Source organism: Moschus berezovskii, chromosome 22 (genome assembly GCF_049115385.1).
Source record: "Moschus berezovskii isolate FMDL1 chromosome 22, NW_MosBer_1.0, whole genome shotgun sequence".
Taxonomy (NCBI): domain Eukaryota; kingdom Metazoa; phylum Chordata; class Mammalia; order Artiodactyla; family Moschidae; genus Moschus; species Moschus berezovskii.
Genome location: NC_142481.1, coordinates 50155552 through 50225511, shown reverse-complemented (window position 1 = coordinate 50225511; position 69960 = coordinate 50155552). Strand labels below are relative to the sequence as shown.

Below are 69960 nucleotides of genomic sequence, written 5' to 3'. Positions count from 1 at the left end.
AGCAGGGTGACAATATACAGACTTGATGTACTCCTTTTCCTATTTAGAATCAGTCTGTTGTTCCATGTCCAGTTCTAACTGTTGCTTCCTGACCTGCACATAGACTTCTCAAGAGGCAGGTCAGGTGGTCTGGTATTCCCATCTCTTTCAGAATTTTCCACATTTTATTGTGATCCACACAGTCAAAGCTTTGGCATAGTCAATAAAGCAGAAATAGATGTTTTTCTGGAACTCTCTTGCTTTTTCTATGATCCAACAGATGTTGGCAATTTAATCTCTGGTTCCTCTGCCTTTTCTAAAACTAGCTTGAACATCTGGAAATTAATGGTTGTTGAAGCCTGGCTTGGAGAATTTTGAGCATTACTTTACTAGTATGTGAGATGAGTGCAATTGTGCGGTAGTTTGAGCATTCTTTGGCATTGCCTCTCTTCGGGATTGGAATGAAAACTGAACTTTTCCAGTCCTGTGGCCACTGCTGAGTTTTCCAAATTTGTTGACATATTGACTGCAGCACTTTCACAGCATCATCTTTTAGGATTTGAAAGAGCTCAACTGGAATTCCATCACCTCCACTAGCTTTGTTTGTAGTGATGCTTCCTAAGGCCCACTTGACTTCACATTCCAGGATGTCTGGCTCTAGGTGAGTGATCACACCATCGTGATTATCTGGGTCATGAAGATCTTTTTTGTACAGTTCTTCTGTGTATTCTTGCCACCTCTTCTTAATATCTTCTGCTTCTGTTAGGTCCCTACCATTTCTGTCCTTTATTGAGCCCATCTTTGCATGAAATGTTCCCTTGGTATCTCTAATTTTCTTGAAGAGATCTCTAGTCTTTCCCATTCTATTGGTTTCCTCTATTTCTTTGCACTGATCACTGAGGAAGGCTTTCTCATCTCTCCTTGCTATTCTTTGGAACTCTGCATTCAAATGGGTATAGCTCTCCTTTTCTCCTTTGCTTTTTGCTTCTCTTCATTTCACAGCTATTTATAAGGCCTTCTCAGACAGCCATTTTGCTTTTTTGCATTTCTTTTTCTTGGGGATGGTCTTAATCCCTGTTTCCTGTACAATGTCACGAACCTCCATCCATAGTTCATCAGGCACTCTGTCTATCAGATCTAGTCCCTTAAATCTATTTCTTATCTTTGGTTGCTGTCAGGACTTTTTTTACCCTTGGTTTTTAGAAGTTTGATTTTGACATACCTAAATGTAACTTTCAAGGCAATGGCAAGCCACTCCAGTACTCTTGCCTAGAAAATCCCATGGATGGAGGAGCCTGGTAGGCTGCAGTCCATGGGGTCGCTAAGAGTCGGACACGCCTGAGCGACTTCACTTTCACTTTTCACTTTCACACATTGGAGAAGGAAATGGCAACCCACTCTAGTGTTCTTGCCTGGAGAATCCCAGGGATGGGGGAGCCTGGTGGGCTTCCATCTATGGGGTCACACACAGTCGGACACGACTGAAGTGACTTAGCAGCAGCAGCAGCAGCAAATGTAACTTTCATTGTACTTCTTTTGCTTGGGATCTAGTGAGTTTCTTAATCTATAAAGCTATGTCTTCCACCAAACTGGGGAAATTTTCAGCTGTTGTCCAAATAACTTTTTACCCCATTTCTATCCTCCTCCCTCTGCAACTCCAATTATATGTATGTTGGAATTTTTGATATTATTCTAAAGGTCCCTGAGTTTCTGTGAATTTTAATTTCAGTCTTTATGCTTTCAAAGTAAATAATTTCCATTGATCTGTGTTCAAGTTCATTGATATTTTTCTCTGTCATTTGCATTCTGCTGTATAGCCAATCTAGTGATATTTTTATTTCACACATTGTATTTTTTAGCTGTAGAACTTCCATTTGCTTCCTTTTTATAGTTTCTGTTCTTCTCTTGAGGTTTCCTATATTTTCACTTATTACAAACACAATTTCCTTTATATCCTTGAGTCTAATGAAACAGACACTTTAAAATCCTTGTCTACTGAATCTAACATTTGGGTCACACTGGAGTTGGCCTGTGTTGGTTGTCTTGATAAAGAGTCATTTTCTTGTTTCTTTATATGTCTGACAATTTTGGATTGCTCCCCAGTTGTTGTGAGTGACATGTTTTAGAAACTCTGGATTCCATTATATTTGTCCCTTTACATTTCCACATAAATTTTAGGACTGACTTGTTGATTTCGAAAAAGCCACTGGAATTTTGATTGGAACTGTATTGAGTCCATAGGTCAGTTTGGGATGACTGATGTTTTTAAACCATTGAGTTTCCTGACTCGCGCATCTGGTACAAACCCCTATATTTATTTAGTTCTTACTGAACTTCCCTCAGTGATGTGATGCAGTTTTCTGCATGAAAGGTTTACACATCTTTCATGAGTCTATTCCTAGATAGTTTCTGTTTGGGGATGTTTCAAACAGCGTTGTTTTCTAAATTTCATTTTCTGGTTGTTCGTGGAGATGCTGAAATAGCACTGTTGGGATCTCTGAACCAGATCCCAGCCCTGCTGAGTGTTCACCGCATGATGTCAGGCAGATCCAGACTCCCGTTCTCTCATCTTCAGAGCGGAGGCCACACTGAGGTACTGGATGCTTGTCGAGGTTTTGACCCTCAACATCATCTCCCTTCTTCTTTGGTTTATGTCGTTCTCCCTACCTGCTGGGGATCCGGCCAGTATCGTCTCCACCAATAGCTGCAGGGATCAGAGCATACATCCCACAGCTTCTGTGACCATCCAGAGGCTGTGACGTGTACTCTGGGCTGTCAGAAGGGACCACTTGCTGCTGGACCAGGAGGCCCTGAGGCTACACTGTGGGAGAAACCAGCCAGCAGGGGCCGGGCCACCTCTGACCACTTGCTGCTGGACCAGGAGGCCCTGAGGCTACACTGTGGGAGAAACCAGCCAGCAGGGGCCGGGCCACCTCTGGCCTTTACCGTCACGTGAGCCAAACACACCTCTTCCAGCTTTGGTCCATTTGGGCCAGGTTTTCTGTCACTTGCCACTAGAATGTCCTCGCCACAAGGCGTCAATTCCATGGGACTGGAGTGGCTTTGGGGCCAAGCTTGGTCATAAATGTCCTCCACCATCGTTGCAAATACGAGCTGTGATGAGGGCAGGTGATGGGACTGAAAGTGAAAGTGGTGAAAGTCGCTCAGGCCTGTCCAACTCCTTGTGACTCCATGGAATTCTCCAGGCCAGAATACTGGAGTAGGTAGCCATTCCCTTCTCCAGGGGATCTTCCCAACCCAGGGATTGTACCCAGGTCTCCCACATTGCAGGCGGATTCTTTACTGTCTGAGTCACAAGGGAAGCCGAAGAATACTGGAGTGGGTTGTCTTTTCCTTCTCCATGGGATCTTCCCAACCCAGGAATCAAACCAAGGTCTCCTGCATTGCAGGTGGATTCTTTACCAGCTGAGCCACTAGGGAAGCCCTGATGGGACCAAGGGCCCCTTTTAATTCATCCTAACAGAGGGGCACTACCTCACAAGCCATCTGCCTGAAGGAGAGCAGTCAGGTTCCCAGGCCCAAGTCCATTTCCTCCATATCCTGCCTCCATCTGATCACCACAGGCACTGACCTCCCACCGCTGCACCGGAGCTGCCGTGTTTATGAGGGGGTGTGATTCTGACTCTCCAAGAACTCTTGTGGGGATTCAGGTGCTGCCATCTGTGAAGCACAACAGTTGGGCACGTGGTTTATTCTCAAGACGACCTAATCCCTTATCATCACTTACCCTGTGCACGCGTTCCCCGTGGTCCCCGTAACAAACAGCTGCACACTTAGAGGCTTCAAGCCACACACATCGGTCTTCTTACTGTCCTGGAGGTCAGAAGTCTCACTGAGCTGAAGTCAAGGGGTTGACAGAACCACACGCCTCCCAGGAGTGAATCCATTCCCTTGCCTGTTCCAGCTTCTGGTACACCTGAATTTCTTGGCTCGTGTCCTCTTGTTCCATCTTCAAAGCCAGCCTGTGACATCTTCAGACCTCTCAGGGACCCTGAGCACTCTGCCTCCCTCGCACCAGGACTGTCCTAGTGAGAGTGCCCCACTAGGATAATCCAGGGTCCTCTCCCATCTCGGGAATACTAACTTGTCCACCTCTGCACAGGGCCTCTGCTGTGCAGGGCAGCATTCACAGCATCTGGGGTTAGGACACAGACAACTTTGGGGGTCATTATTCTGTTCTCCACAGGACCTTTCCCCAGGGACCCAAAGTGGGAAGGGTTGGGGCTAAGGCTGGGTGGGGACTCATCCAATCTACAAGTTTATCAGAGCTGCTCCAGCAATGGAACCACAGAGAGATGGTGAGGTCGGGTTTCCACCTCCTGGCCCCCATCCCCCTGAGTCTACACTCCCTTGAGGACCCAGGCCCCCCGAGTCTACACTCCCTTAAGGCCCCAGGCCCCCGTGCCTACAATCCCAGAGGCCCCAATTCCCCTCTGTCTACACTGCCTTGAGGCCCCAGTTCCCCTCTGTCTACACTGCCTTGAGGCCCCAGTCCCCTGTGTCTGCACTCCCTTGAGGCCCAGTACCCTGTGTCTGCACTCCCTTGAGGCCCCAGTCCCCCTGTGTCTGCACTCCCTTGAGGCCCCAGTCCCCCTGTGTCTGCACTCCCTTGAGGCCCCAGTCCCCCTGTGTCTGCACTCCCTTGAGGCCCCAGTACCCTGTGTCTGCACTCCCTTGAGGCCCAGTCCCCCTGTGTCTGCACTCCCTTGAGGCCCCAGTCCGTCCCCTTCCCCAGGATGGTAGAGTCACCTCCGCTCTGCCTTAGGAAAGCGGGGAGGAGCCCCCTGGGAGACTCCAACCAGAGGTTGTAAGGTGTTTGACCCTTTCTCATTCACTTATTTATTTTGAAATCATTTATCATTGGAAGGACTGATGCTAAAGCTGAAACTCCAATACTTTGGCCACCTCATGCGATGAGCTGACTCCCTGGAAAAGAGTCTGATGCTGGGAGGGATTGGGGGTGGGAGGAGACGGGGATGACAGAGAATGAGATGGATGGATGGCATCACCGACTCGATGGACATGAGTTTGAGTGAACTCCGGGAGTTGGTGATAGACAGGGAGGCCTGGCGTGCTGTGATTCATGGGGTCACAAAGAGTCGGACACGACTGAGCGACTGAACTGATGGAACCATTTTAATTGCAAAAACAGCACAGAGTTCGAATACACCTCCCTCTTCTCCCCCAGTTTGTGCCCAGTGCAGAGCATAGTGGGGACGGTTCATGTTGACACTGGACAGTCCGTGACCCTCCAGCCTCAGCGGAGCTCGCTGGCTGATCCGTCAGGCCCTTCCTCTGGTTGGGGTCCAGCCTCAGCGGAGCTCGCTGGCTGATCCCTCAGGCCCTTCCTCTGGTTGGGGTCCAGCTGGGTCCCACACAGCGTCAGCTGGTTGTAGCACCTTAGTCTTTTCTTATCAGGGACCTCAGTCTCCTATGACCTTGACGGTTCTGAGAGGCAGCACTGGCCGGCACTTCTCAAAATATCCTATAATTGTGTTTTCTGATATTTTTCACAACGAGACACTGGTTGTGCATTTTGGCGGGAATCCACAGAAGTGATGGCATGTCCCTCTGGCATGTGAACCTGGGGGCACCCATGCCTCTGGGTTGACTCCCATCACTTGGCTTATGCTGCATTGCTGGACTGTAAGCACCTCCTTTTCTCTTTGTAATTAGGAAGCATCTTGTGCGACCATGTGAGTGTTCTCTCTCCTGGAGCTCAGGCGAGCTAATTTCAGCATCCGTGGAAGGTTCTTGCTGGAACAGCTCTTTCTGGCGAGCTCGAGGCAGAGAGCACCCCTGCACTGAACCCCAGGCCACGCAGTGAGAGTCTGCCCTCCCCACGCGGGGACTGAGCAGCGCTCACGAACGTCGTTTTATTCTCTTGGTCGTGGTTGTTCAGTTACTAAGTTATGTCCAGCTCTTTGCAACCTCGTGGACTGCAGCACGCCAGGCTCCCCTGTCCTTGATGATCTCCCGGAGCTCAAACTCATGTCCATCGAGTCAGTGATGCCATCCAACCATCTCATCCTGTTTCCCCTTCTCCTCCTGTCTTCAGTCTTTCCCAGAATCAGGGTCTTTACCATCATTATTGATTGTGTTGCTGAAACTGGAACAATCGCTGGAACTTTGTGCTTAGAGTGAAAGCAAACACTCCTTCGCTCAGGGCTCTTGGCCCCTGTAGACCACACAGGAGTCCTTGCCTCAGTCCTTAGACCCCAGGGGCACTGTGACAATTCAGAAGGACATGCAGAATGGCCCTGGTGACAATATTCAACTCTCAAGGGAGGTTCCGGGGGTGGAGGCACCTCTTGGGGGTCCCCCAAACTGCAGGAGCTGCTGTCACTCTTCCAAAATGAAAATGTGTCTTACCTGTGACCTCACATCACCAAAACTGACCCTCACGTGTCCGCATTTCTTCTGGGAGTTTCAGGAAGTAGATTTTCATGTTCTGGGGGGGCAACCTCGGGGCTGGGAAGACCTTCTCCAGGCACCCTCACCGAGGCTTCCAGGGTCCCCAGAGACACTGCCACAGTTCTGGCTTCTTGTTTCCTTCCAGACCAGCTGAAGGAAGCTTTGTAACAGGGGTCTCGGGCGCCAGCCAGGGCCTGGCAGGGGGGCCTGCTCAGAAGGCTTAAGTTGGGGGTTCTCAGAGGCAGTGGAACCATCCCCTGGAAGCTGTGGTTGTCCCAAATCCTGGAGGGCACTGCTGGCCCTGCGGACAGGCTCTTCCACATCTGGCTGTCCACAGGCCACCCTGCACAGGAAATGTCGCATGACCCCCGCCTCCGGAGTGCCCCGAGGGCCTCCTCGGCAGCTCCTGTTTTCCCTCCGTCACAGTGTTCATGACCTTAACACACACCGCCTTTCTCAGGAGCCAGCTGCTGACTGGGGCTGGGGAGGTGTTAATTCTGCTTTTCGGAGGTCAACCAGGCGTCTGTGTTCCCTCGGGACAGCCTGTGGGCAGGACACTGGACACGAAGCCCCCTTCGTCCTGGAGGTCAGCTGCCCCTCACTGGGATTCTACAAACAGGGGCAAAGAGCTGGGTCTCCATCCTGGGTCCTGCTCCTGCCTCTGGACATGTGCCTGCCTCTGAAACAGCCCAACGGGAGAGCTAAAGCCCAGGGGCCCAGGACATGTGGTGGGGCTGAGAGACGAAATGGTCTGAGAGCTGGAGCCCACGCTTCTCCTCCACCAGGAAGCCCACAAAGAGGGCGCCCACCTCTGCCCTCATGCCCAGGGCATGGGAACACTCACCACGACATGAACACAAGGTCTCTGAGGCCTTCAGGAGGCAGGTGTGTCACAGACATGAGATAAACTAAAGCAGGCTCTTGGGAAGCAAAGCAGAGCAACCGTGACTGCAAAGAGGAGGCTGTTACATGGGCACTCTTTGTGCTGATTCCTCCCAAATGTGCGCTGGCCACCCAGCCCCTGCCAGGCACCGCCGTCTCCCCAGGGCGCCCCCGGGAGCCAGACCCACTATCGCCAGACAGTCACTGGCTCCAGTCCCTGGGGTCCAGAGCCCCGTCTGAAATGCTGAACAATCTGTGAAGAAACCAGCTTTCCAAGGGACGTGTTTATGAAAAAAACAGGAGCGGCCCCCATGCTGGGGACTCGGGGGAGGCAGTGCGGATGTCCCTGGTGCCCGCACATGAAAGCGGCCATCGAGCTCCATCCTGGACGCGTGTCCTCCCCCCCAGCGCAGAGAGAGGAAATGCAATATTATTTTAGGACCAGCCTCCGCATAATAGCCAACGAGGGCAGAGAGAACAATCCGGCGCTTATATCAGACACAAGCAGGCCTGTCCCGCTCCCCCGCCTCTGCCCTGGGAAGGGGTTTGGCATCGAGGGCCTGGACCTTCTGGACAGATGGCTGAGTCTCTGGGTCAGGCTCCAGAGCCAGTCACAGCCTCGACGGACCAAGGCGAGGGGAGGAAGGAGGGACGAGGGCCCCACAGGCTTGTGCATCTGCGGAGGGTTCTCCCGGGGGTGGTTACAGCCCCCGCCCCAGCAGCAGACGGGAAGCTGATCTCCCTGCCCAGCTCAGAGGCCCAGGGCTCTGTCATCCCCAGGGAGGCTTTCTGACGCCATCAGGCTCTGCTTCTCTGGAGACAAAACTCGGCCATAGGCAGGGAGTAGCCTGGGAGCATGCAGGGGCCCCTGCAGTGTCTGTGTCCCTTGTCCAGCCTGAGAGCCTGTCCCCACTGTTCTCCTCCGGGGATGGTGGGGAGCAGCCAGCTTCAGGGAGCTCTGTGGCCAGGGATTCCCCTCCCTGACCTGAGGATAACCCTCCCTGAGGGCAGGCTGTAGGTCCAGCCCAGTGGTCTCTCCTGGAGCAAGGGCCCCTTCCTGCAGGGCACCCTCAACAAGTCACCCACCCCCTGGCCTCAGTGGCATTTCCTCGAGAGTCCAGCTGGAGCAAACACTGACACAGTGACAGAGTCCCACTCAGGCCCTGGGCACACCTCAGCTTACCTCAGGAGTCCCTCCCTGGCCACGTCACACAGGAGTCCACCTCCCAGGTCCTGCCCTGCACCCACCGTCAGGGGACCATGTCCAGTCTGGCATGCAAGTGACATGCAAATCCACCCCTTGGGACCAGGCCTGCTTGCTTCCCCCCTGGGCCCCTCTGCACCCTCCATGTGTGCGCAGGACGGAGGCAGTCCTTTTAGTGCTCCCATTCTGCCTGAGGTCTGTGCAGGGGGTCCCGGGGACCACCCAGCCAAACCTGGACCTGTGAGGCCTCCCACCTCTCCCACTTCTCCATGTGGCAAGAACACAGGAACTGAGGTCAGACACAGTAGGGTTTAATGTCGAGCCATGGCCCACCACTGTGTGACCTGGGGTGAGTCACTTGCCCTCTCTGAGTCCCACCCCTGCTCTGGTAGGGATATCCCCTGAGCACACGGGCATTCTCTGACAGTTCTGTGAGGGGACGTTCCCGCCACCCCATCTCTCGGAGGACACGCAGGCTCTCAGGCACCGGGGAGACAAGGGGCGTGCAGTCACAGAAGCTGCCTCCTGACCCTCAGCCCCAGCCTCAAGGTCATCAGCACAGTCGTGCCATCAGAACCACAGCCGTCTGCCCGGCAGGGCCCGTCCCGGGACCCACCCCCACCTGAGCAGCAGGCAGCCACACAGCGGTGGCTTTGAGCTCTTGGGCTGAAGCCACTGCTTTTAATTGCATTGTTTTCCTGTTTCAAAAATAATACCTGTTCTGTATACAAAGTTTGGAAACTACAGCAAAACTCAAACAGGACAATTTCAAAATTACCCTTGATTCTCCAGCCCCGGGAGCCCACTGCTGACTCCACAGGCCCCTGTCCCTGAGCGCACAGGTCTCATTGCGTTTTCATGAAATCAGCACCAGCGTCTCCTGTAATCGGCTTCATACTGACACAAAAGGAGCAGTTTCCCGGGCAGCGGACGTGGGATTCCGGTGCTTTCTGGGTACAGGCTCTATTGCTAGTGTTTAGGGAGATAGCGGCCGCCTTTGACCTCATGAGTTGGGTGGGGAACACTGCTTCGCCTGGTCTGATTGCTCTCGGGTTGAACTCGCAGAAGGAAAGACAGCTCCAGGAAACAGTCCGATGAGTTATCCTTGTCACAGGCCCTGGCAGCCTCGCAGAGCCTGTGTGTTTTAAATGACCCGGCATCACATCACTCTGATGCCTGCATTCTTCCTGGAATTGGTGTGTTCCTGCTCGAGTCGCCTGTCTGGGCGGCCACCAGCTTCTCAGTGCCCAGGTGCCTTAGCTTTCCAGGACAGCCAGGACATATTACCCCAGACTGGGTGGGTTAGAGCAACAACATGTGTCTTCTCACCATTCTGGGGCCAGAAGCCCAGATCCAGGCTTGGGTGGGGCCGTACTCCTTCAGAGCCTTGGGGGAAGGGACCCCTTCCTCCTCCAGCCTCTCGGGGCTCTGAACCACACAGCCTTTGCCCTAAGTCTGTGTTCAAATCCTGTCTTTCCATGAGGTCCTCAGCCATGGGAATCAGCCCCCGCTCCAGGCCAGCCAGGGTCTCATCTTAAGTTGGTGACATCTGCAGGGACCCTGTTTCCCAAACAAGGCCGTCCTCAGGTGACAGCAGTGAGGATCTGAGCACACCTTGTAGGGACACGAGTCACCACTACACTTTACTTTTCTCTTCGTGAATTAAAGGGATGTCTCCCCACAGAGATCTCTCATGAGCCACTCTGAGCTGGGCTCTGTCAAGTCTGAGAAGGACTCGGAGGGGACCCAAGACCCCAGCTCCCAGGTGACCCCACCTCCCGGGTCTCTACCTCCTCCAGGAGAGAAGAGTAGGGTCACTGGGGAGGTCGTCCCCAAGGACAGGGGTGACCTCTGCCCCCTTGACTGTGTCCCGGGCAGAGGGCAGGTGTCCCCAGGTGTCTGTGGAGCCCTGCCTTCCCCCTCTGTAGCCCGTATGTCCAGCTCTCCTCCAGAGATTTGGATGATCGTCCTGAGATGGAAACTAGGTCCAGGGGGTTCGGAATGTGCCTGGGTCACCCAAGCTAGAGCAGTCAGTTCCTCGGGGCAGGGTTACCACCACCTGAAGCCCTCCTGTACTGCTCAGTCTCCTGTCCGTGGAGATGGGGCGGCTCGTAAGGGGGCACAGGAAGACACCTCAGAGCCAGGACTGGATCACAGTGTCTGCATATGTTCAAACGTTTAGTCCTCTGCAAAAAAGAAAAAAATGCCATTACCTGGGTGGAGCCAACCCAGTGCAATGTCCCCTGTGTCCTGTGCTGGGCGGCCCTGGGATGGAGAATCACTCTGTGCATTCAGACCTCAAACCCTCCGCTCAGCCCTCACCCACACACCCCTTCAGCGGGGAGCTCATGGGGGGCCCTGGCCTCAGGAAGACGGGCTGGGACAGACAAGCTTCCCTAGGAGACAGCCACGCTGAAACCCAGCCTCTCACCCCTAACACACAGATAACAGTATTGGTGGGGGCCTCAGAGCCCCCCACCTGGAGGCTGTTTTAGAAGCATCTGCTTGGGAGCGAGCTAAGAGCTGGCGGAGTCCAACTAAAGACATCACTGCTGTTATTTTAAGTAAAGCATGTTCTTTGCTCTGTGCAGAATGACAGTTGATGATGATGATGAAGAAAGGAGAGAGGAAGAGGGACTGCAAGGAGGAGGAAGTTAGTTTGTGGGGATCTTGACGTGAGCCAGGTGCTTACATCACCAACTCCTGCATCCCCAGCACAGCCCTGGGAGGGGCCCCAGGACCACAGGTGCTCACATGTCCTAAGTGAGCCACCTGCAACCACCTGCCTATGCAGTCAGCCCCACAGTCACAGGGGACCTCACAGCACACAGGGGCTTGGCATACCTCCAGCAGTTGATCCTCATGATAATCTCTAGGGAGGTGAGCAGGATGGATCGTCCCCACAGGGCACAGGAGACCCAAGCTCCAAGCTGGGTGGTGACTTGCTTGAGGTCTCCAGATACACATCTAGGAGCTCCAGTCCACCCTCTAGGTCTGTGCCAGAAGGTCTTGTCTTGGACTGTTCAGGGGCACAGTTCAAGGGAGTGGCGCTCCTGTCCCTACCCTTCCTAGGAGGTGTAACTATGGATAAACCAGCTCCCCTGACCCCCGCCCAGAGCCACACTGATCCTTGATTGTTTGTATTCGGTGAGGTCAGTGCATTAGCTGTGCTGAATTTGTGGCCTTGGAGTCTTTGGTGTCCATTCTGGAATGTCAGGGATCTGCCTGATACACGCGCGCGCACACACACACACAAGGAACCCTGTTTGTATGTGGCTCTGCACGTGTCAAATGCCAGTCCCTTGCTGGATGTCAGGGTGAAGGCACCACCAAGACAGGTTTTGTGGAAACGGTAGCAGAAAATACAAATATCTGAAGGAGGAAGAAGGATCCTTGCAAAACCACTTGCTGCAAAACAAAAAATGTTTCAGAAAACCTTCAACCCAGAAGGACCCTTTAGGAATCACCCAGTTCAACCTCACTGTTTCACAGATGGAGAAACCAGAGCCCAGGAGGGAAGGAGATGTAGCCGACATTGCTCACGATGCAAGTCTGTTCCTGCCATTGAGAGCGCTCCTCCCACACGCGCTCCTGTACCTGCCGCCCATCCAGAGATCAGCATGATGTTCTATATCAAGGCATGGAAGGCAGAAAACAGGAGTATTCTAAGGAGGGAATTTGGAGGTGGTAAAAACATCATCATCACCATCACTATTATCTTTACCATATCTTCACCATCAACATCCTCCCACCACCACCACCATCACCACCATCACCTTCACCCCCTAGCACCATCACCATCATAACATCACAATGATGATGGCAGTCTACTTGCTCTGTGTCAGGCTCTCTTCAGCACTTTACTAAGCATATATCGGCTTCCCTGATGGCTCAGATGGTAAAGAATCCACCTGCGAAGCAGGAGACCCAGGTTCGATCCCTGAGTCAGGAAGATCCCTTGGAGAAGGGAATGGCTACCCACTCCAGTGTTCTTGACTGGAGAATCCCATGAACAGAGGAGTCTGGCGGGCGAGTCCATGGATCACAGAGAGTTGGACACAACTGAGCGACTTAAGCATGCACACACACACCCAGTGGCATTACTTTGCCAACAAACGTCCATCTAGTCAAAGCTATGGTTTTTCCATTAGTTATGTATGGATGTGAGAGTTGGACCATAAAGAAGGCTGAGTGTCGAAGAATTGATGCTTTTGAACCGTGGTGTTGGAGAAGACTCTTGAGAGTCCCTTGGACTGCAAGGAGGTCAAGCCAGTCAATCCTAAAGGAAATCAGTCCTGAATATTCATCGGAAGGACTGATACTGAAGCTGAAGCTTCAATACTTTGGCCACCTGATGGGAAGAGCCGACTCATTAGAAAAGACCCTGATGCTGGGAAAGATTGAAAGAGAAGGGGATGACAGAGGATGAGATGGCTGGGTGGCATCACCGACTCCATGGACATGAGTTTGAGCAAGCTTTGGGAGACGGTGAAGGACAGGGAGGCCTGGTGTGCTGCCGTCCATGGGGTCACAAAGAATCAAACACAACTGAGCAACTGAACAACAGCAACTATACATCATTTCCTTGAATCAGCATGACAACCAATATATATTCTCCACATTTTCAAAGGAGAAACCTGACAGCAAGTACCGCATGTCTGAAGTCACACAGCTGGTGAGTGGCAGAGCTGCTCCCTCCACTGCCCTCAGTCACACTTTTCCTGGTGCTCAGATGGCAGGGGCGTCTCACTGTGACAATGGGCAGGTGTTTTGTTGGAGGTTTTGTTGTTGTGTTGTTGTTGTTCAGTCGCTCAGTCGTGTCTGACTCTTTGCGACACCGTTCTGTCGGAAGCCTGGCGTGCTGCAGTCCATGGGGTCGCAAAGAGTCGGACACGACTGAGCGACTGAACTGAACTGAAGCAACTGAACAACAACAAAACTTCCTTATACCTGCCCATCATCACAGGAGGTTTAGGGGCAGTAAAATGAAGTAAAGACTCCAGGAGAGTGAGCAGAGCAGGACAGGGGGCGATGGAGAGGGCTCCCCTGAGACCCTGGCCTCAGTGCAGAGCACAGAGCTCTGAGGAGAGCTGGTCCCTCCCCAGCTCTCTCTCCCTCTCTGGGCTTCTGTTTCTTCATCTGTAAGATGAAGAGGCTGGACCAGACCATCCCCAAGAGTCTTCCTGGTGCTGCTTATCCTCAGATGTTCTGTACAGTTGTCCATGTCATATGGTCATGGAGGGCTCCTGGGAGGGGCAGGAGTACATCTTAAACAGGTTTAAAAGAGTGAAGGGTCTTCAAGTGACAGAGAAAAGAGCATCCCAGGCTGAGGGATGGCCATGTGGTGAGGAGTGAAAGGACAGATTTAGACCATCATGGACATATGGAGCTGAGGTATCAGGGGTATGAATGTGAATAAGGCCTGGAGGGGAGACTGATGCACAGGCAGATGCAGCACACCAGTGTCGTGTATGTGTGCCACAGTCTACATGTCGACAAGAAGGCTTCACAGAGGAGGCAACTTCTTGAGTGGGTTTTGGAGGATGAATAGGAGTTTGCTGGGCTGGTAAAGGTGGCAGGAAGTGAAGGAATGCAGAGTGAGGTGTGGGAAATGGAGGGGTATTTATGGTGATGCACAGCAGCTCAGTGTGGTCCAAGCTGGCATGGGAGAGGCAGTGAAGAGTCAGAGGAGGGGAGGCATTGAGACCCGGATTCACTTAGGCATGGCCAGGAAAGGCCTTGAGTCTACAACTGAGAGTCCATGCTGTCCTGCAGACACCGGGGAGCCACAAGCAGCCTGTGAGCAGGGATATGTCACAACAGAGTCCATGTTTTCAAAAGAACTACCACCCAACCCTGGCCTAGGCGTCCTGGACATTTTTGCAGTGGGCTGTTCCATCACTGACACTAACCCACCTTCGCAACCCCAGAGTTGCACTCTCGGAGCAGTCACCATGCAGGGTCCCTGCTGGGCCTGGGGCACGATTGAGTCGGAGCAGCTACACTTGAGCCCTGGGAACACTGGCTATGCATGAGGGTCCAGCTGGACACCGTGCCCCGTGTGTCCCAGAGCCTGAATGACACGTGGGCGTCATGTTTATCTGAGCCCACACAGGCAGCGAGAGCCCCAGGAGCATGGGAGCTGCTGCACCCCCCCAGCTCGCCTGCACAGGGGCGCTAGGGCCGCACGGGCAGCCAGGGCTCTACCGCCCATGTAAGATCCTCCAGGGCCTTGGCTGGGTGACAGCTGCAGCCCACTGTGAGCAGGTGGGTCCAGAGCTCCCTGGGAGGTTGAGAAGGGCTAGGGGAGGGGCACCCAGTTGTTGGTGACTCAGGGCAAGTCTCGGAAAGGACACTGCAGGGAGCAGGGTGTCCACTGTTGGGCTGTGCTGATCACGAACTATGGGAATCAGTGAGGCGGGGTGGGGGGATGTCAGTCAGGAAAGTCACTGCCAAGGACACACAAGGTACCGTCCAATCCACCAGTGCTTGCGGCCACAGGGTTGGGACGGGGAAATTGAGGACGGAGTGGAAGGAGGAAGCGGGGTTGGGTTGCGACTGGACCCATGTTACTGCTGCTCAGCACCAGTGTGGGCACAGTCCCAGGGAGATCAGTGATCGACCACAGGGGGTCCTCGCGGGTCAGCCACCGAGGAGCCACCGAGGACACACCCATAGGCTCCTCCTCGGCTGGACACACTTCTCCGCAGAGCCAAGCATCGCTGGTCCCACTGCAGACACCCAGGGTGTGAATGTGGCACACACACCTGTTTTCTGGGTCACTGATCCTGATGAATAGGTGTGAGCACACTCACACACATACACACACAGGCACACACATGCACACACTCATGTGTGTATGCCCACAGACACCCTCACATGTACACACACTCACACATACACTCACATAAACATGTACACACAAACACATGAGCAGGCACACACACACTGACACAGGGATTCATGCATACACACATTCATACACACATTCATACACATTCATGTACACACATGTGCTATCACACACATGCTCCTCACATGCAGGTAAACACACACCTACTCTCACACACATCCCCTAACACATGCGTGTACACACATACACACAGTCACATGCGCCCGTGTACACACACCACCCTGAGGTCAGGTCACCCACCCACCTACCCATCATGTCCCCAGCTATCCTGGCATCAGGGTTCTCCCAAGGAGGCGTCTGTGATGGGCACGGCCCCGGGAGGAGAGGCAGCACCCTCATGGTGCCTGGAGGGACGGGGTGGGGGGCCTGTGTCCAGGCGCAGCCTGCTCGAACATCCGCTGGCGTCCACAGAGGGTCCCGGCTCCCCAGGCTGGGCCCAGCCTGAGACCCCTGCAGGCTGGATCTGCCTGGACCACGGCAACGCGGAGCCCACAGTCAGCCTGGCACCTCTCTTCAGGGCCCTGGGGGGATGTCCTGTCACTGGCCTTTGCCCCCAGGCAGTCAGAAGCAACAAGGGCTGGGGCCGTCACAGCAGGTGGCAGAAACGGAAGCATGGCTTTTCTCTCACGTCACTACATGGAAGAAGAGCTGGCTTGTGCCGGGCCGGACGGGGATGGATAAGCCATTTGGATAGAACACGATCCCAGGGAAGCTTGCCACATTTTTTTCTAGAAGAATGTTGGAAGTTCTGGTGGCCAGGTATGGAAAAAGAAAACCTCCGTACACTGAAGTCATTCACGGCCAGTGGTATGGAGGCGTTTACACAGGCCAGGTGGTGAGGGCGCCGCTGCCCCCCTAGCCGCCCCGGCTAAAAGGGCCAGTTGTGTCCGCGCGCCGTGGCCGGTCACCCTGAGCAACAGGAAAACACACATGAATGCGCCTTTTACAGCGGGAGCCTTCCTCACAGGCTCCGGATAAACGACCGAGCTGAGCAACATGTAAATTTGTAGTTAGCCCTCGGAGACATAATTATAGGAGAAAAACAAGGACAGTGGCATTTGGACCAGGAACGGCTGGTTCCTTTCCTGCAGCCAGGCTTGGTGTCAGGGGCCGTGGGGGAAGTGGGAGGAGGTTGGGCCTGGAGGCCCTGAGGCCCGAGGCTGGGGCTGTGGGCCCTGTCCCTCTCCTCCTTGCCCCGGGCCTGCCCCGGGCACTGCTGTTCCTTGGGCCGAGCCGGAGATCTCCACCCCAAGCCCTTGCTCTGCGGCCGCCCCATGAAAGGGCCCATTCATGCCCCAGAACGCTGGCTTAGGTTACCATGGCCAGCCCCGTCTCCGCCACGTCTGTTTTCTTTTCATTAGAAGGATTCCCATCTTGAAGGCCCACGAGAGGCTGAAACCAGGGCGCTCAGGCTGAGAATGTCAGGCCATGAAGAGTCACCCACAGGCCCCAGCACCTTTATGAAAGAGTCTGATTTGCCATGGTAGTTGGGGAAACTGAGGCTCGGGCCACCTGGTTGGCAGATGGCAGGGTGGGGGTTTGGACTAGGGCCACTGGCTGCCTGCTGGCGTTGCTGGGAGGAGCCTGGGCAAGATGGGAGTCCTGAGCCAGTGTGTAGGGAAGGCTTCCTGGAGGCGGAGGGGCTGGTGCTGGGAGGAGGGGATAGGAGGGCTGTCAGTCCTGGGAAGAGTCCACCTCGGAAAGTCCTGCAGAGCCGAGCCTCTGCAGAGTCACGGGTCCCTCGGCCTGAGGTGAACTCCTGACGGGCCCAAGGGCACGCAGCCCCCACGTGTGAGAGCGTGGGGTGGGGAGTGGGCATGGCATGTGGAGGGAGGGGATGACTGTGTCTGTGCGTAAGACCCTCCTCGGGAAAGCACCCTCTCCTCTCCCTGTTTTTGCTCATAAACGGGGCCACGGAAGACAGGAAGACAGGCAGAAACAATCGTGCTCCGGGCGGGTGTCTGAGTCACGCCACCGTCAGTCTGGAATGTCTCCTTGGAAAGAGGCTGCTTCTGAGCCAGCCCCACCCGCACGGCCCCCGCTCAGGCCTCCTCTCCCTGCCTCGCCGCCTCCCCTGGCCTCCTCTCCATGCCTTCTCCCCTCCTGACCCACCTTCACTGGGGGGCCCCACCTCCATCACAGCAGACCCCACAGAGGCCCCAGACAGCTCATCGAAGCAGCTTTAATGCACGCCTGCTGGGGACCTGAGCTGCACTTAGGCAGTAAAACTCACGCCACACTTTATAGATAAAGATTTATTCATTTCCAGTTTGTACTTTCCTGATGTCTTGTAGAACCTGAACTTTTTTTCTTGCCTGATGTCAGAAAGGAAATTTGTAGGTAGGTCCTGGCCTGGGTGCCTGAAGGACAGGGACATGTTAGCCAGAGCCGGTCATCAAGGGCCCTAGAGTCCTGGGACCACATGCTTCTCCTCCCTTGGACACTGCTACTATGTCCAATAGCTTGGAGGCCCCCAGAGATCCCCAGCCACTGTCCAGAGGAGCTGGGTCTGCCCTCCCAGCCTCTCAAATCCTCCCTGAGTGGTGGGCATTGATGTTGCCACCTCCCAGATGAGGAGGCAGAAACTCAGAGAGGCTGCTGATTCGCCCAAGGACACACAGCTGGCAGAGTGCAAGCAAGGGACGGAGGCCAGGCCTGCCTATGCCAGCCTCCCTGAATTCACGGACTATTTGGCAAATTCCATCAATATTATGTCCCTCACGTGGCTTCTCTGGAGCCCACAGGGACGGTGCACAGGGCACACCTCCCTGGAAAGTCTTGGGTTCCACACACGTCTATGTTTGCTGCGTCCTTGCCAAGGAACAAGGAGAATCTTCATGGACAGGGCCCAAAAGCCACTAGATCCATACCCCCACCCACCCACCAGGACCCCTGGGAGAAGTAGGGACCCCCAGAGCTCAGGTCCTCAGCCTGGACTCGACCAGGAGCCTGCCGCAGGCAGAGGCAGGCAGCACAGAGATGGGCTCTACCACAAACTCCTGCATCCTTATGCAGGCTCCCTGACTCCTCCAGCCTCAGTTTCCCCATCTGACAAAGGGGGCTAAGGAGCCTGAGATGGCAGGTGACACTCACTGAGAAAATTCTAGGAGGGCTGAAACACCCGGTCCGGGATGTCACACCACAGGCCTGGTCTGTGGCCAGGGGTCTGGTCTCCTGGGAAAGAAGGTCTCATCCCCAGGGGCCCCACAGGAGAGGATCCACCCTTGGGGCGGGGTGGACGTCACCTTTGATGCTCAAGGCTACCTGGACCGATGGGTGTGCACATGCCAGGCACTGTCAGTGTTGAACTGGACCAGCCATGTGACATTATGCCCCTGGAATTTGCTGGAGGTTTCTCACTCCTCCCACCCCTGCTCTGGCTTCGGGTCCGCGGTTTCGTTTTGACATCAGGCAGAAGTTAGGGGATGACTCAGGGGCTGACTGGCTCTCCCAGCACGCGCAGGGGCCCAGGGAGCCCGTGCCCCTGGGGGGCAGCCAGCAACAGGCAGTGTGGGGGCTGGTGGGCAGCGGGAGAGCCGGACTCTGTCTCTGTGACTTCAGGCAAGTCAAGTCAGACCCCTGCCAGGTCGTGTCCTCTCAGAGAGGGGGGCTCAGCCCAGCCCGTCCAGCTCTTTACTCTTCCAAGCAAATGAAGAGCTGGGCCTCCCACGGGGCAGACCCATGGGGCGTCCTATCGGCCAGCTCCTCCCAAGAAGGCAGCTTCACATCCAGTGGGGAGGAAGAGAAGGCTCCAAGAGCCAGAGGCCTAGATCGCTGACCACCCAGAGGCTGGAGGCTGCTGCCCCCAGGATTCCCACCCTCAGCACAACTACCTATCTGGGACCAGATAGTCCTCTGTCCCGAGGCCAACCTGCACTCTGCAGGAGGTTTGGCAACTCCCCTGGTCTCCACCCGCCACAGCAGAATCCTGGTGGAGAAGTGCTGGGCCTCACCCCCTGGCAGGTGTGCCTGGAGGACTGGAGTGGGGCCTCGGGGTCAGTCCCCCCAGGGGCACCGACCTGAAGGGCTGGGCTCAGCCTGGACTCAACTGGATGGCCAGGAGAGGCTTATCGCGTGTCCGTGGGCATATTCTAAGCCTTCTGGGAGATGAGGAGGGTAGCCCACCTCTCTCCATCAACTCTTAGGACTGTGGTTGTGGGGCAGCATGGAGCGGGGGCTGCTGCCGCTTCCTCCTGTTCATGAGATAGCTCACTTCTCACACCATGGGGTGCACGGGTGTGTCACAGCTGGACACACACACACACATATGAGCCCTGAAACTGCGGCCTTTCTTAGAAACAAGAATAGACCCATTAGGAAGGGTTAGGAAGGAAATACCTTCCGGGAACTTTGTCTGAGCCAGGGGACCCCCAGCACTAGAAACTTTAGGAAACCAACTGATTGAAATACTGATTAACTGGAGGAGACTCTTAGTCCCTAGCCATGCCGCGTTCCACGGAGAGGGCGATCCCAGGACCCTGAGGCCCAGAATGATGCCACGGAAATGTGAGCTGAGGCCCGGAGCCCCCAAGCATCAACGGGGCCAGGCGGCCGGGCCTCCAAGCCCCTAGCCCCCAGGGTTCAGGTTTTCAAGACTGCTGGCAGGGATTTCTGGGACCTCCTCTGACACTGTAATGAGCAGCCAGAGGAAAACTGAATTCGATTCACAGCGTGTTTTAGCCGATTGTGAATTGTCCATGCAGAGCTCAGTGTTCGGCCACTGATGGAAACCCACAGGTATGGCGGGGGCAGCAGCCCATTCACTCATTTCCAAAGGCCCTCGTTACCTATACCTTGCTTTACATAAGAAAGGTGTTCCTAAGAGGGTGTGAAACTTGAACTTCAGTAGTCCAGCTCCCTGCAGCACTCTCAGGGGAAGCATGGTTCAAAGGACTATTTAGGAAAGGACGCCCTTTCTGGAAGTGAAGAATTCCCCCCAACTTCATGTCTTAGAAGCCGTAAGCCTATGCCTTGGTTCATCTAAAGTGAGGAGGGGCTGCAGCTGTTGCAGGACACCTCCCAGGAGGACTGGCCCCTGACCTCAAAGGACCCACATGTCCACACCAGGAACTGGCCTCTCGCTCCTGCCTGTCCCAGGATAGGCCATGTCGCACGCTCTGGGCTGTGTGGCTTTGGGCAGGTCCCTTGCCTTCTCTGGGTCTGATGTCCTCATCTGTGAATGAACCTGTGAGCAGCTGACTTGTAAGGGCCCCTTCCGCTCTAGGGGTCTGCATGGTTCCATCTCCCCACCATCTGTGTTTCAGGCTGGGGCTTGGGGTCAGAGCAAAGGCACTCTGATTCTAGGGATCCTGGACTCCCACCTTTGAGGCATGAGGGTGGGAGTCCCCCAAGTAGGTGCCAAACGACAGGGGTGCCCTCATCCTCCTGGCCGCAAGCACAGGGGTACCTGGTGGGGGCAGGAGATGAGGCAGGCGGGGATGGAGATAGGCAAGCCCTTGGAAACCACAGGGCACACTCCAGCAGCCTGGAAAGTCCTGCTAAATCCAGTACTTGCCTCTGAGCAGCAGCAAGCCCCGCCAGTCTTGGGTGGGCTGGCAGGGATCTGGGCTTACATACCTTTCCCATGGGGATCCCCACGTCTAGGGTGGGTCCCCTGAAACAAACACCTAGGAAGAGCAGTGCTTACAGTGGCGGGGGCGGGGGCGGGGGCGGCTGGGGGGAGTGAAGTTTTGTAACTGTAGCCACCGGTTCGCGGGGGCAGACCCCGCAGGCCGCCCAGGGTTGGGCGGAGGGCGCTCGGAGCACCCGGCCGGCCGCCGGAGCTTGTTTGGAGAGGACTTGGCCCGCGCGGCCCGACCTGGGAAGCGGGTGGAGGTTGCTTTCCTCCTCTCCCCACCCCGCCCCGGAGGGGCAGAGCGCTGCGCGGCCGGGCGGGCCTGCGGTCGGGGATGAGGACTGCGCCTCCGCGCCGCAGAGCGCCGTGCGCGGGCCGGGCGCCGGCGGCCGCCGCTGCCGTTCTGGGAGCTCGTTTGCATCAGCCAGCGCGGCGAGCGGCGCGGGGCTCTCGGAGCGGAAGGTGAGTGTGGACGCGCCGCGCCGCGCGCCGCCCGAGGCTGCCGGTCAGCGCTACAGGCTCGGGCGGCTCCGGAGGGACTCGAGGCTTGCGTCCCTGGGTCACCTGGCCGCCCCCGCCCCTCCACATCCCCGCGCCCTCGGTGGCGCTTCCCGGCGGGGCCGGACGGACCCTCCCAGCCCTCGTTGCGCCGCGGCCCGGCTGCCCCGACCTCGCTCATGGCCCGGGACGGCCGTGCAGCGACTCAGACGCCAGGGCGCGCCGAGGGCTCGGTGGGGGCCGCGGCCGTGCCGCCCGGCCTCAGCCCTGTCCAGCGCCCTTGACAAGAGCTTGTGCCAGCTCCGCCGGACACTTTGCGAAGTGCAACCCAAGTGCCGGGAACTGCGAGCCCGCCGGGGCGGCTGGGCGGTGGGTTGGGGGAGCTAGGAGCCGCCCGGCCGGACTGCTGGGAGCGGGGAGCCGGGACGTATGGCCAGGGATTCCGGAGGGAGCTAAAGGGCCGGGCGGGGACGAGAGCGGCCGTGGACCGACCATTCATTGCAGACCGCAGCAGCTGGTTCCCAAACCGGGCCATTGCCTCCTCTGGGTCGCCCCGGGGCGTGCTGGCCCTGTGGCCCTCGGTCAGGCGGCGGAGGCAACTGGAGGAGCGGGGTGGGGTCTTTCCGGTCTTGGGGGCCTCCGCGCCGCTGTGCTGCTGCAGGGGAGGCCACGCGGCTCCCCCACTCGGCCCGCGCCCCTGGCTGGCTCAGGGCACCAGGGGAACCCGGCCAGAGGGACCCGTGGGGACGCGGCGCCGCGCGGCGGCAGCCGGAAGGGAAGGCCAGCCAGGCGCGCGGAGACTTCCCGCGGCCGCCAGACCCTGCCCCTGCCCCTGCCCCTGCCCCCACTATTTGAGGGGTAACGGAGTCGGAGGGACAAGCCTCTGGGTGCGGTGGAGGTGGGGGCGGGGGGTTCCGCAGTGGCAGCCGCTGAGGCCGTTAACCCTTTCTGGGCTGGCGTTTGAGCAGGCGGCTCCTTACAGTGTCGGGACTGTGCCACGTGTTACTGTGCTTGCTCCTTCTATCTGTATTCTGGATGAAGGAACCGAGGGTCAGAGAGGTTAGGTAACTGGGCCAGCACAGCACAGCTGGCGAGCAGCCGTGCTGACAGCCCTCTCCATTTCATCAGAGAGACTCCACATCTTCGTGTGTCCTGAGCCCTCGCTGTGCCCCCACACTGTCCCAGGCGCCCCCTGACCCAGCAAAGACCCCTGCCTTCCCGATAATGAGCAGGGTAACAGGCAGTGTCAGACAGGGAGCTGGCTGCGGGGGAGTGGGGCGGAGTTACGTCTTAGGAAGGGCAGCCAGGCTGCCTCTGAGAAGGTGGCTTGGGAGGGTGTGCCCTCGTGTGCCTTGTGCCCAGTCTGGCAGGTCCAGAACCACACGGCAGAGCCTGCCTGGAGCCTCCTTGTAGGAGGAAGAGGGGGAGTCCTTTTGGAGGCAAATAGGAAGGCTGGGCCATCTGGAGGGGCACCGTGGCCCCTCCAGCGTATCAGAGTGGGAAACAGGTAAAGATGGTCCCCACCTGTATCCCCGGCTGGCCACCCCGGCAGGCACTATGGAAGCAGCAAGTCCCAGGATTTCAGGGTCAGAGGGAACTTAGAGGTCATGAACTTCGACCCCCTCATCCAGCCTTCAGTCTCCACTAGATCCAGCCTCCAGGTTACCAACTCTGCTTGAATACCCCCAGCGATAGGAAACTCACTCCTGTTGCAGCAGTGAGGTCCCACCCTTGAAACCCACTGGAGAGCCCCAAGCCAGCCCTGCCTCAGGTAGAGCAGAAACCTCCCACCTGTGGCTCCTATCGACCCCCAGTCCTGCCCTCCGGGAGCCAGGCATCTGGGCTAACTCACACGCAGCTGCCTCTGGAGAATGTTAACAGAGAGGTTACATCCCCTTTCAGTCTAATCTCAGGGCCTGCGCCTTTTCAGACTGACTTCCAGGCCAGGTACCCTCCCGCCTCTCTCTCTCTGTCTCTCTCGGAGAAGGTTGGCAGGTCTCCGCCGGCTTCACATTCGTGAGCACCAGGGTGGCCTGGAAGCAGAGACCTGCCCTCACCTCCTTTTTTCTGGAACCCTGCCACCACTGATGGTGCCAAAAACGCATGTGCCCCTGGATGCCACTCACACAGCGGCTTCTTCTGGAGCCTGAGACTGCCCAGCCCAGCACACCCCATCCCTGTTGGCTTTGATTCTAAGAGTTCAGTTACCCTCCTCTTTCTTGTTCAACAGGGGCGGCTGAGAGCGAGGGGCAGGCCATGCAGATCAAGAGTGCAGGCTCTAGAGACAGCTGTCCAGGGGCTGTGTGGGCAAATCACCAGCACAGTGGGGGACCTTACAGGGCCTCACGGGACCTGCAGAGGTGCAGAGCGCGGGGGCACAGGTGGGCATGCCCAGCCCTGTAGTCACTGTCCTGGGACTCTCGGAGACTCCACGGGGTCTGTGGGAGGGGTCTGGAAGATGCAGAAGACTTAGGGGTACGAAGTGCCAGCTGCCAGTCCAGGACAGAGGGAGGTCATAGGGAACCGTTGTACAGCCTGGGTCCTCCTGGTGGGCCTGCTTCCCAGACCATCCCCACTGGCCCGCCCACCTTGGCTTTGTTCATCCTAGTTGCGCGGTAGGGAAGAGAATAGGGTAAGCTCAGGAGCAGCCTGCTCTTCTGCCCATGCAGACAAAGCAGAGCTGGAGCCCAGCATTTGTGGATGGCCACAGTCCAGCCCGCTCTCCCCTGGAAGGCGCTCCAGGTCCATCAGCATACAGGACACCAGCTCCCCCTCCCCACTCCTGGCCCGGATACTGGTCGTCCGGTCTCTCATCTCCACCGGCCCACCTTCCTCGTCAGGGTGCCCCCTCCTCTGCTCTGCTGCCCCCATTCCTCCTGGCACCCCCCATCACCTGTGGGCCTGCCTGTCTCCCACTCAACTGTCCCCCGTGAACAGGAAGATGATGCTGGTGCTCAGACCTCTGTCCTCCAAGTTGTACAGCGCACTCAGCACTCCCGGCTTCTATTGCCAGCCTCACTCTCTGATAGAATTGGGGGCTGAACTGAGCATGGTGGAAGGAGGAGGGTGGGGGGTGGGGGGTCGTGAGCACTGGGAGAGGTTCTCGCAGGTGCCTGGGGTCCCTCCCTGGCTCGTTTATCCTCACCTTTCACCTAGTAACCATGGCCAGGGTGGCAGACGCTGTCCTCGGGGACTGATTGCAATCTTGTACTTCATTCAGTTCCATAATTTCCCTGGTTGGAAGGAAAGGTGGGCCTGTACGGTTGGGTAGGTTGTTCAGTGCACAAGGGCACCCAGTTATATACTATTCTCTGCTCACCAGGCTGCCGCTTGCCCAGGCTGTGTCCACCCTGGGGGTGCCTGTTCTACACACCCAGAGGTCCTGGAAGCACGAGTGGCGGCCATGCGTTAGATGTGTGAGCAGTGCACGCAGAGCTGTCCTTGTTTCCAAGGAGGCCACATGCAGTGCAGTCATATGCGCAGCCTGGAAGCTGCCCTCCCACAGGACCAAGGCCTCTGTGCCTTCTGACTTGGGATTCCCTCCTCCCTCCTCAAACGCTGTCAAGTGTCTAGACCCCTCAGCCTCCTTTGGTGTCCACATTACTGGCCCCCCCTTCGCCTGGCTGTGTCCCACCAACTTGGGGAGAGGGTAGAAGGCAGGGTGGGGCCGTTCAGGGACCCTCCCCCCACCGATGTGCTGGGGGCCGGGGCCTGGCTGTAGTCAGCACGGCGAGTTCCTGCATCCAGATGGTCCTTGGAGCCTGCGGCCCCACCCCTCGCACCACGGTCTGTGGTTGCCAGTCCTGAGTCCTGGAGACCAGAGTGAGATCAGTGACTGAACTGGCAGGACTCAGGGCTGTGACCCCAGCATCAAAACGTAGGCTTCCTGCGATTACTCATCCCAGCTCTCGTCGAGATTGAAGTGGTCTCTGAGAATTACATCCTTGTCTAAATAAAGCCAACTTCTCAGAGCACAGTTCCAAATATAAGCTCCCTTTATGACCATGGGGAGAGCCTGAGGAGGGGGTTGAGCAGGCAGGGCTCGTCTGGGGACCCCTGGGGGTCACCTACAACATCCTGACACCATCAGCCTAGGCCCCAGCCTTCCCATCACCCAGCACTTGAAGCAAGGGGGGCCACCACCCACCACCCAGGAGCTGGCAGCCCAGCTGTTGGGTGCCCACACCCACAGCTCCCCCCTCCCAGGTGGGGGCAGGAGACCCTCCAGTGAAAAAATGGATTTAGAGGGAACTCAGAACCTACAGTCAAGTCCCACTCAGCCTCCCTGAAGCCAGAACGAGGCAGTGGCCCCTTGGAAGCCCAGAGAGGGCCAGGGGAAGTGGTCTTCAGAGTGTGGAATGCAGCTGTTTGTCCTGGGCTCAGCCACTCCACCTGGCCTCAGGGTCTGGAGCCAGTGGAGGAGGGAAGGGCCGTGCCGGTGACAGCAGGAGGCGAACATGCTGCAGGTGGACGGAACCGGGCCCCGCGCCCAGGCAGCCTCCTCTGCCATCCCCAGGCCCTCCTGGCCGGCAGGAACAGCAGCAGGCCATCTGTTACGGCCTCCATCCCGATTCTGGGCTGCTCGCAGGCTTGCATCTCAGCCAGCGGCCAAACAGACTCCACATTCATGAGCGGCCTCGAGTCTTCCCAAAGGCCCAGCCTTACAGAATGTGACCATTGCATTTTCCGAATTCCTTCGGGACGACCGAGCCAAGGTGGCCATGTGTAAGCAGGGCCTGCTTCTCTGGGCCTTGCATGTGTCCAGCAGGGACGCTGCAGAATGCGGCCTCTCTGGGTTCCCGGCCAGGGGTGCTGGGGGAGCAGTCAGTGTGGGATGGCCATGGCCACGGCCAGATGGGGCAAGGGAGCCAGGACCAGGCCCTGGTACTGGAGGAGGCAACCCTATTGGTGGAGGCTGTGGACTGGTGGGTGTCCTGTGTCCATCAGCCCTGCAGGAACCTTGTTTTCTTTAAAAAACAAAAACAAAACCATAATTCGTGCACCATAAAATTCACCCTTTAAAAGTAAACGTCAGTGGGTTTTAGTATATTCACAAGGTTGTGCAACCATCACCACCATCTTGTTCTAGAACATTCTCGTCACCCTAAAACAAAACCCGGACCCACTGGCAGTGACTCCAGCCCCTCCCCGAGTCTTGGCAACCACTTAGCTGCTTTCTGTCTTTGCCCATCCTGGATGTTTCACAAGAATTCACTGGGTGCTTGCCTGGCGCATCCACATTGTAGGTGGGATTGGCACTTTGTTCCTTTTCTTGGCTGAATAATATTCCAGACTGTGGATGATCACACTGTGTGGATGACACCGATATGAACACATATGCACAGGCGTTTGTGTGAATGTGTGTTCTCGTCTCTCTTGGGTAGACATCCGTAGGCTCAGGTGGTCGCTCTAGCCCGTCACTCTGAGGAGTTGCCCAAGCGTTCCCCATGACAGCCATGCCGTTTCCTGTTCCCACCTGTGGGTAAGGCCATGGGGACCCCTACCCTCTTCCTGTGACGAGGAAGCCAGGACCGGAAGGCAGAGGCACTGACTCGGGTCACATGCCAGGAAGAGGGGCCCAGATTCAACCTCTGCCTGGGTGCGGAGGCGAGATCGAGGCCAAGGGTGGCCACCACGGCCCTGAGGCCATGTCTTTAAGGAACAATCCTGTCCTGCGGGAGGCTCTGTCCTCTGGCTCCCCTAAATGAAGGGGAGACCAGGGCCCCTCCAGGGGTCCCCACTGCTCTGCCAGAAATGTGCGCTTGCTCACTGTTCCTGCCGCCTTGCCCAAGGGGCTTTTCCTCAGGATGGGGGAGGGTGGTGCCCTTGGAGAGAGACCAAGCACATCACTCAGGGACCACTAGCTCTGAACTGATCCCAGGAAACCCTGACGTCACTTACTGAGGTCAGGCGAACCTATAGAGCATTAGCTCAGGTCCGTCCCAAAGTGTACCCCGTAACCTGTCCTGCAGTTCTTTCCATGGTTCCAGAACACACAGTAGGAAAGATGAATCCGACAACTAGTGGAGTCCAGGACACCCGGGGAGCGGGAGCAGGCGGTATCCTCCCTGGTGGTCCAGCAAACCTGCTGGGCACTGGGCTCCCTCTGCGCTCCATGCCTTCGTCCAACAAGCATTTGTGCAGGGCCGCCCGGGCCAGGTTGGGCCCCAGGCACCGCCCCGCCTCACCCCCACAGGAGCTCAGCGTACCTGGGGCAAAGTTTCGAAGGGGGGCTTCTGGGCAGGGTTGGGGAGGCCAGGAGAAGAAGGTGTTCTGGGGCTGATCCTAGAAAGAGAAGAGCAGGACCCAGTGACAGGTTAGGCAGCCTGTGCACCCGGCCCACCTCCTGGCCTGTAGAGTCCACGAGAGGCCGGAGCTCTGCTGCCCGCGCCCCCGCCACGCGTGCTGTGTTCTGCTCAAGGGAGCTGGAGACCATGGCCTGCCCATGAGGCCCCGTGCAGCCATCAGAGCAGGGGTGTGCGGGTGTTCGTGTATGCACATGTGTGCCTGTGTGCGCATATGTGAGTGTCACGTGCGTGCATGACATTGTGTCATGGGTACTGTATGTACAGGAATCATACAGTATTACCAGAGTAACGTTACCAAAGTAATTACTTACAGTGTAAGTTTAACTGTTCTGAGAGCCACGTTTAAAAACAAAAAGTGAAAGGAGCGAAATTGATCTTATTTAATACAATATGTCCAAAAAGGCATCACTCCAGCACCGGGTGGATACAAGATCAGTGAGGCAGTTTAGGTTCTTGAGGTCTGGTGTGTACTGGCGGCCACCCTGCCCTTCTGGCCTCCAGGCGCCCTGCAGTTGTGGCGCCGCTGACACCACCCCCAGCACAGGGCCTCCCTCTTCAAGCCTACCTCACTTTCTCACCTGCTTCCGCCAGGAAGCCTCTCCAAACTGCATTTCCTTCTCTGGGCTTTGTGACCCCGGATCAGACCCTGTCTCATCCAGGCCTGCTGAATCAAAAATCAGTAGAGACCTGGGGCCTGCGTGTTCATAAGCTCCCCTGGCGACTTGAAGGCTTTACCCGCATTGAAGTTGGAGACCCTCCTAGGCCTTTATGTCTTTGTTCCTGGGTGTCGGCTTTAGGCACGCCGGACAGCGGCTGTCCACACACAGCACTTCCTTGCCCACTGCCATATCGTGGCACATGCTGTTTCTCTCTCTTTGGGACATTTGGAAAGCTCCTATTCATCCTTCTAAACCCATCTCCAACATTGCCCTGCCTTTCCTCTGAGGTTTACCTCCCGGGGAAGCATGAGTCCTCTCCCCTCCGTTCCTCCTCCTTAATTCCACCCTGTGCATGATGGTTCTACGTCTGAAGTCCCTGGTGTGCTGGGACCTGGTCCCAGCTCTCCTCCATGCTCACAGAGCCCGGCTGGGCCCCCAGTGTGAAGCGACCTCCAAGCATGGACGTGGAATGAATCCGGGCATGCGTGGGTGGGTCGGTCTCTGCAATCTCAGTAAACATCTGGCCACAGGGCCTGGCAGGAAGTTGACCTCGAGGGTACCACTCGGCTGGCAGCCGTCTATAAATACATTCTAAACTCGGACCAGCCCACGTGCATTCCTGCTCCCCACCCAAGAGTGCCCTTCCCAGCGGAAGAAAGGCAGCCGGCGGCCCTGAAGGCCTGGCCAGGGTGGTCGCTCCCGGCGAGCGGGAGCGTGTCGGCTCCGGGGTCAGCTCAGGGCCCAGCGCATCCGATTGTTATCTGAGCACGCTGGCAGGCAGGCCAGTGCCCAGGCTGCATTTAGCTCTGAGAGAGGCTCCCCGTGCCGGCAGTGTGCTTTTCTTGGACATCTAGGCTGTGTTTATGCCGGGCTGGTGCCTGGGGAGTAATTAAAGCTTCAGAGGCTCCCAGAGGGACCTGCCTGCCCTGGGTAGGTGCTGTGCGCACAGGCCCAAGGCCCCTGTTCCGTGCGGTCTGTTGAGAAGAGACTGAAGCTGGGCTGTACTCTGGTGGCTCTGAGCTGAGCCCATTCAGGGGACTCCGGTGCATTGGGCAGGCCGAGGGGTCTGGGGGAGGGTCAGCCAGCCTGGGCTTCTTTGTGCGTCACCTCCTGGATGCTCAGCCCTCCCGCCCACAGTCCCCACTCATGGTTTTGCCACCCAGCACTTGTATGGCCCGCACTGGGTCTGAAAGGGCTCTGGCCAGCCAGGCCTGGTGTCCAGCAGCCGGCGTTGTGCTCCCCAAAAGTGGAGTGGACGCCGGCAGCCCGGCCTCTTGGACACGCACCTTCGGCAGGGACTGCAGGCCCCAGAATGTAGAGCAGCGATGGGACCTGGGAACACGGCACTGTGGCCAGAATGCGGTGCAAGCCCTGGGGACCGCTCCACGTCCCGGTGGCTGTGCAAGGAGAGGGACAGGCGGCGCCAGCCTCCACGGTGTGACTGACCCACGTCTTACCTGTCGTCTGTAAAATCGACCCCAGAGGCACTTCTCGTTTTTCTGGGTTTAGTGGGGGAGGGGACAGCACCGTGTGCGCCCAGAGCAGCCTGGGAGGCAGGGTTGGGGGTCATGCTCCCGTCCCAGCTCCCCTGGGATGTCACGCCCCACATGTCCTGGAACCTGGCTGTGGCTGGTGGGTTCATGGCCCCAGAGGTCAGGGGACAGGCAGGCTATGGCGGGTAAGGGAAGGAAACACGCTGTGTCCAAGGGGACTCCGGGCTTGGGGATTCCCAGGCCCGTGGTTTCCACGAGGTTTCCATCCTCACAGCTCCTGCAGGCTGCTGTGCCTGCCCCAGGCACCCACGCCTCTCAGCCTGCCCCTCACCCCCTCCCACCCGCCTGCCCCCCCCCACCCGCTTCCCTGGATGCCACCTCCACCCAGGCAGTTCCCCAAGCCTGGCTCAGCCTAGACCCTACCTGGGGCAGACCGTGCAGGCAGGGCCTCAGGAAGTCGTGGCAAGGAGGATGTTTCTCTGACAGCCACAGCCAGCCAGTGAGGAAGTGCTTCAGGGAGTGTGAGGCGTCTGGAGGTGGTTGTATTAATGGATGGTATTTTGTTACAGTGGAGCTCCATGCCTTACATAGAGTTGTAGACATTGTATCATGCAAAGCCTAGAACCATGCCTTTGAGTATATACTTGATGTTTATAAACTTCACACTGGGGCTCCTGGGATGGTGTGCCATTCCCAGGTACCACCTGCCAGGCACCATGTTAGAATTTTGCCCAGATAACTGGTGTTCCTCTCATTGTACCCCTCTGGGCACACTAAGACACTATAATTCCCACTTGAGGCTCCAAGACTGCAGTCACTTGTCCGAGGTTGTGCACCCATCGAGGGGAGCTGGGGTTGGAACCAGGTGTCAGCTCCGGGAGGCTGTCTGTCCATCCCACTGTGTGGGCCCCACCATTAACAGCATCACCACACTGAGACTATCCCTCCTCCCTGGGCACCTGTCCCCGAAGGCCAAAGCCCTGGGCTGTCCCCAGTGGACTATGCCACCTCAGTGCATGCTGGCCATCCCACACCCAGGCCCCTGTGCGGGCAGGGTCACCCACAGGGCTGTCCGCTGTCCATGCGCTCATTTCCGGTCCCATCATGCACCCCACTCTGAGCGCCTTCCCCTCGCCATCCCACCTTAGCTGGACCATGCTGTGTGCACCAGTCGCCTTGAGTGCAATTTGCAGAACAACTCCTAACTGGCTTGTGCGGCCGAGAAGGCCCTGGGATGGTAGGATTCTCAGAAGTCTGCCTCTCTGCCTCTGGGCTCTGTCTTTGCTGTGTGGGCCTCGAAGGAGACCCGCCCGAGGGAGCAGACAGGCCTCTGTCCTGCCTGCCATCCCAGCCTCTCCTCAGTGGAGGTGTGACCACCACGCCCCAGTCTCTGTGGTCTGAGCAGGACCCGGGGCAGGTCTGGGTCGTGCGCCCTCCCCTAGACCGGCGGTGGGAGCAGCCTGAGTCTCTCCCTTCCCCATCCTCCAGCCCTCATCGTGGGGTTCACCGCTGTCCCAGCTGCTGGGGAAAGGAGGGTGAGGACAAGGGAGGTGGGGAGGGCACAGCTGTGCACCCTCCTAAGTGAGCAATCTTTGCTCTGACATGTAAACACGAATCCGAATCTTTATATAGGCGTCCTGTACATGTGTGTGAGATAGACTGATTCTGTCTAGATTTCTCTTAGACACAATCCAAGGTTTCAGTGGCTACAAACGTTGGACGCCCCCAGGCTCAGATGACCTCAGACCTAGTTGCAGACGCACTGGCGTCCGGGCGTCTGGGAGTGATGGTCAGTAGAGGAGCCCGACCCTCGTACCGCAGCCTTCCCATTTGGGGTGCAGGCCCCTGGGTGTTAGGGCGCCCAGAGCCTGGGCACAGGTCAGAGGCATCCCTTTCCCAGCCAGCTGGGTGGCGCATGGCAGATGGCGTCCCTCTCGTCGGCACGCTGGACAGAGCTGTGGCAAAGAAAACAAAACAAAGGCCTCAGAAAGCACTTCATCTCAGCAAATAAAGAGTGCCGGAGGGAGTTAGTGTTCCCGTCCTTGGACGGGCCTTTGATCCCTGCCTCCTGCTGCGGAGTCACAGGGGCTCCAGCAGTGACGCAGGGGGAAGCGAGTGGGGTACAAGGCCCTCCCCACTTCTCTCTCAGGCCCCCTGCTTCCCCGCTTAGGACACATCTGGGTGCAAAGATGCAGTCGTCAGGGAGGAGGATAGGCTGACCGGTGCCCCAAGGCAGGGGGACAGGAGTTCTCAGATGAACTTGGATCTGCATCCTTGGCAGCGGCCCGGAGCGTCTGGGACAAGGATTGTGACCAGACGGTCAGCTGGGACCCAAGTCACTTTCCCACAGGAAAACAATAATTTTCACGGGTCCTGGGACAAAACTCATCGTGATTAAGTTACAGCAGCCATCGCTGGGCTGCGCCTATTGTGCCGAGAACTTGAGTTGCACCCTCCTGTTTAACCCACCCCACACCCCACTTAGAAAAGAACGCTAAAGCTGAGAGATGCCGAGGGCTACAGCTACCCGCTGCTGTGTAACAAGCAGCCCCAGCCTAAGGGACTCACATGACTGTGATTTATCCGTGTTTATGCTTCTGTGGGTGGGCAGTGCAGTTTCTGCTGGCCCCACCCAGGCCCCTCGGGGGCAGCATTGGGTTGATGGGTTGGTAGGTGGTCAGTCGGTCCCATCTGGCGGTTCTCATGTAGCTGGTGGTTGGTGGTTTGGGCAGAGGCCAGCTGAGAACACCCCAGCCGGGCAGCCCCTCTCTCCTGGGTATTCCTTCCCCAGGGCCGGGCCCAGGGCCACCTAAGGGGGAGAGCTGGGCAGGGCCCACAGGCCAGTAGGCACCCTGGGACCCCCAGGGCAAAGCACCCAGGAGGTGAGAGCCACACTCCAGTCCCCACCCCTGCTGGACTCGGGGTAACAAGCATAGTGTGACCCCAGACAGTTCTCACCACTTCCCTGGACCTTGAGTCCTCTGTGAGGAGCTGGGGATGACATCATCCTGGCAGCTCGCAGGTTAGTGTAAGAATCAGCCCCTGGGATAGACGAGACAGGTGGGGTGAGCAGAGGGTGCAGTGAGCTGCTTCCAGCAGCGCCTGCTGTGGTGGCCATCACTGGGGAGTCCAGAGACATCTGCCCTCATGGCAGGACTGGGGCACCACTGGGCAGTCTTGACCTCCAGCCTTGGCACACTGAGCCCGGATTCTGTCCCTGCCCACAGCAACCCCTGAACCTCAGCAACTTCAGGACCCTAGCTTCCAGCTGGGTCTGGCAGCTAGAAAATTGGCTCTACTTTCCAGATTGGGGGGGGACTGAGGCATTGCCTGTTGGCAGAGGGGTGCAGACTCTTGAGGGTGACCTCTGCTCTCCCAGGCGCACCCCACCCCGGCCAGCACGGAAGGAGCAGATCCCACGGCCTCTGTGGTTCTCGGAAGCACTTCACCGGTGCCTGCTTTCCGGAACCTCCAAGCCCAGTGGCCTCCTCGGGGCCCGGAACCCCGCCTCTCCCATCAGTCCCTCCTCTCAGCTGTGAAAACAGAGCAGTGGCCACAGGAGAGCTGGCTCAGCCCTGGGTCAACTGGGGGCTGCAGTGCAGGGACCCCAGTCAGACGCTGACAGTGAGCTGAGATCGTGCCCCAGCTCCATCTGAACCTCCTAGCATCTTGGTAATTGGCAGTCGCCCTGCTCTCGGGGTGCTGCAAGAGGGTATTCTAGGACCCCGGCACAGCAGGTTACTGCAGCCGGGGGCTGAGCCAGCCCACAGAAGGGCTAGGAATGAGATGGGGCCAGGAAGGGGCCTGGAGGCAGAAAGGCAGTCTCTCCCTCTGGGCCCTCTGACAGGCCAGGTCCTAGATCCAGTCCAGCTTCCCCACCCCCAGCCCCTTGCCAGGTCTTTGGCCCCCGAGGCCCTGGGACCCTCCATAGGCTCAAGCAGAAAAGGGATCCAGACCTTCAATGGTTTTGTATGGTCACTCCCCCATGGGATCACAGAGCTGACCAGGAGTCACTGGGGAGAAGGAGGGTGTATCCCCTTGCCAGCCTTGGGTCAGAGCCATCAGTGACTAAGGTGGTGTCTCTGCTGTGGGTACCCATGCCATGCAGTGCCAGTCATGGCAGGTCCGCTCTCAGGGGAGGGGGGTTCACATGGCGGGGGAGGGGGACAGTTGCTTCCTCCAGAGCATCACAGCACCATCAGTCCTGCTGTGAGCCAGGGGTGGAAAACAGCACTCAGGGCCCTAAGACTGGAATTCTAATTGTGGTGATGGATGTGTGGTTAGATGATGATGGATGGTGGGTGGATGGATGGATGGATATTGGATGGGTGGTTGGATGATGGACAGATGGTGGGCGGATGGATGGGTGGATGTTGGACAGGTGGTTGGATGATGGATAGATGGTGGGTGGATGGATGGATTGATGATAGGTGGATAGACGGTAAATGGGTGGGTGGTGAGTGGATGGATTGATGGTGGAAGGATGGATATTGGATGGAAGGTGGATGGATGGATATTGGATGGACAGTGGAGGGATGGATATTGGATGGACTGATGGTGGATGGATAGATATTGGGTGGATTGATGGTGGATGAATGGATATTGGATGGACAGTGGAGGGATGGATATTGGATGGACTGATGGTGGATGGATAGATATTGGGTGGATTGATGGTGGGTGGATGGATATCGGGTGGACGGTGGATGGATGGATGGTAAGTAGGTAGGTGGTTGGACGGTGCATGGATAGGTGGCTAGATGGATGACTCCTTTTGCCAGTCATTGTGCCGAGTGGCAGACACAAGCGTGAACCCTTCAGGCTAGTCCCTGCCCTCCCAGAGCTTCCCATCCAGCTCAGAAGGCTGAGTGACCAGGTGGACATGTGGCTGGAGGGTTCTGGGCACTGGGAGTGGACACTGCCCTGCAGCACAGTGATCAACTCCCTGGAAAAGGGTGTGGTGGGACGAGAGTGCCGTGTGGACATGTGGGGTTTGAAGAGTCCCATGGATACAGACGTCCCAGTGGGGCCCGGCCCCCAGTCAGTCGTGACTCTTCCACAGTCAACCTGGGTCCACGCCGATGCCCCAGGCTTCCAGTGTTCACCTCTCTCTGAGTCCTCACGCCCCTACCAGGAGCAGGGGGTGCACGGGTGTCCACACCTGCCTCAGGGCCTTACTCTGCTGAGTCCCTTTGTCCGACCCGGCCCACCTCCCATCCATCACCCTCACCCAGTCTCTTCTCCTGGTGGGGAAACATCTGGGCAGAGTGGGGGGTGGGGCGCCCAGAGTCATGCAGCCAGTTAAGCTTTTAGGGCTCTGCTGATTCTCTCATCTGACCAGCCCAAGGGGAACAGAAAGGCACCATAAAAAGGCCAGTTTACCCTAAGAAGATAAGACCATAAATGCCAGCACCCAGCCACACATACCAGAGCTCAGATATGTAGGAGATACGTGTAGATCAGGACACTCAGCTTTTACAAGGTCCAGACATGGGGAGGGGAGGGCGGATGCAGTCAGGACACTGCAGAGCTGGCCGTGGAGGGCAGTCCTGGGGAAGGTGGAGTCAGGACCCTCAAGCCGCAGATCTCACCCAGAGTGAGGCGCACCCCAGTAGTTGATCCTTTCTATTTTGCTATTATTATAAATTTATCACTTGGATTCTTTTTCTTTTAGTACCCTTTTACTCTGAGAAGTACCCAGTTTGGACTGTACATTCTCTGGTCTGCATCGAGGCCAGGAAGGGACCTCCCCCTGCTGCCCCCCTGCCATCCCCCGCTGAGGGAGCCTCTTTCCAGAAACCTTTCCTCCTGGAGCCGACAAAGCAGACAGCATCCACATGCTGTCAGGTAGCCCATGATCCCTGGCAATCCTGGGGTCCTTAGAAAAACAGTTGGAATTTTTCTGGCAGTAGTTGTTTTATAGGGTAGCTGTTTTCACGTGTTTATGTTGGCCCTTTCTAAACACCAACAAAGGCAGCGATAAAGGCACCCTGCACAGCCCATGGGCCGCTGACACCTGGTCGCCTGCCCCCTGAGTTATCCTCGTTGCGTTTCTGAAGCAAATCCCAGATACAGCCCCATTTCGTCTGCGAAGGTGTCAAGAAGAGCAGTTGGTCCTTCCGAGGCGAGACAAGGGGGTGCTCAGTCGTGGGGGCATTTCAGTCAGTATGTCAGTGAGTTTCCGGCGTGAAGGATTGTCTGCCTTTTTAACCTAAACAAGAACGAGTCGTTGGTTGTTTCGTCGCCATATGCCTGCACCGTCTCAGACGGAGGCTGGACCCCCGGAGCTTTGGGTGTCCAGGAGTGTGGAGGGGTGGTTTGGACATCTCTGGTGGCAGGACGCTGCCTCGCAGCCCATTGGAGGCAGGAGGCATGTGCCAGTGTGTGAACAAATGCACTCGATGAGGGCGGTGTTTCTTGTGAGTTGGCAGGTTGCCTGTGTTCTCACCCCTTCCATTTGGGCATTTGCATCTGCACCTCGGGACCTGGAGCAGGTACCAAGGGTGGGAGAGGCTGAGAGAGTATGGCCCCAGGACCCCAGCCAGGTAGCATGAACAGGAACAGAGCAGAGGGTTCAGAGGGCCCCAATAGGCGCCCAGGAAATGCAGACAAAGTATAGAGTATCCGGGCAGTGAAGACCAGCCCCTCCCAGCCGCCCAATTGGGCCGCCATGTCCTGGCCATCTATCTCCTGCCCAGTCAAGCCCTGTTGGTCCTCTCCAGGGCCCAGGCCCAACGTGCCCTCCAGCCTGCAGCTCTTGGCCCCAGAAGCAGAAAACAGCCTACAGTTCAACAGATCAAGATGGTTCCTGCATTCTCCTCCCACCCACTCCCCAAAAGGCACACGCTCACACACACACACACACACACAAACACACACACGTCTTGGCAGCTGGCGAGCGCTAACGTGGCTGAATTGCTGTTGGGGACTTTGAAGGAAGCTAATTAAAACCAGCTGAGATGTGAAAAGCTGGAAGGTGGCAGGAGCCAGGGACAACTTTCCATGGGGCTCCGGAGCCAACTCTGCCACCGCCAGCCGTAGTGTCCAGCCAGGCCCTGCGACAGCCTGGCCTGGCCAGAGGAGGGACCAGCCAGAAAACTGCCCCTGCACGAGGCCAAGAGTGGCACGTGGGGCTGGGGCAGGAAGGCAGGGGTTTGGGGGTCACGGTGAAGTGGCAGAGTGGCCACAAGGTTGCTCAACTCTGTGCCTGCGGGGTCACCAGCCGAGGCTCCAGGGGCAGTCCTGCCCCTCCCTGAGGGTGCTTTGCAGAGCACCCCACAGCCCCATCCCCCGCAGCCAGGGCTGGGGCCCCGCACCTTGCGCTCAGAGGAGCAGAGTGAGCTTCTTCAGAAGGTCCCTGTTGGACCCTGTTCATCATCAAAGCAATTGCCACTCCGTGTCAGACACAGATGTTTAAAAAGTGAGCCGGTGAGGCCCCGTCCCTTCCAGTCCCCACCGCAGACTTCCAGAATTCTCTCCATGAGCACAGGCTGGCTTCTGTTTGCTTTTTACAAGATAGATCTCACTGCACGCACGCCATGGGCACCTCGCTTCTCCAGTGGGGTGGTGCAGGGTTGGTACTGCTCCCATCGAGTGCATTTGTTCACACACTGGCACAAGCCTCCAATGGGCTGCGAGGCAGTGTCCTGCCAGCAGAGATGTCCAAACCATCCCCCCACACTCCTGCCCCCCCGCTGCTCCGCTTTCATCTCTGCAACAGCCCCCCAGGAGTACCTCGGGGTCTGTGTCGCAGTGACCGATCCTGTCGATGGCGTTTGGGACTGCCAGGTTGCTTTTCTGTTTCTTCCAATCTTTGCATAACCTTTCCAATCTTAGCTTAAACATGTTATTTTAGGGGGAAAAAATAAGGATCAGCAGGCTGTGCCGACAGGCTTGGAGGTGGTTGCACCTATCAGTCAGTCCTACCAATGCCCAAGGCCAGCCTGTTGGGACGGCGCCCGGCCTTTGCTCCCCAACTGCTATGACCCCAGCAGGTGCCGGCAGTCGTCCTCGGCAAGGCGAGTCGTCCTCGGCAGGGCGAGTGGCAGAGCCTCAGGGGACCATGTCCCCAGGCAGAAATAGCTGGCCCAGAGCTCCTGGGTGCATAAGCCAGTGCACCTGCCCGCACGTGTGCATGCACACCAGAGTCCCCCACCTGCGTGTGCACACTCAGATGCACACACACACACACTGCCCTAATTCTTGCCTCCCCCAGAGCCTACCTCGGCAAGAATCTTGTAACAAGCACCATCTGCTGGACACTTGGGCCAGCAGAGGGAGTCACCAGGCCTCCAAGAACCGGCTCAGCCAAGACACCACCCCCCTCCACCGCAGGCAGAGCCCCAGGGGTGGGAGGGCCAGTGGTGTCATACCCATTTTTCTAGTGGGGAAGTGGAGTCCCAGAGAAATACTTTCATAACATCACTTTAAAACATCTACACTTTCTGTATCTTATACCCGGGCCTGTCCATTCAACCTCAGGGCAATGGGAGAGATTAATCAATGTAGACATAATGGTATGGAATAACAGCTCACAGCCCCTGAGGAATAGGACCAGCTCACTGGTTTGCATACAGTGTCTGATGTAACCCCGCAGACCATGTGAGGTAGGGATGACCCATTCACAGGTGGGTGAATGAGGCTCAGAGAGGTTGAGTCAGTTGCCTGAAGTCATGCAGCAAGGAACTGGTGGTGCATGCGCTCTGACATTATGACACCATAATGCCTTGATCCCACTCTCCCACGAGGGGGCTGACTGACCTGGGCCCCCAGCTTGTGAGTGGGGCCAGGGCCCCTCTCTCTGGGGTCGACCTGCCTCGGGCTGCCACTCACACCATCTTTCCCTACGGACTATGGCCAAGGTGGTCCCACACAGGGGAGGCTACGGAGCCTAGAGGTCAAGGGCAGTGTCTGGCTTCTTAGTGCATGCACTGGGCTCCCTCCTGCTGCCCAGGAGACAGAGAGGGGACCATGGGGACATGCCAGCTGGGCAGGCGATGGGACAGACACACTGTCTCCCCTTCCTCTCCTGTTCACTGGACTGGAGCCCACAGCTATTGCATCGCTCAGCCCCCAAGGCTCTGGTCCCTCACCCCCCAGAGCAGCAGTCCAGGGCAGGGTCAATCCAAGTGAGAGTCATCCCCAGGTCAGGGTCACCCCAAGTCAGGGTCAGCTCAGGTCAGGGGCATCTCAGGTCAGGGTCACCTCCAGGTCAGGGTCATCCCGGGTCAGAGTCACCCCCAGGCCAGGGTCACCCAGGTCATGACCGCCCCCAGGAAGATCACCTTCCTGCAGCAAGATGTGCACTGCCCTGTCCTTCCCTACCCTACGCTCTCCCCACTCAAGAGCTTCTAACAAGCTGGGTCTCCAGGGGTCCCTCCTCGTGAGAGGAAAAGCCCCCAGAGGACTGGGAGGGCAGGATCACGTGTGACTGGGCCCTGTGCCCACAGCCCCAGAGATGCCCCTTATGCTCTGGGGAGGGACTGGCCTAGATGACTTGCCCCTCCAGGCCCACAGCAGCTCAGAGGCCTCGGTTGGGCGCACAGTCAGACACAGGCAGCCCCTGGACTGGGGCTTCCCCCTCCCTAAGAAGGGAGCAAGGAGGACAAGTCCTGGCCGCCAGTGTCAGCATCAGCCCTCTGCTCTCGCTGGCTGTGCCGTGATCTCGAAAGCCAGGTATCAGTACCTTCTGAGCCTCAGCATCCTCAGCTGTAACACAGAGGAAGGGATTCACAGCCACCGAGCAGACACCGTGCACCAGGCGTGAGACACCTGGCATCTCCTTTCGTCTCAGCACAGTGCTGGGAGGTGGGGACTGGTCAGCAGGCTTGCAGGAAGACTGTTAACCGCGCATGCTCCGCACCCACGCCACCACCCCCCACCCCCAAGACAACGGCAGAGACAAGTTCACTGCGTCTTACTCCCTTTGTAGCTTGGTGCCCAGGAAGCTCAGAGCTTAATTCGGCTCTCCCAACAGATTTTGGCTTCTGTCCTGACAACCTGTGGTGTAGGCACCATTTTTGCTATGCCCCTTTTATTCCTGGCTGGGGCAGAATTACAAGCTTTAAAAAAAACAAATTGGCGGGAGGGGAATTAAAGATGGAGGAAGAGAGGGAGGGGCTGCCGCGCTCAGACCAGTGTGAGGGGACAGCCCTAACCAGCAGTCAGGGTCAGCAACCTGAGTCATTCCTGCACATACCCATGAGCACCAGCTGTATACACAGCACTGCCTCCGGCATCTTCTCTCTCTCCTCCGTGTGTGTGTGTGTGTGTGTGTGTCTCAGTCATCTTCTCTCTCTCCTCCGTGTGTGTGTGTGTGTGTGTGTGTGTGTGTGTGTGTGTGTCTCAGGCCCCCTTCCAGTCCCCAGTGCTTGGCTCACACAGGCTTCCTGCCTGAATGGGCCTTGCCCCCCTCCAACTGCTGCAGACCCTCACTGGCTCAAAGGCAGCCCCCTCCACCTCCACCTCGAAGGCCAGAGGGAGAGGACTCTGGGGCCGGGCTCCCCGCGGCCATCAAAGAAACACATGGTCACAATGCCTTTTCAGTCCCTGCAAAATATTCTGCTGTCTTCCTTTCTTCCCTCCTTTTCTCCAGCTGATGAAAGAAAAACAGCCCGAGGGCTGGGGAGGGAGGGGCGTTCTGCGGGTCTCAGCCAGCGCCACCCTTGGAGGCCAACAGAACCAGGACTTGTCTGGGATGAATATCCACGTTATTCGGGCGGCACCCCTTAGGGCTGGGGCCCCTCCCTGGCCAGTCGTCCACTTCAGGCCCCTCTGCAGGGAGGCAGGGGCATGGGGGCTGTGTCTTCCAGGCTGCCAGCAGGGGTCGTGACTCCAGAGACCCCCAGAGTGCAGTCCATGGAGGTCCCCAGGGGACCCTGGGCTCGGGCGTCCGTGACCTCGGTCTGGCTTAGTTCCCCCCAGCTCTGCAGGTGCAATGTCAGGGCCCCAGGGGGCGCCAGTTGAAATGGGTGGAGGACAGAGGTGGGGACACATGACCGTGGAGCCTGATGTCACCCGGGCAAAACCAGCATCTGTGATGGAGGCTGGCAGCCCGTCTGCACAGGGAGACGCTGCGGAGTGGTGGGGGCACAGGGGTCCTCAGGGCGGCGATGTCCCCTCTCACATGCTCTGCGTGCATGACTTATGTACACACATGTTGCAAGAATATCCATGCTTTATGAATGTATGTAAATACACACTTTGATACGTATGTCCACTTCATGATGAAATTTAAAATAAAGCAGGGTGAGGAGATATTAACAGAAAGTGCCAGGGACTGGGGTCAAGGTGGACCCCGTGGTCAGAGGTGCCGCTGGACAGCCAGCACGTGTGGGCAGAGAAGAGCCATCCATGGCTGTCTGGGGAGCAGGGCTCCAGCCAGAGGAGGCTGAGGTGAAGCCCCAGGTTGGGTGAGCGAGGGCTCCGGGTAGGGCCCCTGCCCTGGGAGGCTGCGGGGAGAACGGACTGGGGAGGTGGCGACAGGGGTGCAGGGAGGTGACCACAGTGGCCAGTCTGCCCCCACCTTCACGTGGCCTCTCCTCCAGGTCTGTGTCTTTCCTTTTCTGTCTCTTCTAAGGACAGGGCCACCCTAACCTAGGATGACCCATTTTGACCACCCCTACAGAGACCCTGTTCCCAATAAGCCCACATTCCCAGGTTCCCCAGGGCGGAGGGGGGTGGTCAGGACCTGGTGACGTCTTTGAGGGGACACAGTCCAGCCCACCCACCTCCCACCACTCACACTGCCTGGGCAAAGCAAGGGGACACAGACCTGAAGGAAAATCACACCCATTCGGACCCTGCACGGAGGGGTCCAGACCCCAGGCAGCCGCAGCGGGGAGGCCTCTGAGGGATGCTCCCAGAACAGGGACTCTGGAGGAAAAGGCCCCAAGGCATTCTAGAAGGCCCAGGAGGCAGGTCCCCGATGGTCCAGGGGCTCATGGCCAGGATAGGACTTGATTCCAACACCAGCGAAGCTGTGAAGCATTTGCAGAGGGGGATATGGCCCCATCTGTGCCTGGAAAGACCCCCTGGCTGCTCTGGGGAGAGGGAAGTGCTAGAGGCCCCAGGGAAGCTGGGGATGGAGTGTCGCAGACAGGAGATGGTCGCCTGGTCCAGCGAGGGAGGGGCACCAGGGACGCAGCTGGACGGAGACCAGCCCAGGTCTCCCGGCCTGCGGCCTGTCGGCTGTGTGTTCATGGGCAAGTGTCCCAGCCCCTCTGGGCCCATCTGCAGAATGAGGATGAAGGTCCCCTTCTTGTCACACAGCTGGACAGGACCACTGTGTCTTCCAGGACTTCAGACCAGCCCCCTCCAGTGTCCTGGAGACCGAGCAGACCCCTCCACCAGCCAGCCCTGCCCTCCCCGGGGAGGAACCCCACCCTTATCAGGCAGCCACCAGCAGTGGGTCTGGAACAAGGCCTGGGTGCTTGTTGTGGGCGGTCAGGTGACAGGCAGCCGCTGGCACCTCCCACTCGGGAGGGGAACCTAAACACTTCTGTCCCTCCTGAAACCTAGGCCAGCCTCAGGCCAGGAAGATGCCGGGGTGCAGGCCTGGCACACCCCCACCCTCCCTCAGGCCACAGTGCTGAGCTTGCCCTCGGTCTGCACAGCCTTCCCGGGCTGGCCCTCTCTGCAGCCTGCTGTGTGACCTGGGGCACAGGGCATAACCTCTCTGACCCCCACTTTGCCAGTGCAGGGTTTTCCACCTCCATCAGGGATTCCAGCAATCCTAGAGCTTTGCAGGGCACCACAGGCCTTCACCAGACGTGGCTCCAGGAGACCTGAGTTCACATTCTGAGCACCCTAAACCCATCCCCCTGGGGGGGCCACGGCAGGGGCATGGTTTCCATTGTTTCTGTCCACAGACATGTCCTGGCGCCTGGTGGGGAGCCTGGCCACAGATGAATGAGTGAGGGAGCCGGTGACCGAACCCATCCCCCCACCGAGGGCACAGCCTGAGGGGCCTCCACCCACAGGAAGGTCACGGGAGACCAACCACAGCCCAATCGCCCCAGCCGCTTCGGCCCACAGTACTCATTTTGTCTTAGGTGACTTTGCTGCCAAAGTTTTAAAATGGGGAGATTTCACTTTAAAACCTGGATTTCTGGCTTTTCCTGAAAAATCAGAGGGCTGCCTCTGTGCTGGATTTCCTGGCTGAGCAGCTGCCCGGCGGGCGGGGCAGGCAGGGCGGGTGCCAGGCGCTCCTACAGCCGTGGACCCGTCCGTGGGGAGGAGAGTGGGTGCTGGCGGTCTGGCCTCTTCCCCTCCGTAAAGAAACACGTGCTGATGCGGGCAGGGTGCTTGGCACCAGGACACGGAAACGCTTATACTAAGGAAAAGCTCGGTCCATGGGGAGAAAACAGCTGAAACCACGGTGTATCAGAGAGGACGGACTGGGTGCTGAATCACACACGGCCAGGTGAGCCCAGGGGCTGCCGGACCTGGGGCAGGGCGAGGCAGGAGCAGGGGACAGACCCAGAGGTCTCCCCCTGAAGCCTCCCTTCCCTTTCTCCACCTTCAGCGGGGTGCAGACAGGACAGCGGGCGCTGAGCGAGGGAGCAGCTGTGAACGAGAGGCTGGGACCGCGCCTTCCGGGAAGGGCCGTCGCTGCCCGTGGGGCCGGCCAGCAGCCCTGTGTTTTGGCACCGAGCCGTGTGAGTGAGCACCTGTCCCATCGGCCTGCGGCCCCCGCTTCACCACCCCGGCCGCGTGCCCACCCTCAGCGTCTCAGCTACCCCTTCTGTGCAGAGCTGGTGGGTGCGCGACATGGGCTTCCTGCCCGGCCCTGGGCAAGGTTGCCGCGGGGTGTGGTGTCCAGGCAGGGGCGGTGGCGGCCAGTGCTGCCTCTGGCTCTGTGGGCTCGGCCTTCCCTTCTGTGGACAGTGGTGGCCCCTGCAGCCGGCCCTGGATGCTCTCTGGGGACAAACGGGCTGAGGAGGGACCCCGGTCCTGCCCCCTGCCCCACCCCCACCATGCTCTAGGAGGGGAGGTGACAGGTGCCATCAGGGGAGGGCTGCCAGGGAGGGTGCAGAGGGGCCTTGGCGAGGCGGGGACCCTGAGCTCAGGCAGGGCAGCACAAGGCATGGACGGGGAAACAGACTGAGGCTAAGAAGGAGCTGCCTGGCCCCTCAGCCTCAGACACCGGGGCCTCTGGTTCCCTGCACTTGTCACACTTCGAGCCCCTTGACCGTAAATCCCAAGGGTCCCCAGGAGGAAGAAAGGGGCTCCCTGCCTGGTCTCCCCGCCAGCACGCATCCCCCTGAGAAGCCTTGGGGTCTGATGCTCTGTGGCTCCCCAGTGTCCACACTTCACCCCAACACGTTGAGTGCTCTCCACACATGGGCACCTGCAGAGTGGACCTCAGGAGCCGGGAACAGATGTGGCCAACAGTGGCCGGCCTAGCAGGGATAGTGAGAAGGAAGCGTGTGTTCCTCCCCTGCCCTCCGCCGGAGGAGCCCGGAGCCCCCAGAGCGCGGGTGTGATGCCGGATGGGAATTGAGCTGGCCAGGTGGCAGCTCCTGGGAGACAGACAGACGGTGGCAGTGATGAGGCCCTCAGGCAGGTCAGGGCCTGTGAGGGAGCAGGGCAGAGGGCCCCAAGGCTGCAGGGGGAGGCCGGGGGTCTGCAGGGCCACGTCTCCCTCCTGCCCTCCACCCTCTGGAACAGCCGAGCCCCGTGGATGCCCTCGGGGAGGGCAGTCTCCTGCTCCTGGGACCAGGAGCTCTGTGGAGCCAAGCCGCTGCAGCCAGAGGCCCACTGCCACCCCAATCGGCCCCTCCTGAGCTCCGATCACCCACCACAGCAAGGGCACCCAGGGGAGGCTTCTCAGAGGGGCTTGGTCAGCCGGATCCAGAGCGCTTGGAGCCCAACTGCCCAGAGACGGCCGAGGCCGTGCTGTCAGAGGACAGGCTCGCAGGAACATGAGGGGAGAGTCCTTTCCTGGGCCACCGCCAGCTGTGTGGCCGTGGCTGGTCCCACCTAGGCACCAGGACAATGGCAGATGTCCCTCACCACCGAGGAAGACCCTGGAGCAGCTGGGACCTGCAGCAGGACTGCAGCCCTCCGGGTCCTCTCAGGACACAACCCAGCTTGTCCACAGATGACAAGGCAACAGGAGAGTGGGCAGAGCTTGGAAGTGGCCAGAGCGAAGCACCCATCCCCCCAGCATGGAGGAGCCCAGGCCCCTACACACCAAGTCTCGGTTTCCTCATCTGTAAATTGGGTTGAGTGCCTACCTACTTCCCACGGGTGGGGCCATGAGCCCAGTAGGCAGCAGGTGTCCCATTGGACCAATTGCCTAGGATCCTCACCTGACACACAGCCCCCCACACCCCCCGATGCAGCAGATCCCCAAGTATCCAGGGCCCCCCACCTGGCTGCTGCCCAGTGGGCTTCACTAACCCTCTGGTTCTGAGGAATGAAATCATAATCACTTTTAATTGAGAAAGGAGGCTAGTAGGATTCTGAACTTGACAGGACAGTAATTAACGCAGCCAAGGAAGCTCATTAATCTTGTCACTCAGGAGACAGCTCATTAAAGCCCGCCGCCTCTGCATCCCCACCAAGCACAGTGGCCTCTACACAGGCCCCTGCTTCTCACGAGGAAGCCCCACATGGGACGACATGGTTGCTTCCAAATCCAGGCTTCCAAGCCCTGTTTGGGGGTCTCAGGCACAGGGTGGGAATTCCAAGGTTGTGTCCCAGTTCATTTACCTCCCTCAGTCTCAGCTTCCTCTCCTGTAAAATGGGTCTGATGTATATTCCACCCCAGGCTGGCTGGCAGGTGAGATGACAGCCCGGGGTGCCCTGTCTCGAGGCCTGGAAGAGCCAGGAGCAAGCCCAACCCAGGGAGGCCCATGAAACATGCAAAACAGGCCCGAAGCATTCCGGGGTCCCAGCCCCACTCTGCAGCCTGGCCCAGCTCTCTGTCACATGTCAGGGTCACAGGGTGTCCAAGCTTCCTGGGCACACTCTGGCCCCAGCCCAGGCTTCAGACCCAGACTCAGCCTCTGGGCGCTGGCCCTCGGCTGTCCACCGTGGACAGCGAAGTTCCAGAAGCCCGTCTCTCACGTGAGGGCTGTGGAGAGGAGAGGGTGTGGACAGAGCCCCTCCAGGTGCCGGCGCTGTGACGACAGTGCCCACGGACTCCATGTCACAGGGTTGACAGGACCACCAATGTTTATAACCAAGAGTCGCATAAGGCAAGGATGGAGACAACCTTTCTGACAAAATCAAAACTGCCCAGAGCCTTGAACACCCTTCAACCTCCAGGGTGTCCCAACATGGCCGCAAGCCCGGGCTCCAGGACCCACTAAGGCTGGGGACCTCGGGTGGGGGACGGTGGTGTCAGACGGCAGGGGTTTAAGTCTCCAAGAGAGGATGACCACTCCGGACAAAGCCCGAGAGGCCCAAGTCTGCAGCCATACTGGGGGCCAGGTCCACCCTGGGGCCCGAGCCACCCCACTCTCCGGGTCCCTCGGAGTGCCTCCTTCTCTCGCACCCTTACCTTTCTGGGGGATGGGAGGAGCCCTGTGTAGCTGGAGCTCCCAGACAAGGGCAGGCCCGGAGGCTGCGGGGGCTTTTTCAGAACTACTACACGGCATTCAGAGTGATGTCACCCTTCCCTTCTCCAGGAGGCCAGGAGCTGGGCCTCCTCTGGCCCCCCCAGCTTCTGTTATTAGCTGATTTGAGTGTCACTGGGCTGCCGCCCTCCTGATCTCTGCTGCTGTGTGGCCTTGGGCAAGCTCCCCCCGTCAGAGCTGCCATTGCACAAGGTGCTCCCAGGGGCACTTGTGCTGGAGTTCTGGGGCCAAGCTGCCCCTGGGTCCCTCTGAAGAAAGTGCCCCATTCAGCGTGGTTTTCAAGGTGGCCTCCGTGGAGGCCCGGCCACTGTCTCTTGTGCTTGCAGCCCCGCCGCCCTCCCCGCCCTGACCAGCCTGGCCTGGACGAGCTGCCTCTCGGCTCTGGGATGGTTGGTGCTCGCTCCATTTGCCTGGAACTTGCAGGGGAGTTTCCCAGGGTCACTGAGCCCCAGTATGCTCCTGCAGACAGGACCCTGGAAGTCCTCTCAGTGGAGCAAGGACCCTCCAAGGCCAGGCGAGGGGCAACCAGAGTTCCCTGGGCAGAGCTTGGTACACTGTTAAATTCTAGGGTATAAGACCTCTCCCAAACACCAGCCTTGACAACAAACATTCCTGGACCCAGGCACTACTTGGAGAGATGGGGAGCCCAAGGGCACTGTCTGTGCATCTCCACCGCTGCCTCCCCCCAGCAACTCCCCACCTGCTGGCTGCTGCACACAGAACATCCCCAAGGCCCCATCTAGAAATTCGGGCCAGAAGCAGAGGGCGGGCAGCCCTGCACGACCCTGGGAGGAGTGTGGGGGCATGCGTGTGGTGTGAGCGTGTGCATGTGTGCATACATGCATGCATGTGTGCAAATCTGCGTGTGAGGGTGTGTGTCCCCATGTCTGTGGACTCACCTGCCTGTGGGTGCCCGTGGGCCCACGCATATGCAGCTGTATACTGCACACCCCCTGGTTGCCCACCAGACCTGGAGCCCCAGGTGAGGGCTGGGCCCCAGGGTCCCCAGTGCATGTTTCGTCCTGTTCCGTGACGTTGTGCTTAGGTGGGTGGGGGCACGCCCGCTAACAGTGACCACAGCACTCCCAGAGGTGCCTGGCAAGGTCAGCTGGCAGGCTGGGCAGACCCGGCTCCTCTGCCACCAGGCTGGCCCCTGGGGGTGTTGCAGAGGGGCAGACAGTGGGGCCTGAGCAGCATGGCCTGGGCACCCATCAGACAGACTGCTTGCAGAGGCATGTGGTGTGGCAGAGGCAGACGGCAGGGGTAAATCATGTTCCCCGAGAGACTGACAGATGGGCCTCGGGGCAGAGGCTTCCTGGCACAGGTGGCCTTGGAGCTGGACCAGAAGGAGGGAAGGAGGGACACCCCCAAGGGCCTGGCCCATGCAGGGGTCTAAGCAGGAGCAGCCTGGCATGCGGCAACACAGGGTGGCAGGGGCGAGTAGGTACCAGGGAGGGTGGCGGCAGATGAGAGCAGAGGGCAGCGGGGCGGGAGGGTCCAGGCAGCCTGTGTAGCCCTCTCGACAGGTAGGCACTGAAGCAGGTGCTCAGGGATGACGGTGCGAGATCCCCTGTGGCCCTGGGCAGTGCTGAGGGCTCCTGCCCGGGTCCCAGTGTCCTGACCTCTGCAGACCGTGCACCTGTCTTCCTCTCGAGTCTCCGGCCCTTCCCTGCTCGGCCTGTGGGCCAGTGTGGTCCCTCCCATCCTGCAGTTTGGGTACCGAGGTCCTTGGAGAACTGCTGGTGTCCAAAGAGCACCAGTCAGCACGGGGTGACCCTTCCCGGGAGTGGTGGCCAGTCCCAGAATCACCTTTGATTTCGGGCGGCTCTCCTGAAGCCGGGCGGTCAGCTGCGCCAGCAAGCGTATCCGGATCCACACAGGCCCTTGGGGTGTGCCAGATGAGACACTGCGGTCCGGCAGCTGAGGCCAGGGGGCGGCTTCTCGGGCAGAGCCAGGCATGGACAGACAGCCCGCATCTCTTCCCGCATCCACCCTGCCCCAAACCGTTCTGCACCCCCTGCTCCATCCTCCTTCCAGGCCCTGCTTGGACTTCCGGGGCTCCCAGCACCGTCAGAGTTAAGGCCATAGTTCTGCATCATGTCCAGAGTGCGGCCGTGTGGTGTCAGCAGGGTGTGGGACTTGTTCTAGGAGGAATCGGCCAAGAACTAAGTCGGGAGCCTTTTCACACCCCGCAAATATGGGTCTCAGGGGAACAGGAGGGATGGAGGCATTCGCGACTTCCGTGGGCAGTGGGTCCCATCTTTCAGCACGAACCCTGGCAGCCCCTTGGCTGCCTCCCTGTCAACTGTGAAGACATCGTTTTCTCCCTACGTGCTCCTCTTATCTGCCTCCTGTTAAAGGATCTCAAATATGCACCCCGATAAGGTGGAACGCACCCCCGCTTCCCAGTCCCATCCAACACCAGCCTCCACTTTCCCCCAAAGTAATTAAGATAAATGCAGCTGATAATTTGCCCAGGATTCTTAAACAGACCCGCGGGCCATATCTCAGATATAATTTTACCTGCTAGGGTTTATCTGAGCGCTCGAGTAACAGATAGTTTTTAAGCTAAGCGGCAGCTTTTGAAGCAAAAGGAAAGGGGAATGTTTATAAAATAAATGTCATAAGGAGCCGCCGCGGCAGCCCCTCAGTGCGGGCTGTGCCGACCTAGACCCGCCTCTCCTGGGCCGGCCACCCTGCTCCAGTCGCTGCCCAGGATTCAGAACCTGTCGTGGGGCTGGCCGGGAAGGGGGCTGGGCTGGGCAAGGAGGGGGCACAAGAGAGCGGCCTGTGGGGGAGGCTGGCAGGGGGTGGTCGTGGGGCGGTGCCCAAGGCTGTGCCCCTCATGCTTTTCCAGCCACGCTAGACAGGGATGATCTGGAGCGGAGACCCTGCTCGGTTGAGCTGGCATGCAGGGCGTCCATCAGGGAGCAGGTCAGCGGGGGGGCTGGTCCAAGCCACAGGCCAGCAGTGGTGCAGGCACAGGGCAGCCAGGCGGCAGGGCCAGTGTCCAGGGAGGCACAGCTCAGGGCACCTGGCCTGGACGGGCAGCCAGAGGCAGGCAGGGGCCCATAAAGGGGCCTGGGTTGTGCCTCCCAGGGGAGCATTGTGTGTGGGCGTGGCAGAGGGTGGAGGGGGATGCGGGGGTGGGGGGGCAGGGTCCTATTCCAGGCTCTGCCTTAGACAGGCCAGTGTCCTGGGAGCCTCAGTTTCCCCATCCACACCTGGTCAGGCTGGAGCCTGACTGCCCATCACAGCCTGGTCCACTTAGCAGCACCTACGTCTTGCCTGCTGATCGGTGTCTAGGAAAGCGGGGTGGGCCTAGGGGGTGTGTGTCCACGGCATCCCTGATCCGCCAGTAAGACCCCTACTGGCTGCCCCCTCGCCAGCCTGCTAGCCATCCCAGCCCCACTGCACCTCCCAGCCGGGGGACCCATCCCCCATGCCGTACCTGAAGGACCCTTACCCACAGCCTGGCCATGAATCGCCCAGGGTCACCTCCTCGGAGGGCTTCTCATACCCCTGTGCCTGCTACCCTCAGCCAGACCCCGCTCCCTCCCTCTGCCCTGGTCACAACCAGCCGCTGCAAGCTCCGTCCCTAAAGGCGTCACGCCGTGCTGCCCTCACCACATGGGGACCGACCCCCTCTCCAAGCCTTTGTTCCCACCTGTAACAGGAGTGAGCACTGGCCAAAAAGGGGGGCCATGAGGTCAAGGCGGTGTCCACACAGTCCTCTGCGGTTATTGCCGTTGCCTCTGCACCATCCCTAAAGCTGCCAGCTCCTCAGGGAGGGACAGAGGATGCAGGAGAGGGGACAGCTGTCCAGCCTGCCCCTGCCCACACCTGCTCCCCATGCCCATCCGGTCACCCAGTGCCTGGCCAGCAGAAGCCACTCATGGGCGCCTCCAGGCCAAGGCCAGGATGGAGCAAGTGTGCAGCCTACCCTCACAACTCGTCCAATGCTGACCACTTCCCAAGGGCACCGGGAGTCAGGGACACAGCCAGGACTGGACAAGGGGACAAAAGGGCAGACGCTTCTACCCCACCTCACCGTGGGCCTTGCCCCTCGCAGGTGGAAACCAGAAGAGGCCGGGTTCCTGCCTGTTTAGAAGGTGCAGCCCCACCCCAATGAGAGAAACATCCTAACAGGAGAGTTAAACACGCCCACCTCTGAGCAGGTCTGAGCAGGGAGACCGAGGAAACTGCAGAGCCACAGCCAGGTCCCGAGTAGCCGGCCAGAGGTCCCGAGTCACAGAAGATGGGAGCCCCAGCAGCCTGAGGGGTCAGCAGCCCCAGCCCCTCGAAACTGAGGCCGGAGGGCCAGGGAGCCTGGCGGGGGGAGGGGAGCCGGGGCGCAGAGCTCTGACCCAGCAGGGCCATCTGTGCTGAGCTGCCCAGACACCTGGTGTTGGGGGACAGCCCCCCAGTGAGGGCTCCCAAGATCATTCCTGTTTCACCAGTGGACACACATATATCAGAAGAGGCAGCCTGGAGAGGAGCCTGGAGGAGCAGTGACTTCACTCAGAGCCAGCGTCTGCAGACTTAGTGTATGCGGTTCTATCCAGCCTCCCAGCCATAAGCCTTTGAGGCCAGAGCTGTGATCACCCCATTTTATAGCCAGAAGTGCTAGAGCCAGGATTCAAGTCCAGGCCCAGCTGACCCCCTGCCTTTAGAAATGAATAGGAATCAGGAAGGTGGGGGAGGAGGCAGGGGCATCTGGGCAGGGGCACTGCTTAGACAAAGGCCTGAGAGGGTCTGGGGGAGTGGGTAGGAGTAGACAGGAGGGCCCAGATCAAGGATGAGAGGCTACAGCTAAAACGGGGCAGGTTGAAAGGAGAGCTGAGGGCAGAGGGTCAGGAGCAGAGCCTGGACTCTCTGCTGGGGCCTGGGGTCCATGGGAAGGGGGCACTGGAGGGCAGAGGCCCAGGCTTGCAGCGGGGCACCCCTCACCAGGAGCTGCCATCCACACCCAGCTGGAGCCAGCCAGCACCACCATGGGCTTGAGTTACCCAGAGGCTGGGGCCAGGTGGTGTTTCTGAGTGAAAAGGAGACGCCTGCACTCCTGGAGTTCCCGGGGGCAGGCCAGAGTCTGGGGGATTGGATCTCCCCACTTCAAAGGGGCCCCAGGCCTGCTGAAACCCACACCGGCCAGAACCAGGGGGGCTTTGCCAAGAGCCTGGGCAGGGATGGGAACCTAAGACAGGGCATATACTGCCCCCTGCCTGCCCCACTGTCTGAGCACCCAGGACGGGTCGTCAAGTCCCTGAAGGGGCAGCCAGTCTGGGGTGCCCTGAGTGCTGCAGGCAGAATGTGGAGCCCATTAGCTCTGCCCACAGGTCCACACGTGGAGGCAGGGCCACCTCAGGAAGAGAGGGGCCCTGAGGTGGGGCCGAAGTGCAGAGCCACTCGGTCCTGCACGGGGCAAGCATAGGCCCTGGAGGCCCGCCTCACACCGCCCCACATTCGCTGCATGCCGTGTGACTCGGACAAGTCACACAACCTCTCTGAGCCTCAGTTTCCTCATCTGTGGTTCCTGTTGATGTTTCACAGCAGTGAGTCACTCACCACCATGTGACAGACGCCTGACCTAGTGTCTGATCTCTGAATGAAGGAAGGAGGGAGTGAGTGAAGCAAGGAATGAGTGAGGGAATGGGAAGCTGCAGGGAAGATCTCTGCCTCCTGCAGGCCCTCCCCAGCACTCGGCCTGCCCCACTCCAGGCAAGGGCACGCTTTCCGCCCTGTGATGCCAGAAATCTCCGCATCCCAGGGGTGGGGATGCAAGTCAGCACAACCACCAGGAGCTGTCCTAGTAGTTCCCTAACACTGTGTGACAGACAGCAGCTTGAAATCTAAGGGTTTCTGTGGGTCTGGAATTTGGGCAGGTATTCTTTTCGTCAGCCGCCAGTCGCCACATCCAGCCCCTGTTGAAGGGGAGGGCCTTGGGCTCCACCTTTTGGAGGGAGAAGGATCAAAGAATATGTGGCCAAATGTTGAAACCACAACAGTGGTTAACCTGACAAGTGTCTTTAGATCACAAGTGCATTTGCCCTTGACCGTGCTGTTTCTTCTTTGAGTTTGTTCTGCTGATCTCACACATGTTCATTGCTCTACTGCTTATAAAGGCCCAGAGAGGACAACCCAGCATCCGTCCACCCAGAAGGGTCTGGGTGTAGGCGCAGCTGTTCCACAGAATGTTCTGTAGCCGTTGTGTTGGTGGAAAGGTGGATAGACAGACATCAGCCAGGAGTTGCTCTACGGGGTGCTGTGGAGGTGCCACCAAGGTTCACTGTTAAATGCAGAAAGTGAGACACAGGGCGTGCAGTGGACTGTCTCTTGTTGAAGAAAGGGGGGAGATGGAAATATTTATTTACATTTGCTGGTATTTGCATCAAGAAACTCTGGAAAGAAACAGAAGAAGCTGCTTCCTGTGCTGACCCAGCAAGGCAGGGAAAGAGCATCCGTGGGCTGGGGGTGGAGATGGGGGCATTGTGGAGACCTCTCACTTCAGACTTTTGAACCACAGGAACCTGTGATCTATGCACATGAAATAATACCACAACAAGAAATGTAAAATCACTCTTAACCCAGTGCAAAGGCCACCAGCTGACCCCAGCCCTGCAGCCCAACCCAGCCCCCACCCCACCAGGGCTGGGGTTCCCCTGAGCTCACCCAGCTCCCCACGGCCCTGCCCTCAGCGGCTTTCTGGGGGCTCTGCAGGCTCCGTGCTCCCTCGCCAGCTTCCCCTGGGGCTCTTGGTCCCCAGCCAAGCACCAGAGCGATGCTGACATGCTCCCCATTCTCTTTGCAGCCAAGAAATCCTCACCCACAAGGAAGCTGCGCAGCAACCCAGCTGAGGGCCGACTCCCAGGTATGTAGAGGGGATGGCCGGCGTGGACACCGGAGTAGCCCGGCCCGGCCCCCATCCATCTCGCTTCCATCTCGCTTGCTCACTCGGGCGGGGCATCTCCCCCATAAATCAGGGGTGACGATAATGCTCTGACCTCTGGAGCCACTGAGAGGATGAGAGGAGTGATGGGAAGCGCCCCGTGCCCTGGCCCACAGTGGGGCCCACGGGGTTCAGGGCTCTGTTCTGCCATCATTATCTGTTCAGCGCCCGGCACCCAGGAGCCCTGCCCTTGGAGCCCTTGGAAGGGGAGCTGAGGACTCGCCTGGAGCAGTGCAGCCCAGAGCAGGGGGGAGGCCTCCACTTTGGAGGGAGGGCCTCCCCAGTAGGCAGGACTGGCCTGGCTGGGGAAGGGGCAGGGTGGGCGACAGGATGCCCTCTGCTGTCCAGCACCTGGACCACACCCCCTGAGTCGAGAAGTCCCTGCCCTGACCTCAGAGCTGGGGACAGACCTCCCTGGACTGCCCCAGAAGCCAAGGAAATAAGTGAGGCGACCAGCCAGCCCCAGGCTTCCTCTCAGAAAGAGACACCCAGAGCCGCTGGGGTGGGAGTGGGGTCATGGGGTCACGGAGACAAGAGGGGGCCTGGGGCTCCCCTCACCCAGCGTCTCCCTGCACTCCAGAAGCTCAGTGTTCAGGGTAGGGCTTTTCTCCAGAGGCCTGTGGGGGCTGAGCTTTGCATGAGGGTCATGAGCACATGGCAGACACATTTGCCCCAAACAGCAGGTCAACTCAGGGCCCAGGAAAAGGAGCCATCACCTTCTGGAGGCTGGGCATCCACCGCAGGGGCAGCGGGTGGGAACCTCGGCCAGACGTGCCCTCTGTCCTCCCTGGGCTGTCCGCCCTGGCATCCGGTGCCCGTTACCCCCACCATGGGGCCTCTGCAGATCTGGCAGCCACGTGCCACATGGGGCCTTCCTGCTCAGGGCCTGGCTGGCGCCCAGCAGGGCTGCTTGCGGGTGGCCAGGGTCTTCCCACACCTCTGGCCCCCAGCAGCATTCGCTCTCTTTTCCTTCTTCCTCCCCACCCCCAGCCCACCCCCACCCACTAAGCCCTTTCCTCAGTCTAGCAGGAGCTCATTTTCCCTCATCTCTCAAGGGACCATCAGAGCCAAGCCGCCACCCCTAAAAGGGAAGGCTGTGTGTCCACCACTTCTGCTCCAGCCTGCCACACCACCACAGGAGCTACAGAGCCCCCTGTCCCCCACTCACTCTGCCCTTTCCTTGCAGGCTCCAGTCGGGACCATGCGAGCAGGCTTCTCCAGGGCTCCTCGAGGGGCCAGGATGGCCGCCCAGCCCGCTTTCTGCGGCCCTCCTCGAACCACAGCATCCTCCTAGCGCCCAGGACGGAGGGGCCATGCCTGGGGAGCAGCCCCTCAGAGCGCCACCCCCAACCTTGACCGGAGACCTGCAGCCCTGCCTGGCGGCCAGTGGCACGGGGGGCCCCCTGCGGCCCCCCAGAGAGATCAGCGCCCTGGCCAACAGGACCACCAAGGCCATGGGCAGCAGGGCCCAGGCCATGGACGACCCCAAGACCCAGGCGCAGCAGGCTGGGAAAGGAGTGACCGAGGCTCCGCTCCCCAGAGCGCAGGCCCTGAGCAGCGTCCCCGGCAAGAGCAGCGGCCCCCAAACCCCAGCGGGCAGCAACCTCATGCAGGCTCGTGTCCGGCGGGCAGGCAGGGCAGCCAGCAGCCCCCAGCATCTCTACAGTCTGAGCATCACCAGCACAAGGCCCAAACCCGCCCTGGATGGGAAGACCCCTGAGGGCCTGCAGCCTGAGGCCCTCCGGCCCCTGGACACAGAAGCACCCCCAAGCCAAGGGACCAGAGCTGGTCTCAGGCCCGGCCATCCCAGGGCCGAGGCCTCCCCTGCCCCGGAGGAGCTCAGCTTCCAAAAGTGCTTCCAGGAGACCCCCTCCAGCTTTACCTCCACCAACTATACCTCACCGAGTGCCACCCCCGGGCCCCCGCCCCTCAGGGCCCCCCAGAGCAGGGGCACCAGCCCCTGTCGGCCGGCCTCCTACCTGGAATTCCAGGCCAGTGGGGCCGACGCCTGGCCTCCCCCAGCTGAGAACAGCTTCCCAGGTGCTAGTTTTGGGGTCCCCCCCACTGAGCCGGAGCCCTTTGCCAAAGGCGGCAGCCCCGGGGTGGCGGCCTTTCAGTACCCCTTCCCGGAGCTGCACGGGGCTGGCCGGAGACCCTGCCCAGAGGACACGACCGGGTCCAAGTACCCCGAACGGGCGCTGGTGCTCGCCTTCCACCAGCCTCGGGGAGCGTGGCTGGAGGCGGTGGGCACGGGCCCGGCCTACCCCCTGGCCGCCCGCCCAGCCCCCCCACCCCTGCCCTGCTACCCCAGCCGACCCGACAGCCTCGAGGCCCCCAGCGGCCTTGGCGGTGTGCTCCCTCCCCTTGGTGCTGCTCACCCGGCCTCCAGCCCCTTCTCGGAGAGCACAGCCACCTTCCGGGACAGTTTGCACGAGAGCATGACCAAAGTGCTCCCTGAGAGACCTCCTTCGGCCCATGAAGGGCTGGGGAGCCCCAGGGGGCCCCCAAACTCCCTGTCCCAGAGGCAGTTTTCTGGGCAGGCCTATGGAAGCCCTGGAGCCAGTGGGGTGGGCACCAGCCCAGGGCCTCGGGACACAGAGCTGGCCGCCTCAGGGCCCCCCACTGCCAGACTGCCCCCGCTGTGGGACCCTGCCCCAGCCCCTTACCCTCCACCTCCCCTGGGTCCCCCAGCCACCACGTTCTTTGAAGCCCAGCCCAGCCCAGGCCAGCGGCTCAGCCTGCCCCAGAGCCCCCCGCTACCCTGGTCCCAGGTGCTCCCGGCCGCCGGGCCCAGCCCCCACCGAATGGAGATGTTGAACCGGCCGCCTTTCCCCCCGGGGGCCTCCGAGTGGCAGGGGGGCAGCCAGGGAGCCCTGGGTGCTGTGGGCAAGACACCCGCGCCGGGTGAGAAGATGGCCGTCCTGAGAAACAGCCCGGGCCAGCATGGCAGTGGCTCCCCTGGCCTGTTTGCCTACAATGGGCTGAAGGACCCGGGAGCCCAGCCCCTGTTCTTTGGGGCAGCCCAGCCCCAGGCCTCACCCCGGGGACCCCCCGGCCTGCCCCCACCCAGGGTGGTGGGAGCCTCCCCCAGTGAGTCCCCCCTGCCCTCGCCAGCCACCCACACAGCCAGCAGCACCTGCTCATCACTCTCCCCACTGTCCAGCAGCCCGGCCAACCCCAGCTCAGACGAGAGCCAGGTACCCGGGCCACTCGCGCCCTCTGCCTTCTTCCACCCGGCCCCTCACTCCCAGGAAGCTAGCAGCCCCTTCCCGTCCCCCGAGCCCTCGCACAGCCTTCCCATCCACTACCAGCCAGAGCCAGCCAAGACCTTCCCTTTCCCCACAGAGGGGCTGGAGGAGACCCCGTTCCCCAGCTCGGGGCTCCAGGCGGGCAGTGCGGGCCTGGAGGGCTTCCCCCAGGGGCCGCCCCCCTACTCCGCCCACCACTTCCCCCTCAGCAGCGCCAGCCTGGACCAGCTGGATGTGCTGCTCACCTGCAGGCAGTGTGACCGGAACTACAGCAGCCTGGCTGCCTTCCTGGGCCACCGGCAGTTCTGCGGCCTGCTGCCAGCCAGGGCCCAGGACAGCCCCCAGCAGCCCCCGGGGCTCCCCGCGCCCCCCAGAGTGCCAGGCGGTAGGACCCCGAGCCCACTCAGCCACACCAGGACAGCTCCCTTCCTTCTGGGCGGAGACCTCCGGCCCGATGGCAGAGATGACCCTCTGAGGACGAGCTTCCTGCCCGGCACCACCGCCACCCCCTTCCCACTCCCCACAGGGGACCTGGACCTGGAGGATGCTGCCAAGCTGGACAGCCTCATCACAGAGGCACTCAATGGCCTGGAGTACCAGTCCGACAACCCCGAGATCGACAGCAGCTTCATTGACGTCTTCACCGACGAGGAGCCTTTGGGCCCCAAGGGCACCACTGCCGGGCAGCCCCCCAAGGCCAGGCTGGGGGCAACACCGGAGAACAAAGCCCCAGCCCCAGCCCCGCCCCCAGCAGTGGATATCCCGCTGGAGACCCAGCCCCGCCAGCCTGGGGATGGGGGCAACCCAGCGAGCCCCAGGCCCAAAACCCGCTCCCTGGGCCCAGCACCTGCAGAGAAAGATGGGGCCAGCCTGGCTGGCCAGCAGAGAAGAGGAAAGCGGTTCAAGTTGTTCCGGAAAGAACTGGACACGGTTAACACCACCAAAAGGCCTGGCAGGGGCTCCAGGGCCGCCCGCCTGAGGCCACGGAGGAAAGGCCGGGCCGAGACCTGCCCACGGGGTCTGAGAACCCAGGCCCCCAAGAGCCACACAGACCCCGGGGGCCAGGGCCCGCTGGTGGAGACCAGGAGCTCCCGGCGCCTCCGACTGGCCCCTGGCCAGGACTGCAGGCGGAGGCGGGCGCGGGGCGGCACCTGGAGCAAGGAGCTCATCCACAAGATCGTGCAGCAGAAGAACCGGGCAGGCGGGCACAGCCAGGCCCCAGGCGCCGCAGACGGTGGGCCCCCGCACTGCGACTGGGCCGCCTCCGAGTCGGAGGAGGAGGACGGACCACGGCCCCCCGGCTCCCGCTTCAGAGGCCGGCCCCGCCCCAGCAGCCGGCGATGGCGCCGGGGTGAGAAGAGGAAGGAAGTAGACTTGACCCCAGGCCCCAGAGAGGACGGGCAGCAGCAGAAACCCAGGAAGGTGGTGAAGCAGGAGGCTGCGAGGTCCAGGGGCTACCCAGGTCCCGAGGAGCCAGCCAGGCCTGGGCCAGGCCCCAGCCAGAGTCCCGGGGCCCAGGGCCCATCACACAGCCCAGAAGCTGGAGTCGACCTGGAGGAGAAAGGCCCCCAGCGTCTCCTACAGGATCTCACCTGCACCAAGACCCCAGAGGAGAGCCATCCACCTCCAGGCTTCCCTCAGGACACTGAGACTCCTAAAATCGCTGACGACCTTCTCCCTGAAGCCACGGAACTTCACAAGGAGGCTCCAGGCTCCTCTCCAGCTCCCTGCAGGGGAGGCGGCCCTTGTCCCCCAGCCTCAGAGCGACCACAGCTCCACAGGGAGGACACAGTGCTGCCCCTCTCAAGCTCACCCATATTGGGTGCACATCGGTGCTCGGAGCCAGTCACCTCCCAGGACGGAGAGGACCCACCTGCCTCTCCATCCGGAGAACCACTGGTGCCTGTCGCTAATGCTGTCCACATGGTCCACTCGGACCCCAGCACCCTCTTTGTGAAGACCCCTGGTCCTGGTGAGTCCATGGAGGCTCCAGCTGCCAGAAAAGGGCCTCAGCCCTACAGTAGTCCCCGCAGTGAGCTGTTCCTCGGACCCAAAGACCTGGCCGGCTGTTTCCACGGAGACCTGGGCTCCCAGTCCTCAGCCCCAGACAGCCCACTAGCTATTAGGTCATGCCTCTGCCAGGATGACCATGATGCCAGTTCCCCAGAGCCAAAGCCACCCAGGAGCCCACCCTACACAGGCATCACAGACCCAGGCAGAGGCCAATCGGCGCTGGCCTTGGAGCCCACACCGCTCCTCTCAGGGCTGCCCAGGGACAACTTCGACCCACCGACCTATGGCAGCCTCTCTGGGCACAGGGACACCCCCGTGCTGCGTGCGTGTGCTGCTCCTCCCCCGAGGAAACCCCAGCTAGACCCACCATACCCCTCATTTCTGCCTGAAAGGAGCTGGCCCCTGCTGGAGGATGTGTCCCCGGTGCCACCCAGCCATCCGGGCCTTTTTCCCGGCCTCTCGGGAGAAAAGACTCTCAGTCATCAGTGTCCCAGTGAAGGGCCCGTGGCTGCCAGCCTTGGCTCTCTGCCCGCCAGGGCTGTCGAATGTAGCACCGCCAGTATCGGTGACCTGTCTGAGGAGGAGCTGGAGATCAAACGGCTGGTCACGGAACTGGAGAGTCAGCTGCAGAGCAGAGGACCACAGCGGGGCCCGGGAGAGCCGTGCAGGGCCAGCACCACTGGTCCTGGGGAGCCGAGTCCACACGGAGAGGGGGTGGACAGCATGGGGGGCGCCCTGGCGAGCCCCCAGGAGAAGTGGCCCTCACCTTTGGCCCCAGGAGAAGCAGCCTTGGCCCCCAGCACCCACAAGGACGTGGTTCCTCGGGGTCCTTCCAGCCCCATGGGGGCCAGCCTCAGTTTCCAATCAGTGCAGAAAGCCCTGGAGACAAGGCTCCCCAGGGCCGAAGGGGGCCGAAGGGCCCACCAGGAAGTCTGCATACTGGACCCCATGTCAGATGCAGGGAGTTTAGCAAAGCACAGCCCAAGCCTGGAGCCTTCGCTTCCTAAGGGTAACGGGGCCCCCAGAACACAACATGGCCAAGGTCTCCCGCTGCTCCTTCCCTGCCCACTGAGAGGGGGGCTTTCCCCGGGACCCCGCAAGGCACCTGGGCCCTGTCAAGATCCTCTGGAGCTGGAGGCATTCAGCAGCCCCACTGCCCATCTAGCACCTGGCTTGGCATTTCAGGGTGCCGAGCTTCTGCCTCTGGGCGCCACCCCACCTTCTGCTACCATTCATAGCAGTGCCCCCAGGGAACACTCTGTGAGCAGCACAGGTGAGCCAGGAGGAACAGGGCTCCTGTCTGCTGTTGCAGCAGGCCCTGGCCCTGAGGGCAAGGAGGAGTTTGTGCCAGTGGGAGTCTCTCCAAGTTGTGCCTCTGCGCCCAACCCCAGCCCGGGCGGGAGGCTCCAGGACCCAGCCTCCAGCCCACTTCATCAGCTGCAGCTCCTGGTGGCCAGAGCGGCTAAGAGTGGAGATGATGCCTGGGGTTCAAGGGCAACCCCCACTGCTGACGCCCAGAGCCCTCTGCACAGCAACCCCTCAGATCTGGGAGGCGATGGCAAGAAAGGAGAGACAATGGCCCACAGCCCTGCCCAGGGCTCCCTGGGAGACATGCAAATGACCACTGTGGCCAGATGTCAGCTGGAGCCAGACGAAGATGGACATGCAGACACACACAGCCAGGCCGAGAAGCCCAGGGGCCAAGCCAAAGCTGGCCACCTGCAGCCAGGCGACCGAGGGAGGCCAGGGAGACCGGACAGCTGCACCACAGCCAGTGCTGACCCTGAAACCACACTGGCCGGGGCTGCAGACCCGCTGGGGGCACAGCTCCAGGGAAGCAGGGCGGCCATGGGCCTTTGCAATGAGGCACAGGCCACCCCAAGCCCCACCTCCTCTGAGGCAGATTCTTCAGTCCCAGCCTTGGTGGCAGCCCACACCCCAGACAGGCCCGGGGACTGGACTCTGGAGGCGGTGGCAGCTGGCCCAGGCCTTAGGAAGCATCTGCCGTTCACTGGGGAAAGCCCAGAGCCCCCCACCAGGGACCTGGCCAGCCGCACCCCCTTGTCCACCTCTGCAGCCCCCTCCGATCCCCACGGCCTCAAGCCCCTACACCAGGAAGGCCCTCCCACGGCACCTTCAGGGGAGCTCAGGGAGCTGCTCCCAACGTCTCCCTCCCACGGGGGCACTGCCAGCTCTCAGCTTCTGTTGGCCTCTTCTCCCACCTGGACACCTCCAGAAGGGGCTGAGAGTAGCCCAGCACCCACAGGCACTGCGGCATCCCTGGCAGTGTCCCCCTCTTTGAAGACAAGCCGCCATGGCCTCAAGGAAAGCCCAGCTCACCACCCTCTCCTAGGGGATGTCAGCCCCTTGGAAGACCCTCCCAAGGAGCTCAGCTTCGTCAGTATCATCAGCACTGCCCACGGAAGGGCCCGCCCTGGAGGTCATGTGTCAAAAACTCTAGAAGCTTCCAGAAAAGAGAGGCCAAGGGACTCCCCTGCCCGTGCCACCCCTCCCCACCCAATGACAGTCAGCATCCCGGGAGTGACTGTCAAGGCTGCTGCCCTGACCAGCATCCCCACCACAGGTGGCCTGGGGGCACTCAGAGGTCCCAGGGCTGAGTGGCCAGACCCCAGGGGAGTCCTGCCCATCACGCACCCAGATGGGGTGCCCACAGGCTCCTCCTCCAAACCCCTAGGCAACAGGGAAGGCCAGAGTGTCACCACTGTGCCCACTGACCCTTCCACACAGGGGGCCATGTGGCCAGATCCCCACACCTGCCAAGAAGGCAAGGCTCTGGCCAGCCTCCAAGGACAGGAGAGCCTGGAGACGCCTGGGGCCGGGACCCCTGCCATCACCAAGGCGTCTGAGGCTGGTGCCAGGGGTGTGCCGGTTACCTGTCCTCCCACAGAGCTCTGCCCAGGTAGCAAAATCAGCGACTCCAGACCTTACTCCCCCCAAAGTGCCCTCCACCAGAGACCCCAGGGGGATGCCCTCAGTCCCCAGGACCTCAGACAGAAGCCACGTGGCTTTAAAAAGAAGCCGGTGTTCACTGAGAATGGCCACTGGAGAGGCGGAGCCCCCACTGGGTGGCCAGTGACCTGCGAGGTCTGCTCAGCTTCCTTCCGCTCCAAGCCAGGCCTTAGCCGCCACCGAGCCAGGAAGCATGGGCTGCACAAGGGTGCTGCGTTCCAGCCAAGTCCAGCACCCCCACTTGCTCCCCAGACGTGCCACCGCCCCGGGAAGAAGAGTCGCAGAGCGCTGGGGAAGGAGGAACCTGGGTGCTTGGTGGGAGACCCCAGCCAGGCCGGAGAGCTGCCCCCTGTTTGTGGCTCTGAGGCTCCTGAGGATGCCCTGGGTCTCGAGACATCCAAGGGGCTCAGGCAGGGGTTCAGCCTTCTGGAAGCTCCAGGCCGTCCCCCGAGCTGGGAGCCACACATCCCAGATACAGTCAGGCAAGGGGTGGACGTGAGGCCTGCAGAGCCCAGGAAACAGGACCAGCTGGGGAGGGAAGAGCTCCGACCCAAACAGGCAGAGAAAGGCGGGGGCCAGAGGCGCCGCAGACCACCCACAGACTTCCCCAGCGAGTCAGAAGGGAAATCTAACAAGAAAGTGAGGAAGCCCAGAGCGAGAAGGTTCTGGGAGGAGAGCAATCCCCAGGTCCCTGCCAGTGTGACTCCAGACAGAAGCTGCTGGAGTCTATCCACCTCTGCTGCCAACTGCCGCCGCCTCTCACCCAAAACAGAGCAAGAGACCAAGGCCATGCAGTTGCCTCCTGCAGCCACGGACCCAGAGGAGACACCTGCACAGAAGCCACCTGGGGACTGGGTGGCCTGTCCAAGGATGGTGGAGGGAGCGCCTCCAGGGGAAGGGCCAAGGGAGCAGAAGGCAGCCCTGGCAAGAGGGTGTGGGGGACCCAGAGAGACCAGGAAATCTGGCATCTGTGAAGAGCCACTGAGGGTGACTGGGGCTAAGCCTGCAGGGGACAGCAGAGCAGCTGACAGCAGATCAGGGCACAGTGTCTGGGAGGGGCACGGGCCCCCCTGGGGCCCCCTGGGCCTCCCTGAGACTCGTGGTTCTGAAGCAGGTGGCACCATCAGCAGTCCTTGCTCCCAGGCCCCGCACAGCCCAGGAGATGGGGTCCCAGAGCAGGTGGGCACAGCTCCTAAACCTCCCAGCCCAGAGCACGGGGACCCTCTGAGCTTGTTGGATGATGAGGCCTCTTTCTCCCAGCTCTTCCCCTTAGGAAACCGCTTGGCTCGGAAGAAGAACCCCCGTGTCTATGGGAAGCGCTGTAAAAAGTCAAAGCCCCCACCCCGGGTGGAGCCCAGTGGCCAGGTAGGGGGCAGTGTCACTCTGTCCTCTGCCCGCCTGCCCACAGACCTCAGCGACTCTGGCTCGCTCTGCCTGTCCCACGAGGACCCATGGGGTGATGAGGCCACCGATCTGCCCGAGTCCTTCCTCCTGGAGGGCTTCCTCAACAGCAAGGTTCCAGGCATCGACCCTTGGGCCCCAGGCCCCAGCCTTTGGGCCCTGGAGCCCCACCTGGAGGCAAACCCCTGCTGCGCCGAGGACCACCCGTCGGAAAACATCCCCGAGCTACACATGGTCCCGGCAGCTTGGCGAGGCCTGGAGCTTCAGGCCCCCGCGGATGAGGTCACCTCTTCTCTAGGAGATGCTAGCCCTGAGCCCCCCAACCTGGAGCGAGAGCACTACGACTGCGGGGTGCCCAGGAGTGTCGCGGACCTGGAGACGCTTGGCACCAAACTGGAGATACAAGACCTGTGCTTCCTGGGACCCTGTGAAAACCCTGTGGGTCTCCCCAGCACCAGCTTCTTGGATGTCAAGGCCACTGCTGGTTCCCAGGGCCCACGGAGCAGGACAGAGAAGGCGGATGGGGCAAGAAGGGCCGCAGGCGAAGGCCAGCATGCCAAGGCCAGGAGAGCGTCCTACAAGTGCAGGGTGTGCTTCCAGCGCTTCCATGGCCTGGGCGAGCTGGACCTGCACAAGCTGGCCCACAGCCCCTCCCCGCCCCCCACCTGCTACATGTGCGTGGAGCGCAGGTTCGGCTCCCGGGAGCTGCTCCGGGAGCATCTGCTGGAGAAGCACGTGCAGAGCAAGGCGGGGCTGTGGGCCTGCGGCATGTGCCTGCGGGAGGTGTCCGACGTCTGGATGTACAATGAGCACCTGCGGGAACACGCCGTGCGTTTCGCCCGCAAGGGGCAGGCGCGGCGGTCGCTGGGGGACCTGCCCGCATGCTGGGAGGGCGACGGCGTGGTCACGCACTTCCTGAGCGGCATCGCGGGCCAGGCCTCCAGATCCCACCGGGGCAAGCGCTCCACCGCCGGCAAGGCAGGCGGGGGCTGCGCAGAGGCGTCGGGGCCGGACGCGGGAGCCGGGAAGGAGTTTCCGAGGGAGCGGCCGAGGCCCCAGGCCCGCAGCCGCGGCTGCGACGCGGTCGGCGCCTCGGCGCAGGGCAGCCCGTCTGCCTGTGCACGCCCTGCCCCGGCCGGCGGCTCGTCCCCCGAAGCCCGTCCCCACGGCGAGCCCCCGCTCCCGGCCGTCCCGGTGCACCAGGACTGCAAGGACCCGGCCCGCGACTGCCACCACTGCGGGAAGCGGTTCCCCAAGCCCTTCAAACTGCAGCGCCACCTGGCGGTGCACAGCCCGCAGCGCGTCTACCTGTGCCCGCAGTGCCCGCGCGTCTACCCGGAGCACCAGGAGCTGCGCGCGCACCTGGGCGGCGAGCACGGGCTGAGCGGGGAGCTGGAGCTGGTGCACACGCCGCTGTACGCCTGCGAACTCTGCGCCAATGTCACGCACATCAGCAAGCGATCTTTCGTCTGCAGCTCCTGCAACTACACCTTCGCCAAAAAGGAGCAGTTCGACCGGCACATGGACAAACACAGGAGGAAGGGGCAGCAGCCCTTCACGTTCCGCGGCGTGAGGAGGCCCGGCGTCCCCGGGCGGAAGGCTTCGGCCCGAGAGGGCACGCTGCCTAGCAAACGGCGCAGGGTGGCCGCGCCCAGCAGCCCCGCCAGGTCCAGCACGGACGGGCCTCTGTCCCAGGGCAGCAGCCCCACCCTGAGTGAGGGGTTCCTCCCAGCCCTGCTCCAGCCCTGCCCAGAGGCAGCTCCCAGTACCACCGACGGGCAGCCCGGGACCCCAGAGAGGCCCATAGACCCTCTAGGCCACCAGGAGCTCCTGCCCCCATCCTTGTCTCCTTTCCCAGCGGCCTCAGCTGGTGGCAAAGATGGCCACAAGCCGGACCAGGCCCTGCAGAGCTCCGAGGATGAGGCCTCCCCAGGCAGCCCTGAGCACCTCCTCCAGCAGGCTTTCCCGCTGGGAGGCTCTCTGCCCCGGCTGGGGGCCGCAGACCAAGAGGTAGAGGAAAAGAGGGCAGCTGGCCAGTTCTCAGGGAAACACAAGACCCCAAGTGCTCCTGGCAGATGTGCCCCTGACCATCACCCAGAAGCCCCCTCTGTGCTCTGGAAGGAGAAGCAGGTGTCCACGTGTCATTCAGTACCTGCAGGGGCAACAGGGGGCCCTTCCCACAGAGGCAGTGCCGCCAAGCCTAGGAGCTGCAGGAGTTTATCAAAGGACAGGTCAAGCTCATCCACCCCCAACAAAGCACCCAAGATCCCAGGACAACTGAAGAAGGTGATAGCCAGCCCTGTGCCCGGAGAACTCCCCCATGGCACTGAGGAGAGGCTGAAGCCCACTGCCCTCAAAGCCAAGCCAGGCTCCCAGGGTGCTGGAGGCCCCCGGCAGGGCACCAAGGCAGTGGGTGGCAGCCAGCCCCAGCCAGCCAGTGGGCGGCTCCAAAGCGAGACAGCCACCACCCCAGCCAAACCCGACTGCCCAGGCCAGGGCCCCGGCCCAGACAAGGCCCTCCCTCGAGCCCTAGCCAAAGGCTACCCCAAGGGGCCAAGGGAAGCTGGTGGCCAGGGGCTGCGAGGGAGCCTGGGTCCCAGGGAGGACGCAGACAGCAGTGAGAAGAAGAGAAAAGGCCGGACCCCGGAGCCAGCCAGGAGCGAAGGTGCGGGGAGCCTGGGCAAAGGCCCCTTGGCCCCCGACAAACCCCCCCGGGCCCCCCGGAAGCAGGCAACTCCCAGCCGCGTGGTCCCCACCAAGCCCAAGCCCAAGCCCAAGCCCAGTAGCCAGAACAGCTCAATGCTCCCTCAGTCCTCAGAGGTGCAGAAGCGGGAGCCCAGCCATGCCCATGGGGACCTCAGATGCAGCAAGGAGGGGCTGAGCAAGGCCCTCCCCCAGACAAGACCTCTACACAGGCCCCCCAGGAAGTGTGGGGCTCTCCACAGTGCGGAACCCCCAAACCCCCGGGCCTGCCGCACAGCCGAGTCCCAGAGCCACCTCCTCAGCCAGCTGTTCGGTCAGAGACTAACCAGTTTCAAGATCCCTTTGAAAAAGGACTCTTCTGAGTAATTTATAGGAGCCAGCAAGTGCCTGGGAGTGGGACTGGGGACAAACTCGCAAATGCGAGACCCTGGTCATTTTTGAGGAGCTCCAGTCGTCTGAGAGTTTGCCTGGTTGCCACATCTTAATCCATCTGATGTACCATGAAAATGCTCAGACTTTAGTGTTAGAGCTGCAACTCTGATGTCTTGAGCAGTGCCTGGGGTGGCCAGCAATCCCTTTCTAGCTGGTAGGTGAGGGTGAGGGCTGGGCCAGCTGCAGCCTCTTTGAGGCCATGCAGCTGTTTATCCAGTACCAAGAAGTTAAGGAGAGAGTGGCTCATCCCCCAAGCCCCATGTGCCCGACAGTTAAGGCCCAGTAGGCCACAGAACCCCTTGCTTTGAAGGTTTCCACAGGGCCCCCCAACCCTTGTCATCTAACAGGAAGTAAGTTGAGGCAGCTACCAGTCAGATGGTGGCAGCCTCCATCTTAGTGTCGTTGCTGCTGTTGCTGGAATTCCAAAGCGACCCTAGAAATCAGATGGGGGCCAAAGAGCCATCTCTGAGCTGCCCAGCCCCACAGAGCATAACAGGCCTCTGACCACAGGGTTGTGCCGGCCACTGTCCGTGCTGCTGACCGAAAAACTGGTCTCTAGTGCACCTTGACCCCTCCGTCTCCACCCCCACCACCTCCATCCCAGCCTCCGCAGTTGCCCTCTCTAGAGCCTGCCTCCTACACGGAGCTCTCTGCTGCAAGTATGACCAATTTTACTCTGAAGTTTCTGGTGCTATTTTCATGTAATGTGAATACAGGCTTCCTTGATTTGTTTTACCTGGGGGATGGGGTCGGACCAAGAGGTGCTAGGGGTCATGCAGGCTGCCCAAGGCACTAGCAGCCCAAGAAGCTCTGACTGGCTCCCAGCAGCCTGCGCGTGGCTCCAGCCCCGCAATCAGGACAGAGCAGCCAGATGGGACCCTCAAGGCCGGCTCATGCACTGACCCGACCCAGGGGCCGGCACGCATGTCCTTGTTACAGTATCGTGTCTTCACGGGGGCAGGAGGTGAGGAGAGGCAACCTTCTGTCCTTAGGTGTCTCTGAGGTTTGTGGTTTGTTTTGTTCTGTTTCTTCGTTTTAACCTTAGGTACAGTGTGTATGTCAAAAGTTCTAATTTTGATATTTCGAAAGAGACCAAATCAAGCCCAAACTGCCTTTTTTTGTAGAAGGTGTGTGTGCCACTCAGAGTGCCTCTTTAGTGCTGATGAATAAACCCGGGGGGCTCTGAGGTTGTACTGTAAAAACCATAGCAATCCATGCTGTCAAATATATGCCCACTGTTGTCACAGGGCGCCTCCGCCGTGGCCTCTGTCCTCCCGCCAGCCCCACCCCGCTGCCCCGCCGAGCCACCACCCTCGTCCTGCCCCGGGGTCACCTGGCCCTGCACAGCCTACTAGCAGTGCAGCGGTCCCCCAGGCCCCAGACCTGTAACACGGCGAAGACAACCCCTCAGGGCTGTGGGCCCCTCTGGGTTAGGGAACCAGAGGGCAGCAGAGACAGCAGGGACCACCAGACCCAGAGACCGTCCCCCACTACAGGCTCTGACCCCTAGGGACCCTGAGTCCTGAAGATGCCTCCAGAGACCCCTGTGTCGAGGACAAGCACTTGGAGGGCAGCAGATCCCTGTCTGGCCCCTGACAGCTGCCTGGGCTTGGTGAGGGCAGAGTAGGGGGGCGTCTCTCAGAGCAGGCCCCCAACCACACCTGCTGGACAGTGTGAGGGGAGCCACGCCATCCACAGGGAGACGGGTCCTGCACATGGCACAGGGACCACCTTGCCCACAGCCCCACCCACCCTACCACTCCCCTCGTCCCACCAGGCCCTGGCCCCGCACTTCCATCCACCAGGGACACCCTGCTCAGGTCCTTGCCCTCAGTCTCAGGCCCTCCCATCAATGCCCCCTGCCCAGCAGGCTGCCTACCTCCATCTGGCACACACCTACTGTGGGCTGCAGAACAAGCCAGCAGCTGACGAGGGGTGCCAGCTGGGGGTTGGGGTTGCAGTGGTTGGAGTCAGTGGGCTCAGAGCCGCACTTGAGAAACACCATCCAAGGACTTGGTGGTGGACACCTTGTGGGGTCGGCCAAGTCTGCAGCACTGGGTGCCCCTGCCCAGCTCGCCATGCCTCAGCCAGCCTCGGGCCAGCCTCTACGTCCCTGGAAACACGGGGCATCCAGGCCCTGCCACAGGCTGTGATTGGCGGAGGAGGGGGTGAGCCTCGTGTCCTGCACGATCACGTGTCCATGGGTGCGGAGGCTCACGACATCGGGGACCCCTCAGCTCTAGTCTTGGAGGTGGGACATGAGTGAACCAGCCCTCCTGGGTCCTGAGCCCACGGGGCTGCGAGCCCCAGTGTGTGGACAGTGGCAGCCTGGCCAGCAGGTGGCAGCATTCACCAGCTGAGCGGGGCCGGGGCAGCTCAGGCACCGCAGGCACACATCACAGGTATGCGCGGGGCACCCTCGTCCTCACCAACGGGCTCAGAGACACACTCACAACACACACGGGGACACTGTCCCCAGGCCTCACACACACCACCACATACACAACCACAGACAGCCACACATACAACCACACACCCACCACCACACACAACTATATACGAGCACCCGCACACACAGCCACACACATACAACCACAGACAGCCATGCAACCATACATACAACCACAGACAGCCCCACACACAACCACAGACACAACCACACACACCACACATACAACCACACACACAACCATAGACAGCCACACATACAACCACACAGACAGCCACATACACACAACCATACACAAACACCCACACACACAACCACACACCTGACTGATTCTGGGCACATCTGTGGGAACCGGCCCAAGCGAGGGGTCCAGGGTGGGTGTCCCGAAGGGCCCCGTGTGGGCTGTGGGAGCAGGCCAGATGGGATGGGAGAGGGTTTGGTGGGCACAGACCCTGTGCAGGGGCCGCGGCTCCCTGAGGACCTGAGGAGGCGGAGCCTGGCCCCCACATGCCCACTGTCCTCGGGCAGAGCCCTTCTGCCTGGGCCCCAAGGGCCTGGCTCGCCCCTTCTAGGAAGCCAGAGTGCCCCTCACCCCGAGACTACCGGATCCCCCAGAGCTGCCAGGCAGGGGGCAAGGAACAGGGGAGCCTGAGGGTCAGCAGCAAGGTCACGTGAAAGCTGTATCTGACAACTGCACTCCACCAGGTTCCGAAGCCTGACCCCAGTGACCCCTTGGCCCCACAAGTCTGGACACGGGGCTGGAGAGAAGATGGTGCCTGGGACCAGGTGAGGAGGGGCAGGTGGCGGGGACAGGCAGGGGAGCACGCGGGTGTCTGCCCGGGCACGGGGGACAGGGCTGCAGGAGGGAAAGAGCCGGCGGTTGAGCAGGCAGCGGTCCCCATCCCCGGGCCCCGTCCCCAGACCCCGTGAAGGGGGAGGTTTGCCTGGGCAGCCAGAGGGCACATCCACCGGGAATGGCTGGAGAATGTCTTTAGGATGGGCTTGCCTAGGCTTCGGGGCCACAGATGGCTCAGAGAACCCAGCCTCCCAGGGAGAGGATGTAGAAGGCCACGCTTACACAGGCAGAACCGGCACGTCCGGGGTCCCACAGAGAGGGCCACCAGGGATGGGCCGGGTCCACGTCACCGGGATCCCTCCACGCACCGCCGTGGGGGGACAGGACCTGGAGGCTGTGGGTCCTGTCCGTGTCATCTGAAAATGTTCCACGGTGGGCTCTGGTCTTGAGCCTGAGGCTGCACCCCGCGAGAC

General features: G+C 60.0%; 1 protein-coding gene across 1 annotated transcript; it reads left to right on the top strand.

Annotated features, from left to right (window-relative positions):
* The first annotated feature begins 21315 nt into the window (after positions 1 to 21315).
* ZNF469 (zinc finger protein 469) lies at positions 21316 to 68043 on the top strand. Its single transcript, XM_055412974.2, has 3 exons — positions 21316 to 21450; positions 53338 to 53397; positions 54662 to 68043. The coding sequence occupies exon 3, from the start codon at positions 54789 to 54791 to the stop codon at positions 66174 to 66176; it is 11388 nt and encodes a 3795-aa protein (XP_055268949.2). The 5' UTR covers positions 21316 to 21450; positions 53338 to 53397; positions 54662 to 54788; the 3' UTR covers positions 66177 to 68043.
* The last annotated feature ends 1917 nt before the right edge of the window (positions 68044 to 69960 follow it).

Excerpts from the sequence above, each read along its gene's own strand:
- ZNF469 (XM_055412974.2), top strand. The coding sequence starts at position 54,789 with ATGCCTGGGGAGCAGCCCCTCAGAGCGCCACCCCCAACCTTGACCGGA.